The 68,911-nt window shown below is 50.2% G+C and overlaps 4 protein-coding genes across 10 annotated transcripts in view; 2 read left to right on the top strand and 2 right to left on the bottom strand.

Moving 5' to 3' along the window:
* The first annotated feature begins 8,991 nt into the window (after positions 1-8,991).
* Positions 8,992-24,854, top strand: TPD52L2 (TPD52 like 2). 4 transcript variants are annotated; one of them, XM_080354805.1, is made up of 8 exons: positions 8,992-9,195; positions 9,684-9,802; positions 10,928-11,076; positions 11,922-11,981; positions 13,442-13,501; positions 17,273-17,374; positions 22,856-22,904; positions 23,113-24,854. In XM_080354805.1, exons 1-8 carry the CDS (start codon positions 9,177-9,179, stop codon positions 23,206-23,208), a joined length of 654 nt encoding a protein of 217 aa, XP_080210931.1. In that variant the 5' UTR covers positions 8,992-9,176; the 3' UTR covers positions 23,209-24,854. The 4 variants fall into 4 exon arrangements, with proteins under 4 accessions (XP_080210931.1, XP_080210930.1, XP_080210933.1 ...); XM_080354804.1 differs by having other exon boundaries at positions 9,657-9,802; XM_080354807.1 differs by lacking the exon at positions 11,922-11,981 and having other exon boundaries at positions 9,657-9,802.
* A 1,392-nt stretch (positions 24,855-26,246) lies between these two features.
* Positions 26,247-46,085, top strand: DNAJC5 (DnaJ heat shock protein family (Hsp40) member C5). The gene is made up of 6 exons (XM_080354775.1): positions 26,247-26,388; positions 37,180-37,247; positions 40,769-40,905; positions 42,948-43,161; positions 44,191-44,362; positions 45,060-46,085. Exons 3-6 carry the CDS (start codon positions 40,799-40,801, stop codon positions 45,161-45,163), a joined length of 597 nt encoding a protein of 198 aa, XP_080210901.1. The 5' UTR covers positions 26,247-26,388; positions 37,180-37,247; positions 40,769-40,798; the 3' UTR covers positions 45,164-46,085.
* A 7,758-nt stretch (positions 46,086-53,843) lies between these two features.
* Positions 53,844-54,236, bottom strand: LOC308046684 (corticoliberin-like; the record flags this gene model as incomplete). The annotated part of the gene is made up of 1 exon (XM_080354680.1): positions 53,844-54,236. The coding sequence occupies one exon, from the start codon at positions 54,234-54,236 to the stop codon at positions 53,844-53,846; it is 393 nt and encodes a 130-aa protein (XP_080210806.1).
* An 11,793-nt stretch (positions 54,237-66,029) lies between these two features.
* UCKL1 (uridine-cytidine kinase 1 like 1) overlaps positions 66,030-68,911 on the bottom strand; it is a 21,534-nt gene continuing 18,652 nt past the window's right edge. For 3 of the 4 annotated variants that reach the window (XM_080354916.1, XM_080354915.1, XM_080354918.1), the window contains 6 exons: positions 68,763-68,856; positions 68,382-68,444; positions 67,889-68,011; positions 67,410-67,517; positions 66,982-67,138; positions 66,030-66,406 (listed from right to left, as the gene is read on the bottom strand). In XM_080354916.1, coding sequence (XP_080211042.1) covers positions 66,330-66,406; positions 66,982-67,138; positions 67,410-67,517; positions 67,889-68,011; positions 68,382-68,444; positions 68,763-68,856 — 622 coding nt within the window. In that variant the 3' untranslated portion in view covers positions 66,030-66,329. Of the gene's footprint in view, positions 66,407-66,750; positions 66,843-66,981; positions 67,139-67,409; positions 67,518-67,888; positions 68,012-68,381; positions 68,445-68,762; positions 68,857-68,911 lie in introns of those variants that run through there. The other variant, XM_080354917.1, reaches the window with a different exon arrangement.

The following is a 68,911-nucleotide window of genomic DNA, read 5'->3' as shown; positions in this document are numbered from 1 at the left end:
TCACCCCCTCCCAGCACCCGCATCGCTGCCCTGCCCGTGGCCGGGGTGTTGGGGTGTCAAGGGGATGGAGCAGCCGGGGAATGCAGGTGGGGAGGGGGCTGGCGGGCCGGGTGGGGGTGCCGGGGGGTGAGCAGGGCCAGACTCTGCTCCGAAAGCAGCTGAGAGGAAGGAAGAAGCCGCTAAAATAAGCAGGTGGGTGGGCAGGGAGGAAATCAAGTGAGGCTGATAACGGCCCGGCTGGGCAAGGGGGAAAAGAAACAAAATGTCCCCAGGAAATAGGAACCGGCTCCCGGGAAGGAGAAAGAGATTGTGGGGGGTAGCGGCACGGAGAGTGGATGCCGAGGGAGGGGGACAGGGGAACCGGGGTCCTGCACTGCCCGGATGGGTGTGTGGGCAGGGGAAGGGCAGGATGCTCTGAAACACTGGCCAGGAACAGGGCCAGCCCCGGGTCCCTCTGCCTAAAGCGGGGGTGAGTGTGGGCAGAGGCACCATGAGCATCTTCAGGAGGTGGGCAGGTGCCCGTGGGTGACCCCCCAAGAGCGAAAGGTGAGCAGCACAGGGCTCCAGGTGGTTTATGTGCAGGCAGCCGCCTGTTCTGCTCCAGGAATGGCCTCGCTTTGGTCGTGACAGGAGGACAGGGACCGAAACCAGCTGCCCAGCATTCCAGGGGCAGTTTGGGCTGCACCCAAGAGAGATGAGGCAGGGGGCGGTGGGATGCGAAATGCTCTCCAGGGCAGACAGGGCCCTTTCCTGCTCTCCCCTGCCTGCCAGCTGCCAGCATCCTGGGGACTCCCACAGCATCCCAGGGGCTCCCGCAGCATCTTGGGGCTCCCGCAGCATCCCAGGGTCTCCTGCAGCATCCTGAGGGCTCCTGCAGCATCTTGAGGGCTCCCGCTGCATCCCCAGGGGCTCCCTCAGCATCCCAGCAGTTCCTGCTCCCACAGCATCCCACCTCCTGTCTGTGTAACGAAGGTGGGGTGGTGGGGTCATGGAACTGCGGTCAGGGCAAACCCAGGCGTTTGTACAGAGGGGTCGGGGTGCTGGGGAGGTTCGGGAGGGCTGAGCGCTGCCTGGGGGGCAGCTTGGCCGGAGCTCAGGATGCTCAGGGCCACTGTGGCTCCTGCCCTGGGAGTTTCCACATGAACCACACACTGTTCGCATCTGAGCGTTTTCCCCTCGCCAGGGCCGCTGCCGGGGGTTATTTCCTGCCCTTTACGCTCCCCCCCGCACCGCCCTGGTCTGCCCCAGCCCGGCTGCTTCCTCTCGGCCGCCCCGGGGGCTTTCCGTGCTGCCAGAAAATAAATCTCATGCTATTTTTAACAGAGGGGAAAACGCCAAGGTCTCCTCCAGCCTGGGCTGCTGCGGCGCTGAGCGCGGCCGGGCACCCCCGTAGAGATGAAGGAGGGAGAGGAATGTGCTGGGAAGGATGTGGGCAGGCAGGGCAGCCTGAGCCCCGCTTCCATCTCTCTGCCTCCGGGCAGGATTTTAGGGAAGGCAGAAAGTCTTGGGGAGGGGAGCAGCGACTGGGTGCTGGGGACCCTGTGTCCCTCCCCCTTTGCGTCAGACAGCAGACCCCTCAAGGCTCCCCAGCCCAGCATCCTTTATTATCGTCACCCATCAGCTCTCCCCCGTGCACGGAGGAGGCAAAGTGGCCGGGGGGCGGTCACTCCACGTCTGGCCCCAGCACCCCCGCTGGCAGGGGACAGGGTGAGCAGGGGGTAACACCCATCACTCTCCTGGCGCAAGGGGACACATGTGGGGCCGGGGGGGGGGCAGCGCCCCGAGGGAGCTGGGGACAGTGTGTGAGGGTCCCCTGGGGTCAGGGCTGGGACAGTTGCTGTTTTTAACCCCTGTAAGTGCCTTAGGGAGGCTGCGAGCGGGATCAGCTGGCTAAAGCCCGGCGGGGACAGCGGGGGGCTGGGGAGCGGATGGAGCTGTAGATAACCGGGGGGCACTGAGAGCCCCCCACACCTTTCTGCTCCCCAAAGGTGGCTGTCTCCACTCGAGGTTGGGGCACTGCCGTCCCCTGCCAGCCATCCCCACTCGCCATCCCCACTCACATCTTCCTTGCTGTAGCAACGTGAGCCGGGCGAGTTGCGCTTCCCGCGAGTCCAGGAGCTGGGGATTTATTCTTTGCAAGGCTCCTGCTAAAATCTTTTTACCTGGGGGACCCCCGCCGGTCCCCGCCCCCCGTGCGAGGGGGAGGTGGTCCCCGCTCTCCTTCTCCCCCGGGGCACGTTCCGCGGAGCTCCCGGACAGCGGAAACATGGGAATAAAGCACCGAGAGACGCAGCAGCCGCTTCCAAGCGCCGGGCGGGAGGAGAGCAGAAAACAGGAGGTGGAGGTGAAAATGTCAAACCCAGCTCCCGCTCCCCTCCCGAGGCTGGACAGGGCGCTCGCTGGTGGCTTTTGATCCTGGTCCCCCGTCACCGAGGCCACCTTTGCCTCCAACAGCCGACAAGGTGGCGATGCCAGCGGCCACCTCCCTGTGCTCGGGGATCAAAGCCCCGTGTGGATCCCGGCCGGGGGCTGCCGGGGGTCTCCTGCCCGAGCAGGGGGAAGGGAGAACTGTTTGGCTCCAGCTCAGCTGGAGGTCTCGGGGTCAAGCAGCCCTGCCCCAGTTCCCGGCAAAGGAACAGGAGTCTGCAGGGTGCAACTCAGGGCAGAAACTCCCTGGGCTGCCCGGGACGGGAGGTTCCAGCTGTGTCCCAGCATCGTTCCAGGGTGGGGGTTTCCAGCGTCGGCAACCTCCAAAGCTCCAGGTTGGGCTTGACCTGCGCTTGTCCCCGTCCGGGCCTGATCCTGCCCGTGGGGAAAACCCGGCTCTGTGCCCCGGGACAGCCCAGAGCATCCCCGGGAATTTGGCCTGGGAAGGGGGGTAACCGGGATTTGGGGACCGTCCCCGTCCTGGGGCTCGCTGGGGCCACGCGGAGCGGGCCTGATCCTGCAGCGGGGACGTCACCGAAGGGCTCTGCCTGCGGCCAGATGGCTCCGAGGAGCCCTAAGCTCCCCATAATGCCCCTAATTTGTCCCACAGAGCAGAATGGGCGGCCCAGCCCAGCTGGTGCCTGCATCCCCCCGCAGCGGCAGCTTTGGGACCTCTGGCTATTTTTAATCCCGGGAAGCTATTTTGGAGGAGAGAGGCTATTTTCCCTGCCCGCGGCTAATCCTGTCTCGCTTTTCAACCTTACCCGGCTATTTTCCGGGGCCGGGCCATGGGCAGCTCCTGCTTGGGGCAGTTTGCATCCAGGACGAGTTGGAGCAGGAGGAATTGGGTGGGAAGCGCTGGCTGTGATGGGGTGATCATGCACCCCCTGACCCGTTCTGCCGGGTCCCCACATGGGGACAGGGCTGGTGGGCGCCTGGCACTGGGCAAGGGCACCGCTGTGCCACGGAGGGGAGCATTTACCATTTGGGGACACGAGCTGCTGGTCCCCCCAGCTCCCCCCACGGGAGCCGGAAAGTCCATCAAGGGATGGGGATGCCAGAGGTGACAGGGCCGGGTGTCCCCTGGGCGTTGTGGGGACCGCGGGGTCCTGGGAGTGTCGGTGAACTGGGACTGAACTGGAAGCAGGTGTTGGGCACGTCCCGGAGGAAAGGGGCCGTCGGGAGGAAGGGTGGGGGTGCAGGGGGGGCACAGCTGGCGGGGGGAGCGGGGTGCACATCTGGCAGCGGGGGGGTGGCAGGAAGCATCGTGCTGGCTCAGCCCCCCCCGTGCTCGGCCGCCTCGGGGTCCCGGGGGGCCACGCCGCTGCCAGATGTTGTGCAGCTGTCTCTGGCGCTTCCTCTCTCCCCGCGCCCCGCATCCTCCGGGAAGCTCTTCCCTGCGCTTCTTCGGCGGGGAGAACGGGGGGAGAGCCCCCAGCCCCCCTGTTCCCCCAGCCCCGGCTTCCTGAGCCTCCGGCTCTGTCTGCTGCGGCGCTTTCTCCGCTGGCTCACTCCCCCATCTCCTCCCCCATGTTTCTCCAGCTCCTTTCTTCTCCTGCCAGCTGCCCCCCAGCCCTGGGCGGGGGTCTCACCCCTCAGCTGCCTCCCCATCCCGGGGCCGCATCCTGCACCCCAGCCCTCTGCAATGTGCTGAGCTCGTCCCGCTCTCCGAGGCAGAGAGGGGGGCATGGAAGCAGAAACGTCGGGCATCATTTATTCCTTTTCTTCCCTCTTCTCTCTAAGCATTTTGCCTTTTCCTGCAGCACAGGGGCTGGGCTGGCCGGATCCTGCCCAGCACCCAACCAGCCCCGGCCCTACAGGCAGAGAAAAGCCGGGAGAGCGGCAGCGAGTGGGGGCTGCGGGAGCCGGGGGAGATGTGGGAGCTGGAGAGATGTGGGAGCCGGGGGAGATGTGGGAGCCGGGGGAGTTGCTCCTCACTGGCGGCTCGCACGGTCTGCAGGACGCAGATAGGATTCGGGGATTAGGGCAGCTTAGGGAACAGGGTTTTTCCAAGCGGCAGATGGTGCTGGATGGATCCCAGGGTGAGGTTAGCAGGGTGGGAAGCAGGTCCCCGAGCAGCCCTGGGCAGGGCAGGGGAAAATCAGTCAGAAGTGGACAGGAGGAGGAGGATTTTCAGCCAGCCTGTTTCCGGACAGGAGCAGGAGCAAAGGCGGGAGGGCCGGATCCTTCCCAAGCTCCCACGCATGCTGGGTGCCAGCGGGGACACCCCACGGTGACACCCAGAGCCAGTCACAGCCGCTGTGGCAACAGCCCGGCTCTTGCACCCCACGTCCCCTCGGGAAGCATCCTGTGACCCCAGCCAGGCTGCAGATCTCAGGGCCCAAGGGATGGGACATGGCTCTGTCACCCATTTGGTCCTTAGGCTGCACATGTCCCCTGTCCCCAAGAGAGCACGTCTCCCCATGAGCGTGCACGTCATTCTGTGAGTGTGTGGGAAGCCCCAAGACCAGCGGCTTCCCCCTCCACATCCCCCTGGGGGGCCTTGGCCACGGGAATGGGGCTCGTGGGCAGAGGATGCTGCAGTGGGGCTGGAGTGGGGTGACCCCTCCTGCCCCCCAAGCTCTGCTGTGGGTGCAAAGACGAGCAACTTTTCCCCAAACACTGCCAGGGGAATTCCTGGTGACAAGGGTGGAAATGAGCTGGTTCAATAGGTGACGAGGTGGGGACCGGAGAGGAATGCCATGGCCAGGGAGGCAGTGCTGGTGCCTGGCAGGGGGACTCAGGCAGCCCCAGGAGCTGCTTCAGAGCTGAGAGCAGCCAAACCAGCCAGGGTAATGAAGGAGAAATTAAGGGACCTGTTTCCAGGCAGGAGGTGCAATGATGGGCTCCAAAACCAGCCCCAAAGGACACAGGAGGGTCCAAGAGGAGAGGCAGAGAGGAGTCCGACCTGCCCTGGCCAGGAGCGATCCCACGGCTCCTGAGGGTATTTGTGGTGGCAGCAGGAGGGGCTCTGGCTGCGGAGGTGGAAGCCCAACCACAGCTGGGGAGTCACCGACACTTTCCAAGGAAGAAGTTTGGGACCCGGGTGGGTAGCCCTCGAGCAGCCCGTGGGCGTGTGGGGCTTTTTGCTCAGGGTGGGGAGGTGGGTGTGGGGACCTCTGAGGGATACTGGGACCCCAGCCCACCCTGGCTGCTCCATAGGACGGAGTGCGTCTGTGCCAAACCATCAGCATCGGCAAGGAGATGGCAACGTGTGGGATGCGGGGTTACAGAGGATGATCCAGATCTGCCCCCCCAGCCCCATGCCTGCCATCTGTCCTCCAGCAGCTGCACCCATGTCTCTGTGGTTCAGCCCCACTCAAGAGTCCCTGTCCCTTTCCCAGTGACAGCTCCGAAAGAGGAAGCGTCGCCCCCCACGTCCCCCCACCATGACCCAGGGGATATTTTGGGTTTGGAGAAAAGCGGAAGGCAGCACCAGGCAGGCAATGCCCTGCAGCACGCAGGGGATGGCGGTGGACAGGGAAAGAGGAACACCAACCTGCCTGGTGGACAGGGAAAGCGGATCTGTCTCACCTGAAGGGTAAAAGGAGTTTTTGGGGTGCACAGGGACGGCTCAGGCAGCCCCTGGGATGATGGCTGGGGAGTGATGCTCATAGGGGACCCCCCGGTGCTCCCAGCTCCCACCTTCCACCTTTGTGTTTGCCAATGTCCTGAGACAGCAGGAGCAAAGAGCGGGCGCTGGTGTACATGCTGTATTTTAATGCTGCATTTTCCCTCTGCTGTGGAGCCACGGATGACAGAATGGTTTGAGTTAGGAGGGACCTTTAAAGATCATCCAGTTCAAAGCCCCTGCCACGAGCAGGGACACCTTGCACCAGACCTGGTTACTCAGAGCCCCCTCCAACTTGACCTTCAACCAGGGATGGGACATTCACAGCTTCTCTGGGCAGCCAGTTCCAGGGCCTCACCACCCTCACGAGCAAGAATTTCTTCCTTATACTTCATCTAATTCACCCGAATCTCTGTCAGTTCAAAGCAATCACCCCTTGTCCTGTCATTACGTGCCCTTGTAAAAATTCCCTCTCCATCTTTCTTGTAGGTCCCCTTTGGTACTGGACGGATGGATTAATGGATGGATGGACAGATGAATGGATGGATGTATGTATGTCACAAACAGGTGGACACAGGGATGGACAGACAGAGGGATGGGCAGATGGATGGACGAAATGCTGGATGGCCATCAGGCAGCACCATCAGTCTCTACCCCCACTCCGCTGGAGGCCATCCAGCTGTGACCCCTCCCCACTGCACCCCCAGCAATGCTGAGCCCCCCGTCCCAGCCCAGGCACCGGTGTTCTGCGGGGTCTAATAGCCACTGGCTTCTAATAGCCGCTGGCTTCTAATAGCCACTGGCCCAACAAGTAGGAGCCAGGATGGCTCCCCTGGGCACTTTCCAGTGCAGGAAGGAGCGATGGGGAGAGCAGAGCCCAGCGGCTCCGCAGCGGGCAGCGGAATCTAGGTCAGGGCTTGCTGTAACCAGGGGCACGGAGCCCAGATCACCTCGGCTCCCGAGCAAAGACACTGAGCTGCAGCGCTGCCCGAGCCCGGCGCGGACGGGGGAACCGGCGACCGGGAAACATCCGCGCTCACCCAGAGCATCCCCGACCTGGGAGCTGCCAAGGACGCCCACGGGTGTCGCTTCCTGTTTGCGTGGCCGTTCACGCAATTCCTCGCTTTGCTGAGAAACAGGCGAGATTTGTAGCTCTGGCTCTGCCAGGGCTGGAAAATAACGTGCTGCCCAGGGGCAGGAGGCTTTTGGAGACAGAGTGATGCTGGGCATGGGGAGATGCCACTTGCCTCCCCAGAGAGGGGCTCCCCCGCCGCCAAAGCTGCCCCCTCCCTCTCCGCTGCCTCCACACAGGAGACAGAGCAGCTGGAAGGGGATCAGCGCAGGGAACCGGCCCCAGGCCTGACATTTCAGTCTTTGCCAGCAAATGGAAAAACAAAAAAGCCCCAACCAAGCAAAAAGCCCAGCGGGTGCAAAAGGGGAACTCTGGGGAGCGTGGGGGGTGAGAAGCTGCAGCTCCCTGGATCAGCGAACGTCTCTGCAGCCCCCAAATTTCTGCCCAGCCCAGCGGCGCTGCAGCAGTTTCAAACAAAAGAAATGATGCTCCACAAAGGGGATTTTTTTTTTTTCTTTAATTCTCCCCCCCAACCCCCAAATGCAGGATTGCTCCTGGCTTCCCAGCACCCTTCGAAGGAATTATTAAATTGGCAGCATGATGCATGTAATTAAAAGGTAGAGCGAAATTAGCCGCTGGAACGGTGGGTCTTTGGAGGCCGATCCTGTGTGTCCCCAGGAGGCACAGCCGGCTCCCCGCTTGGCCAGGCTGGGCTTGGCAGCGTCAGCCCTAGCAGAGCTGGCAGAGGCCAGTGCAGCTCCCTGCGAGCCGCAGCGCTCCCAGCTCCTCCTGCTGCAGCCACCTCTCAGGGCCAGATTTTCAAGATTCTGGGCTCCGATGAGCCTGGAAAAATCCAGATTTTTCACATGGGCGCAGCATTTGGCCGCTCCCTGAGCCCAGCTTCAAAATGAGACCGGCACCGAGGCTCCAAACTTCACAATAACCCCTCAAAAAATCCCCCACAAAACATCTGAGCTGTTAAAACGCTCTCCATCCTTTCCAGGGCAGATGGCGGTGACGGGCAGTGCCCCAGAAAGGGCATTTCCAGGAGCGCTGTCGGGCACTAACTGTTGGAAAGGGTTCTGAAAAATTCATGCCCATTTCCCCATTTATATTCGGTTCCCTTTTCATGTCCCATCCTGGGCAACCCAAAGAGACCGAGTCGAAAAGGCTCTGAAAACGAAAGTAGCTGGAAAGGAGACTCCAGCCCAGCGGGGTTTCCAGCGCGGCGGGTTGGGAAATGGACGGGAGCGGAGCAGCTCGGGGTCCCGGCGCCTTGCCGTGATTCCCAAACCGACGCAGACGCGAAGGCGGCACCGCCGGGGCATTTTGGCTCCTGCTGCGCTTCCAGCCCCTCCAAAGAGCTGCAGGTCTGTGGTGGGGGCCGAGCTCTGCCAGCCCGTAGCAGGGAGAGGTGACCCCCCCGGTATCGCTTCCCCCTCTCGGTGCCCCTGCTGCCAGCTGCACGTGGGCACCCGGTGAACGCCCGGTTTTGGGCACGTCTGGGGGCAGGTGGTGTCCTGTCCCTGTCCCTGTCCCAGCGGGGGAGCACCGGGGGAGCACTGGGCACCGCAGCCACCCTGGGGTCTACCCGGGAGCCCCAAACCCCGCGGAAGGCAATAGGTGGGACGGGTGGCAATGCGGCATTATCATTATAACCCCGGTTCATTATCACGGTGAGTTATCGGGTTAATTAATGAGCTCAGCGGGAGGAGCAGCGGCCCCTGCCCGGCCCGGCCCGGGTGAGCCCGAACGCGGGGCTGCCCGGGCGGGGGCAGCGCCACCCGCGGCCCGTGCCGGTGCTGCCCCCTTCCCTCCGCCGGGCACACGGCACCGCGGCCCCGCTGACCTCGGGAGAGCGGAGCCCCGCCCCGTGACGTCACCCAGTCCGTGACGTCACCGCCGCCGTTTCCGCTGGCGGGTCCGGGAGGGGGCGGAGGCGGCGGGAGGGGGAACGTGGCGTCCTCGCCGTGGCGACGCGGCGGGTGACGCGCTCTCCCCGCGACCCTCCCCGGAAGCGGGCGGCGCGGCGCTGATTGCGTCACGGAGGGGGCGGTGGCGACGGCGGCGGCTTCTTCGGCGGCGGCTGCTCGGGCCCGCAGCGCCATGGAGAGCGCGAACCAGGGTGAGAGCGGCCGAGCCTCAGCCCGCGGGACGGCCTTCGCCTGCGGCCGCGTTGTGGCGGGGCTCCTGGGGACGGGACGGCCCTTGGCGGGGCGACCCTGGGAGGGGACGCGGCCCGGGAGGAACCGCTGCCGTGAGGGGACAGGGGCCCAGGGGCTGCGGTTCTGGGGCCCCGCGGAGGGCGCCGGCGGCTCCTCCCGTCCCCCCTCCTCAGAGCTCCCCGGGCCCGCAGGGTCCCTGCGGCTGTTGAGCAGCTGCCGCCGGGCAGAGCAGCTGTTTCAGTCGAGCAGAGCCGGGTGTCGCTGTCACTTGTGGTAGATGCTCACGGAGGAAACTCCACTGGAGGTTTCTCTTCCTCTTTTGGGTGAAGCCCCTTTCTTCACCTTTCCCCTCAGGTTTGCATAACGCGCTTTGCTTGCTGGCTGCTTATCCTGTGTGCCCTCTGCTCCTTGTCTGTGACAGATATCAACCTTAACTCTCCCAACAAAGGTCTGCTGTCGGATGCCATGACAGATGTTCCCGTGGATAACACGGCTGCGGCCAGGACGTGTGTGCCCGAGGGGCTGACTCTGGCTGAGGAGGAGGAGCTGAGATCCGAGCTTGCCAAGGTAACGCGGCACTCGCCTTCGGCAGTGGGGCTGCGGCTCTGTCCTGCTGGGAGGGAACAAACACAAATCTGTGGTGCCACCGGAGCAGGACTTGGGGTTTTCTTACAAGTTTTGCTTTGGTGTTACCTTTGGATCTCTCAGCTAATTGTTAAAATGCACAAAGCTGGCAGATACTTCAAACACTGTGGTACTTTGTGTGCTCCTTCCCAGAAGTACTTAATTTAGAGCTCTAAGGAAATAAGTGGCTTTTGATGCTGTGAGTTTAATCTAGGCTTTTAGCTCCATTTGAAGGAAGAAAGCACTTTAGGCAAGTGGTATGTAAAAGAAACTTGTTTTTCCTTAGGAAGCTGAAACAATGGAGCACGTACGCTTTCTTTTTCTACCTTTTTCTTTTAAATATGTATTACCCTTCATAGGCAAATATTTTTGGTGCTTGTATGCTTTGAAGAGATGAAAGTTTGTAATGTAACATCCTAATTTTTGGGCACCTTTGGGTGTTTAAAGGTCAGTTTATAATTTCTATTTGAAATTCTTCTTCTAGCTGAAGATAATTGCAGCTGTTCTTCTGTAGCCCTTTCATTTGAGAATCTTGTGGTGATTCTTTGACTTGTGAGTTTTAGCAAGAGAGGACTTTGCTCCTCTGTGTGGTCACACAGATCTTGGTGAGCTGCACTTAAAGTAGAAATGAATCCTCTCTGCACGGAAACAACTGCAGAGTACTTTGAAAATGTAAGAAAGATTTCTGAGGAAAAACTCTTTTTGCTTTAGTGACATCAGAGGAAAAGATTCGTAAAGCAGAAACCTTAGTGCATAAGGTTTGGCAGCTGATTTGCATCTACTGTTGAAGTTCCAATGCTAGGAATGAGTTCTGTTAATCTTGGCGACTAAGTCACCAGTACAGTGACTTGGATGGATGTTTCCCTTTTGAAGTCTGATCAGCTGACCACCCATTCCAGCATCCTTTATGTTCATTTGAATTATTCTGTGTGTTCCTGACATTCCTACCAATTCTTTAAATTCACGTTAATGAAATCTTGCTAGTTTTGAGTGAGGCAGAAAGTTGGCTTAATGTTCAGAATTTTACTGAAGTGTGATTTAGGACAAACCTCTGCTCCTCTCTCTAAGGTTGAAGAAGAAATTGGTACTCTCAGGCAAGTTCTGGCCGCGAAGGAGCGGCACTGCGGGGAGCTGAAGAGGAAGCTGGGTCTGACTCCCTTGGATGGCTTAAAGCAAAATCTGTCCAAAAGCTGGCACGATGTCCAAGTCTCCAATGCGTAAGTGTTGCTTGTGATGCACATTTATTGTAAAATGACTCCATAGTAATTATTTCCCAGCAGCATATTCCAAGGCTCTTCCAAGGGGCCAGAGACTTTTGCTCTGATGGGTGTACAGAGTAAAAGCACTTTTTATTTCATTGCTCTCATGTGTCCATGTCTTTATGTCAGTATAAATGGAACTTTCATATCTGCCATTTGGATAAATAGTTGCTGGATGCTCTTTCCCATGGTGTTATAGATTGCCACTTAGTTCAGTTTGCCCATTTCTGCTCATTCTTTGAGACGTTGGCAGCTGCTCCCTTGTTCTGAACTTGGGCTCAAAGAGAAGCGCAAGAAGTTTCAAAGCTCTCCTGTGTAGTGTTAGTTCAGAACCTGTGTCCTGGGTCATAGAAAATTAAAAAGGCTGCACTTCCTAGGAAAAAAATCTGTAATATTAGTGTACGTTAGGCATAGCCGCTCTGCCTAAAGAAGATCTAATATTAACCTGACTGTCCCTGAACAACGTCAGAGGTACGGTCACTGCAGGGCCTGACAGCACAGAAAGGAGAGTCAGAGGTGAGTGTGACCCTGCAGTTGTGCCCAGATGTAAACAGCTCTCAGGGCCATAGAGATATTGTTCAGTCTAAAACATCTCACGTAACTTAACTGGGATTTGACATTACTGATGGTGCTACTGCAGACCAGATCGTTGAGCTGTTCATCTCCTTGTTTGTTCTTTCCCTTTTCCTCATCTTCCCTCTGACAACCCTGCCCATTGTTATTCCTTTCTAACTGAAATCTGTGTCGTTGTCTTCTTAAAAAACGAATATTAAATTATATTCATTAACACTTTCTGTTTCTAGTTATGTGAAAACATCTGAGAAACTTGGAGAGTGGAATGACAAAGTGACACAGTCTGACTTGTGAGTGCCTGGGGCTCCTCAGCACCCCCTCCCTGCTCCTCGCTGCGTTCCCCGATCTGTGCTGCCGCTTGTTCTCGCCGGCGCCAGGGGCTGTCGGGAGCTGCTGGGGCAGAACTGTTGTCAGCAGCACATCTGGCTTCCAGCTATAACACCCCTCAGTTCCTGAGGAGATGAGCAAATGTTACTACTGTTGTCTCCCTCATGGTCTTGCTATTGCAGAAGAAAAATTCCGATCAGTTACCAGACCACATTTTATTTAAACAAACAAAAAAAATCTACAACAGTTTTGGTTTAGCTGGTCACTGGTAGGTTAGTCTGTTGTAACTGATGTCTTATTAGTGAACCTCTGTCTTTACTGTGAAACTATTTCTCTTCTTATCATGGGACGTTGTAGGAATCAGTTAGATTGTTTGTTGCCTTTCTGTACGGCTGAAGGGGAGAAAAGGTGCCTGAAGGCATTTAGCTGTAGCTGGAAATGCAGGCTCTGCAAATGCAAATCTGTATATTAGCTGGTGAAAGCCACCAAGCAGTGGCTCTTCTGCATTGATGTATGTGATGTCAACACTAGGAAGTCATGAATTTTAGTCTCTGCAATATATACGAGCAGGTGACAAATGTGGACAAAAAAATCTGACTACTTTTGTCTCTAGAATATATTCTTTAGTTGTATTAGACCTCTATTCATATTAGACATGAACAATTTTGATTCCTGCTGTATAGCAGATAAAAGGGAGACCTTGAATGTTTTCTGCACTGAAGATTCTCTCCCATGTCCTGTGCTGAAGGAGATGATTATTTAATTAAGAGGAAAATGTGGACTGGGAGTATCCCGTCGTTAGGTAAGATGGCACTGAGCTAGTTGGTGAGAGTCACACTTCTGGGTGACATGAGCTGTCTGTGCTGTGTCACCTCTGAGTGCGTCTGTGTGCTGTCTGGTGGCAGATGCTTTCTGTAGCACTTGTATTTGTTCTGTACCCTCCATGGTAATTCTGGCAACCCCTAAGGTACTGGTTTGTATGTAGGCAAACGTGATTTGTAAAGATTAGAAAATGAAACTTAAGTTTAACGGTTCATCCAGGTCGTGCTATAGTGGGAAAACATGGCCTTGGGTGTGGCAGTCAGATATTTCTTTTGGCCTTGGGCTCAGTTTGCTGCTCTGTATTTTTGGTATCTATCCACCACACAGTGTGTAGGAAGGGAGCAGAATATGCAAAGTCTTTCAGTCCCTGACACCTGAACTGCAGGCTTTGTTTCCTTGTGCTGAGTGTTTGAAAGCGTTTTAGTTAGAAAGAAACTGGGGCTTAGGTGACTTCCCGCCTCAAACAGCAGTGCTTTTCCTTCTGGCAGAAATAAAACTTGTGATACCATAAGTATAAAGAGACATTAATAGCGTAGAAAGCATCAAAAGAAGCATCCGTTGTGAATCTCAGCGCCGTGTCTAACCTCCGTTGTGTTTGTAGATATCTTTCGGCCAGCAGCACACTGGAGGACTGGAATGAAAAATTAACTCAATCAGAAGCGTGAGTGTTTTAACCTTCAGCATTAACAAATGCTTTCCTGACAGTCTGCTGCCACTAATGCTCTGTGCCTCTGCTCCCAGCCCTCTGCTTTGAATAGATCTATTTCAACATTTATCTTCTCTAGCTTTCACTTTTTTAACCTGATAAATGCCTCTTCTGGGAGAGGGAGCTTTTCCTCAGGTCAGTATTTAAGTTATTTCATTGTGGTCCAGGTGATACTCTTGAAATGCTCTCAGAGGAGAACTGGCTGAAGCCACTGGGCAGCTGAGACCTGTGTGCCACACGTCATAACTTCAGCTGACAAGCTGTGGAGTAGCCAGAGTGACCTCTTGGTGTTTTCCTCAGTGTGCTCTGCAGGGAGCTGGAGCTTTTTCCTGTGGCACCTGATGAGAACAAACAGAGCTGGAGGGTCCAAGGCAGCTGTTCTGTCATGTTGAGGCCCCGAACAGCTTAAACCTCACAGCTGCTAAACTGTGGTTTTTGACTGTTAAGGTCTTGTAGCCATGTTTTTATTAAATGCCTGAAATTAAATTCTCATCTGGCCTAAATTATGGAAATTGGCTGTTGTCTTTCCCACAGGACAGAGGGGAATCATTAGCATGATGCAGTAGGAGCAGGCAGGTAGTGTCATTGTTTCCTGAACTGATTTAAACAGTGCTAAGACAGGGCTTAGGTAAGCCAGCTTTTCCTTTTCTCTGGAGTGGGTATGAAATGCAGTCCTTTGAGCTGGTTTTTTATTGGCGGTGTGTGAAGAGGTGGATTTCTTCATCAGAGGTTGAAAGATGAGCAGTGATGAAAAGTAGGAGTATCAGAAAACCTGAAAGTATGGACATCCTCCTTTCAGTGTTCCATGTATGTTTTCTAGATTAAGAAGATGCAAATTGTCACTGTTTCTCTTGTGAAATAGAATGACCTTGTTTTTTGCGCTTGTTGACAGTGTGACTGACTCCAGCAGCGTCTAATCAGAGTTCCTCCCTGGGTGTGCCTGCTAGCATGGAAAACTTTGCGTTATTTCTGTTTCCTTGTACTAAAGAAGTGCCAGAGATGTGGCGGAAACGTGCTTTTGTAGAGCACTTAAGGCCTCAATAGCTGTGGCACGCTAGTTTTCCTGCTTGCTTTGGCACTAGACAGTGGCAGTTCATACTAGCAAGGTAGATGCTAATTAAAATAGAGAGGCGAGGGGGCTTGAAAGGGAAGATTCCAGCAACATTTCAGAAAACAAACGATTTTTACTTCTTTTTGTCTGAAGGTCAGTAAATCTGAGCAGTCATGTTCAAGAAATCCAAGAATGAGGTTTTACTCATACTTTTTTTTTAAATGCAAATGCATTCTCCTTCCTGTTGTTTGAGCTTCTCTGCCTTATGACTAACAAGTATCCTGACTGACCTGGGAATGGGCCTCTCTCCTGACCTGATGGTGCTTTTGCGCTGGATTTCCCGGCAGCTGCTGTTCCAGCCCCAGACTTGCCCCCTGCAGCCAGTGCACAGTGAGGACAGAAATCAGCCCCTGATTTCACTGTAACCAGGCGCACGATGACTTCCATGGTTTGTGTACTTAGTCAGACAGCACAAATGGTGATTGCTGGGTAAGAGCAAGTGAGAGGAAGCTGGTATTAATGGATAAAGGAGGATTTGAGGGTGCAGGTCTGGCTCCTCCCTGCAAGGGTTTATAGGAGAGGGATGCATGAAATGTTTGAATGCCGCAGGAAGAACAGCACAGGGCAGAGATCATTTCTGCAGCGTCTGCTGCAGCCAGCTGTCTGTTAGTAGAGCAAGGTATTCATCAGAGCTCATATTTGTTAATCTCAAATTTGGGTTATTTTATTGCACTTTGTACTGGTGCTATGGGAAGAAAGGGAGGAATTGTGAGTGTAAACCATGGTAGACCTGGCTGTGTCTCCTGCAGGAGGGTAGTTGTGGCTTCTAGGTCAGAGCTGGGCATAGTTAAGTTGCATTAAAGTCTTGTTTAACCTGATACCTGGGTGTCACAGGTGCAGTTCCACACTTGTGTCCGATGGCGGTTCTGGGTTAAATAGCTGCTCATTGCAGCTGCGTTTCCCCAGCTCTGCTTCCTGTGTTGCAGCAGTCGAGGGGTGTATGTGTGGGGAGCTGTGTGTGCAGGACTAGGCTGGTGACCTGACCTGGCTGCCGCTGTCTCTTGTGTTCTTCAAGTTGGTATTTCTGCTGGATCGTTTCCTTGCTCTAGAACACGAGCAGTTGTGCTGGCATTGCAAAGGGGCACACGCAGGCAGAAGGAGCAGCCCTTGGGTGCTGGATCTTTGGTTGTCTTAACGGTCCTGCTGCCAAGTGTGGAAAATAGAGCTGGGAAATCTCTGACCTTTATCTGCTGAAGCCAGGCAGAAAACCTGGAGTCTGCAGTGTGTGAGTGGCGTGGTGGTGTCCTCTGGGTCTGTAAACTTTTCCTCTCATCGCTGCTCTAAGAGAGCTGAGTACAGAGCAGAAGTAGAGGCAATACAATACATTTTGATGAGCAGGATTTGTTGTTTCCCTGTAAATCAAATCCCGTGGTAGGACTCAGCCTGACTGGTAAGGCGGGGATTGAGATCCTCCTCTTCCAAAGCAGCTTTGACCTGGAGTTCTAACACCATTGTTGCGATAGGAAGGCAGTGGTGATGCTGACCAACTCACTCCTAAATCATCCTGAGATGACGGCTTCTTGCAAAAGATTGTGCTGTGGAGAAACTGCATTGAGGCTGTGTTGTTGGGGCACGCTCAGGCTCTCCTGGAGTCACTGAATTCGAGAGGAATTGGTTTGAAAAATGTGAGGTTTATAGGAATTTTCTTTCAGGAACAGGAGGAGGGAAGCTAAAGCTGATGTGGTTTAGCCCTGTTCTGTGTGAGTCTCATGTACCTTGATTCAGACATATTTGGCTTAAACGAGAACAAAACCAAAATATATTTGGAATGAGAGAACTTGGCTTAAATTATTGAAATTGGTTTTCTGTCTGAGTCTTTTGGTTTTTTTTAAAATATATAATTTTGAAGAATGCCGTAAATCTAGATATTAGTCACCAAGTGTGGAATAGCTTAGAGAGGATCAGTTAATGAAAGTGGCTCAAAGAATCCTTGTTCCTGAGATGAGTCTCCTCTGAAGGAAACAAAGGTTCTTCAGTCTCTGTCTTTTCCAGCTCTGGTATAAACTCAAAGGTAATCAGCTGACAAATACAAACTGTCAGACTTCGTATGTGTTGTGGTTAATGGTAACTGATAGGAAACTTCTCATTTATTTCTAAATTGCAGTTGAAGAGATAATGCTGATTCCTGTATTTCTCCTCTATACACTCTTGCCTCTTTCCTCTATAACTTAACACTACAGCAAATGCTGTACCTTCTTCAAGGCTGCAAGGATATTATGGAATAGGTTCCTAGACTTATTGTCTAAAGGAAACCAAAAGGTAGTTGTAGAGCAAATGGGATTACGATGCTGTGGTCTTAGAGTTTCCACATGGAAAATTGGGGTTTTGGTTTTTTTTTTTTTACTAATTTTTGTCAGATTTAAGAATGTATGGTCAAAATGGTAAAGTGAGCATATGGAAAGGTTAATCCTACACTTGCGGCTTTTTCAAAACATCAAGTCTTTGAATATATGCAAGACTGGAAGGGGCTTTATCAGGGAAGTCAGTGCAACTCACTAACCCAGCTTCTTTCCCTCAATATGGGTTCCTTTTCCAAAACGGGGAGGGAATGCTTCTTGCTTTCAGATCCTACTCATTAGCTCAATTTATGTGGTTGGTTTTTTTTTCCTATGTAGTTATAAGAAGACCCAGGAAACCCTTTCCCAGGCAGGACAGAAGACTTCAGCAGCCCTTTCCAATGTAGGTTCTGTTATCAGCAGGAAACTTGGTGACATGAGGTAAGATTCTTGGTTTGCGCTCTGGTGCTTTGATCTTGGTTTCAGACAGCAATGAGCCTTTACACAATAACTAGGCTTTTTTCCATTTTTGTGCTTGGTTGGCAGCACATTGCTGTTGGTGGATTAACCTCTTCTGTGTGGCCCTGTACATTGTAGTTTAGGACAGATTAAATGCTTGTTAAAGACTTGTTGACAGGATAAAACCTGTAATAAGGCATTTAAGTTTAATTTGGCTGAGGAGAACTGACAGAACGTTTTTAGCAACCTTCCCTCTTTTACTGTCATATGGTTTCACTGCGGCTTTTATGTCGTATATAAGAAACTAGTATTAAAGCTTACTGTTTCCATTTATTACTGGATGATGGTGTGTTTTCTCAGTGTTACTGTTTACGATTGGAAAGGGGTCATCACTCCTGTGCTCTGTTCTGCTTTAAAATGGGGCAAACTCTGGATGCCGCATTTCCTACAGTGTCCAGCCCTCTGTGCCAACTTTCCATGGAGAAGGGCAGCATGTGTTCCAGGCGCAGTTATGTCATGTAGATTGGGAGGTATTAATCGATTCAGAAGATTATAATGGCATCAAAAGTGTCATCTTGTGGTTGGTGGTCGTCTAGATTCCTTAAGCTGCTGAGGTTCTTTCACACCGAGTTTCTCAGCTGCACACAGTTGAAGGTTAGAATCAATGATTTACCTGATCTTCAAAAATTTCAGCTGAAGATTGCTTTCCTCATTCATGGTGATGTCCAAGTTTTTAATGTTGAATACCTTGAACACACTTTTCTTGGAACTGAGAGCTAATTCTGAATGTATAACCTGTCTGGGCTAGTAAGGAAGAATTCCTAGGACTTGTGTGTAATGTGATATACCAGACTGTCGATTGAACGGGTTGTTCTTTGTAGGGAATTTCCTATTCCGCTGTGGCTGGGAGTATCCAAGTGGTAAGAACTGGCTGGCCTCTGATCACATAGTACTGATTTATTCAATTTCTGTCCTTAGTGAGTTAGTTACTGTGTTCCTGCAGGGTAATTTTTGGTGTTTCCAGTAGCTCACTGCTCTGAATTTGGCAGAGGACTCACTGGCTTCCTACCCTTTCCAGTATTCAACTCTTAATTTTTCTTTCTTGGAAACTACCTAATCTACTAGAAGAAGAGATGTACATGTAATCACAGGGGACAGCTACTGACACAAGATGTGGTGGGAATAGATTTTTGCTAAAATGACAATAGTCAAGTAAACTTGATGCCTGACGTGTGCAGCCTGGTCAGGCTGTTGTGCCACAGGGCTTTTTGCACCAAATGGGAAACTCCTGAACTGCGGTACCACCAGCAGCAGCCGTTTTGACAGGCTCAGTCCTGCCTGTTATCTTTGGTTGGGAGAATCCAGTTCCCCAAGCAGCTGCAGAGCTGGTTGTGCCCTCCTGGGTGAAGAGAGGGGACACAGGGCTGAGAGAAGAATGTGCCCGTTGCTCCTGCTCACAGTCATCATGAAAACTGGCTGTAGATGCTGGCCCGGCTGACTCAAACAAGCCAGAGCTTTGCAGCGATGGAATTGCTTAGCTTTAGTCACCTGTTTAAACACCTGCATTCCTTTTCATAGCTAATAGCCTCGGTGGTGTATTATGAAATACGAGCATCTTCAGTCTTGCAACTTGGGAGTCCCTGCCAAAGTTATTTCAGCAGGATTTGCTTTGCATATGTGGCCCTGTGGGGGAACACAGTAATGATTTTTTTTAAGACTAAGTTTTTCTGTGTGTGTATGAACAGACTTCTGTCTCCTGTGCTGTACTCGAGTCTTGATAGTTCTGATTCCGAGTAAGATTTAACTGTGAGCATAAGTTTTTGCAGGAACTGTCCTACTTTCTGCCCTTGCCGGGTGAAACTGAACTGCGTTCTGAGATGTGATCAGAGCTGACAAGGAGTGGAGTCTGTGTTGTTGTGATCACTTCTCTGAACGTGTGGGGACGATCTCTATTCCCAGAGGATCTCTATTAAACCCGCACTGTTACTGTGCTCTCATTTTTCCTCTTACACTACAAACTCACTTGTAAAGCAGGTTTATTTTCCATCACTGGAAGTGTTAGATAACAGAAGGGATTTCCTTGTTTAGTCAGCCTTGCTGGTTGATAAATGCAAGGAAGGCGTGATGAATGGGACAAACGCCTCTGATACAGGGAGGATGTAGTCGTAATGCCATTAAAAATGCTTGGACCAGAATGCTGTGAAATATAAGTAATGTGTCCCTGCATTAAATCTTTAGGGTTGCTGTATTCTGGTCAAAATAACTTCACAATGTCTCCTTATAATCCACATTTAAAGTTAATGCAGTAACCGTTTGCTAACTATATTGAGGCTGCTGCTCTCTTCACTTGCTTTGAGGGGAGGAAATGCAGCTTAATTAGTGGGTGGGATTTATTTAAATCTTGGCCAATTCAGCTTGGTCTGTTATCTCCACTTACAGATAAAAAGTAAATTGGCTTTTAGATGTTCTGTTTCTGTGCTTTACAGTAAACAGCAAAATTGGAAGTGTGTTCTTTCTGTTGATACCGGCTTGCTTTGTGGTTTTATGGCCCCCGACACATTTCATGCCTTATGTTGAAGTTTGCTGTACATAATACTACAAGCAGATTCATTGTGAAATGTTAGCCTGAGCCTCAAAGGTGCCTGCAGATTCCTGAATTTGTGTAAACTATAAATCCTTATGAAAGGAGGAATAGGGTTGGTGCTGGGTCCAGGCCAAGGCACTGAACCAAAGAACCAGTGCTTGTGTGTTGCATGGGGGGTAGCATGGTGCATGGACATGTGTTATTTGTGTGCTTCTCCTTTAAGCAATAGTAAGAAGAAAGTTAATTTATTTCACATGCAAAGACAGCATTACAAGGAGTCTCCCCTGCTGAAGAGCTGACTTGGATGTGTGGGGAAATTAAACCACAAAGCTGAACGTCTTTGCTCGGGCTGCAAGGAAAAGCCCTTGTGCTCCTTGCCAAGTACTTCAGATCCAACTTGCCATGACTGCTTCCTGCTGCAGAGACAAAAATTATATTTAAGTGGAATAAAACACTGCTGCTGGTAGGAGAAGCCCCTTTAGAGCACCATGGTAATGTTACTGGTAGAAAAAGGGAGCCTCAGTCTGTTATTTCAGGCTACTGAGATGCTACCGCATTGCAAAGTCACGCATGGAAATCTAGTCACCTGGCAGGGGATAGTTTGCCCTGAAACCTAAAAATGGTTAAGCAGATTGTGGGGTAAACATGATACCCTTTATCTAGATACTTGTTATTATGCTGAGATGTGTTTCTCTGAGCGGGAACTCCGGGATCTGCAGGCTTGGCAAGAAAAGTGCAGGAATCTGGTGCAGGTTCCTGTTCCAGAAGTTCTCAGCGCCAAGTCCTGGCAGTGCTGGCTTTGTATGAGATCTCATGGGGGGAAATGGGGGAAGGAGGTGTCTTTGCCAAATTCGCTAGCTCTTGGGAAAAGCCTCAGTTTAGGAAAACATGCTCTAAAAAACCAATTCCCTGTGAAGGCAATGGATAGGGGTAGGTAAAACATTTTGCTTTCCCTCCCCAGCACCTCAGCTCTGAATTGCTGTAGGTCCTGTTACTGTCCTCTGAAAAACCTCTTAGCTTGGCTTATTTGAGTTTGGTTTTGCTTGCTTCTGTGATTTGTACTGAGAGGCTTCCTCCTGGGCAGTCAACTTTGTTGTCCCACAATCTTGTGACCGTGTCCCAGCTCTGTTGCTCTGCGTTTAGTGTTTAATCCGCACAAGTATCTGACTGTTGCTTCCTTTTTCTCTCTGCTGCACATGGCTTCTCCCAGGGCTCACCCCTTCTCCAACTCTTTTAGGTAAGATGCTCCTCCAGGCTGCTAAAAGAGCACTTGTTTCTATGCCAGGCCCTTCAAGGGGAAGCTGATTATTTAAGCCTTGCCTACACTTTTGACACAAATTGAGAAACCGTCCACAAACCACTGCCCAGTAATTGATTTTTGTATCACAGTTGCAGTTTGCAGTTAAATACTCGTGCTTACTGTCCCGTGTCTGGAAAACTAAGTTCTGTGCTGCAGCTGTTAAATCGGGGAGGGCTGGATCTTCCCGCTCGGGTTGTCCCCAGCAACCTGCACGTGGGTAGGAAGGGCTTAAGAGCCAGGGGTACGCTGCTGTTGGGTGGTATCTGTCTAAAACTGTCATTTAACCTTTTCCTCCTTATTCTGAATGCTTCCGAGTAGCAGTTACTCCATTCGCCACTCAATAAGTATGCCAGCCATGAGGTAACGTAGCAAATACCTGTCTCTGGAGTGGGTTGGTGGGAGCGCAGCTGACTCCGTCATTATTGGGGTTTTGGTTCTGACTCATACAACTGGCTCCCTTCTTATGCACACCCCGCTCAGAGTATGGGGTAATCTGAGCAATTCGGGGTGTTTTTTTTAATCAGTCTCCTTTTATGGTTATTAGCACCTGTGTTGTTCTGGGACTGTGTGGCATCACAACGATACCGAAGTCTGATTGAACTTAGCAGCTTGCAGAGGTCCCTGAAGGGCAGGGATTACCATCCTCCTCTTGCAGCATGTGGCATGGCTGCTGCTAATACCGAGGTGGAGCCCAACCTGAACCCTCCGTCCCCAGCCTGGAAGCTCAGAGCCCTTTTCATGTACCTTCTGGGTCATTAGGTTGTGATCTCCCTGCAGCAGAAACATCTGCCAGGTCTGGGCAAGGCCCACAGGAGCCCTCTTGGTTATTCCTCAGAGATTGTTTTACGGGTGCAAATATAAAGTGATTCTTTGGAACAAAAATAGCCAAGATGAGGCTCGTCATCTCCCAATGCTCCCGCAGCCTGGCCCGGGGGGAGCAGCTCTGGATGAGTAATGGCCTGAGCTGAGCGCTTGGTGCAGAGGCACTCTCTGGAATCATTTGCCAGCAAAGAAGCTTGTCAGGTTATCAAACAATTGACCTGGTTTTCTTTGCTGGAAATACAAAATCCTCTGATTAATTTATTACACTGTGGTTTTTATGAGTGTTTCCTGCTGCAAACGATCACTCCTCTGGTAATAAACCTGCCTGTAGGTGCAGGTACATGGCCCTTCCCCCTCCTGCCTGCAGGACACAATATAGGAAACTGAAGCCTTTGTATTAAACCCTTTTCAGCTTTTCCTTTCCATTATTTAAGACGGCATGTTTTTAGTTGGAAGCCTTGTAAAGCTAAGCTAGTTTCTTCCCTACTTCCCTGCTGAACAAGGACTTGTTTCCCTCAACGTTTTAGCTTGAGCAGTTGCGTGGATTGCACTCGGTATAAATGTTTTTTTCCTTTGAGGTTTGTATGGGGTGTCTTTGTCTGGTGTGCCTGAGAGATTTGTGCTGTGAGGAGCTGGGGGTGTTCTGGGTGCTGCTGCCACCGCATGGGCACGGCCAGAGAGCCCAGTCACACTGCATGATTTGGTTTGGTTAACTAACTTGTTTTGATTTGTTTTTTGTTTCTTTCCTTTCTTCAAGGAATTCTGCAACCTTCAAATCATTTGAAGATAGAGTTGGGACCATAAAGGTAACAGCCTGCTTTGTCTTGTGAACATACAGTGGGAAGCCTTGTGCAGAAACTTGAATATTTGCAATGTTTTTCTGGTAGACCAGTATCCAGTCAAACGGGCTCTGAGATACGTGAAGTCTTTGCTACAGTTTGTGGCATTGGCAAGGAGGAATTGGCTTGGTATTGAGTGCCGGTTTCTTGTCCTAAATCTCTTCTCTCCTTTCAGTCCAGGGTGGTGGGCAGCAGGGAAAACAGCACTGACGGCCTCCACTCCCCCTCGGGGGCTGGAGACAAAGCTCCACAAGACAACACTCCTTTCTAGAGCCGCGCTGGGGCTTTGCACGGCTGTGCACAACCGTCAGAGCGAGCCCTCTCCCTCCCAACCTTCACCACAACAACAACACATGAATCCAAGAAGGGGCTGAGAGCCAAGGCTGGAGAGACCTGTCATCCATTCATAGACACTGCTGCTGGATCCAAGTCAAATAAAGAGAATGCAAAGTTTTGTACACAGATAATATTTTACACTAAAGTTTGTAGATTAAATGTATCACTGCTGTCCATTCGGGAGAGCGTGTAAGATGGAGTTTCCTTAAAGCAGCTCAGAGATGCCACTGGTACAAATGAAAACAGTTTTCCCTTGTCTGATGTAACTTGCAACAGATAAATTGCGATGAGTAGGACAGTTATTGGAGAAGGCACATGCATGGGCATTTCAGCTTCTGGCGCTGTTCTCTGCTTGGGGCACGTCACGCCGCCACGCTGGGAGCTCCCAGGCTTCTCCTGTTACTGGTTTCTCTGGCTCTCGTGGGAGCTATCTGGTAAATGGGGTAAACAGTTGGGTTTTTTTCTGGGCTCCCACAAGGGAAACTTCACTTAGCAGCTGCCTCATTGTTACACTAATGCTCTAGCTTTAACGAAAACTAAAAATCTTTATTTTTAAATGCAATGAACTTTAAAGAAATAAAGCTTAAAAGAAAAAAAAAAAAGCTTTGGCATCATGTTAGGGAAATGCTTCTTTGGACTCTGAAACTGGATTGCAGGCCTTACATCACCTTACGCTTTACTTGCTTACAATTTTTTTGTTTTTCTATAGAGGAAACTGTAAGGCTTCTAGAGCTGGATGTTGAGCACTGGAGGTTTGCATCACACAGTAGTACAGCATGCTTATGAGCCAGTTATTGTGTTAAATTCAGTGGTGCACTCCCTTTCCTGAGTGTATGAAACTTGCTTCTCCCTTCTCGGTTGATGCCTTTGTTTGTGGAGGAGGAATTTCTGAGGGCTGCTGGCAGCAGGGCCGGGTTCCGAAGGCCAGAGCTGTGTCCAGCAGCATGGACACGATGCTGGACGGGCTCTGCTCTGCCCTCTTCTCTGTTGGTACATCTGACTGGGACTGGATATGTTTTTCAGTTAAAAGCCCCAACTCTTGATTTACAAAACTGGCAGAGAGTCCCAGAGCTGGATATTTCACTTTTTTTATGTCCAACTTCATTGCTCAGGAGCTGAAAAATTCTGAGTTTTCTTCTAGAGGCCTGATCTTATTCTAGGCAAGGTGCCTCCACGTAGAAATACCTAGAGTGAGCAATTCTGTGCCTTAGAGGCGAAGTGGGACTTACTCAGGTCTTTAGACTTGCTTATGTACATATCTGGGTAGTTTTAGTGGTTTATCACCCTGGAGGGACTGAACTGTCCCTGACCCTTCTTTAGAGAAGCAAGTTTTGACACGTATTTGCTGTTTAATCTCTGTTTTCCCACCCCTGCTCCCCTCCCCCTGCAGACCTGGGGACACAGTATGGGCTGTTAGGATGGACTGGGCAGTAGCTGGAGTGCAGAGTGTCCTTTACTGGTGCTACTGGTGTGACTGAAACTGGCCTCCCTGCGAGGAACAGAGCCAGCAAGAGGGGGACTGCTGGAGCTCAGCTGTTGAACTGTTTCTCTTTACAGATAAAGACTGAGGAAACTTGTCAATAAAGCGTTCCTTTGGGAGAAAACCGGGTGAATGTTCTTGTCTTGGTCTGCCTAACGGTACTGAAATCTGCTTGTGTTATGAACTTGTCGGATTCCAGCTGCCTGCAGCAGCTCGAGGCTGCGGCTCTTCCTATTCTACCTGTCGGCTCTCCAGGTGCTCTCTCATGATGTACCACATAATATTTACAGTCTGATGGTTCCTTTTCAAGATGCTGAACACCGGCTGTTCCCCGAGCTGTACCTGTGTTCAGCTGAGGGCTGGCAAGTCCCAAACGTGCATTTGTTCCCCAAGTACTGTCACATTGCTCCCGTCCCCGCCGGTGGGAAACAGCCGAGTTCCCTGGGGAGCGGCCGGGAAACCTGAGCAACTGGGAAAACCAATCAGAGTCTGAGCTTCAAAAAGCCTGTTTTCCTCTAATTATAAGCGCTCGTTTGTTCATTAAAAGGAACTGGCTCAGCACCGTGTTCCTGGGGCATGCAAGAGCAGGCAAGACACGCGGTGCAGCACCCCAGAAATAGAGCAGCTGGTGAAGGTCTGCTCAAACCTGGCTTAGAATCGAGGGTCGATGTGCATGAGCACTGGGAACTGAGCACCCCTGGACGCTGTCCAGAGAGGCAGCAAACCCCCACCCCGGCACTACCCATGTCTCTGAGAACCTCATCTCCGCGTCTGTCCAACCCCTCCAGGGCTGGTGACTCCAGCACTGCCCTGGGCAGCCTGTTCCAATGCCCGACAGCCCTTTGGGGAAGAAATTGTTCCCCAGATCCAACCTCAACCTCCCCTGGCGCAACTTGAGGCCGTTTCCTCTCATCCTGTCGCTTGTTCCTGGGGAGCAGAGCCCGACCCCCCCCCGACTCCAAGCTCCTTTCAGGCATTTCAGAGAGCGAGGAGGTAAAAGACGCAGAGATGAGGTTCTCAGGAACATGGGTTAGTGCCAGTGCTGGGGTAACGGTGGGCTCGATGATCTGGAGGGTCTCTTCCAACCAAAACGATTCTACATTCTGTAGTTCTGTGTCAGCAGCTCAGACACGGTTCACTGGCCCCATCTCTGGTTTCGCCGCAGTTCCGTCCGGGCGGCAGTGCGCCAAGAGCAGCGCGCGAGAGCGTTGTGCATCGCTCCCTGGTGGTCTAGTGGTTAGGATTCGGCGCTCTCACCGCCGCGGCCCGGGTTCGATTCCCGGTCAGGGAAGTTTCATTTTTGCTACCCGCTCTTTCGGCCAACCCAACGCCACCCCCTCCGCTCCCACGTTGCGCGCTCCGCGCACCCCCGGACGCGCGCACCGCGCTGCGGGCGCGTCCCCGCAGGCCGCGGGGGCGGTGGCGGTGCGTACCGGCGGTGCGCAGGCGCGGTGCGCCGGCCCTTCCCCCGCCCGTCGCCGGGTCCCGCTCGGTGTCTGGCGGCGGCGGTGGCAGCGGCTGAGGCGAGGCCGCCTCGACTAGGGGGCCGCTTGGACGCCGGGAGGAGCCGCCCTGCCCCGTGGGGCCGCCCCCGCCCCGGGGCTGCCCGGCCCCCGCCCGCCCGCGGGGCCGCAGGTGAGCCGGCGGGGCTGGGCCGCAGCGGGCCCGGCCCGCGGGGGGAGGCCAAGATGGAGCTGGTGCTGCGGGCGGGGGGGCGAGCGGGGAACGGGCGGCGCGGAGCGGGGTTCTGGGGTGAGGCGGGGCGGGGAGCCCCTGGGGGTGCGGTGCTCCTGCCCGCCCCGCAGGGACCCCCTCCCGGCCCCGGCCCGGTGAGCCCCGCTCCTCCCGCCGCCCACTCGCGGCGGTTCAGGGGCCTCGGGGCCGTGGAGATTGAGGAGGGAAAAAACCCAAGGAAAAGGCTTGGAAAGGTGAATTCTAAATGAAAGTCATTTGTGTGGTGTGCGAGCCGTGATTCACCATGACTGGTTTTCGCTGGAGGGATCTGGGATGGGTTTTCCTTCCCTTACGTTCTTCTGCTTAATTAAAAAAAATAATCATTTCTACCCGCTCAGATTATGATGTGCTTAATGACTGACGTATTAGCAAAGGGAAGTAAATCCAGCCTTTCTAATGGGAAACTTGCAAAGGCAGCATAATTCTATTTATTCGTGCGGTGTCTTCTGGTTCCTGAATTAAGAATTCCGGTCAGGCGGTTGTGGTGATGCCGAATGGAACTGGATGAAACGGAGACAGCGAATTCCCTGATAACGCCTCGCTCTGCTTTTGTGCCTTATCAATATCTGCTGTTACCCGCACAGTGACACAATGCCGCTGACTTCTATTACCGGGGCATATTACACTGGTGGAGCCGATTCTCCCTTGGAGAGCAAGGTGAAAGCTTTCTGTATGACACAGAAAGACAAACGTTTTTGTGTTTTTTCGGTTTGTTTTCATTGGGGTATTCATTTTCATGTGCTGCGAGATGCTTCTGTAGAGCCGTGTGTGCTTAATATTCTCCCTCCTGCAGTAAAGCTTTAAAAAATGGCATAAATTGGGTACATCATCTTCCACGGGTATGAAGTAATACAGCTCTGCTGGCTGACGTCTGCGTAGTGCCCTCACGCTGGCTTGTCTGAAGAAGCTGGAAATGTTCGGTGTGTGTTTAAACACCATCTGAGTTTGCTGCTGTTGAAGCAGAACTTGCAGGCCGCACTCACCCAGTGGCTGACGGGTGCTGGTTCACCCCTTTCTTTGGGTAAATTAAGCTTTCAAGTGCATGAACGTAAAGGATTTCCTCTTGAAATGTGCCAGGCTTGTACCTATTTAAATTCTTGAATAGCAGCAGCCACCTTTCAGTGGAATTTATTCTTTTGAGGGTGTTTTTGGTAGGGGCGTTTTCCAGTTCTAAGGCGTCTGTTGGTTTCAGGCCGCTTAGGATCGGAGTTTGTGTTTTGGTTTGCTTTTGATATAAAACGGTAGAGTCCTAATCTAAGAGATCCTGATAAATAGATGCCAGATTCATTTGCATTAATGAATTAGCTCTAATAATTTGAGTACGCTGCGCTCTGGGAGGGAGAAGAGGGGAAGCAAAAGCTGGAGTCAAAGAGAAATTGGCTTTAATATATAGAGTGTAGGATGAAAAGAAGTTTATTGTTATTGAGCAGCTTCCTGTGGTTTTCTCGTGGTGCTCTAACTTTGGAGGAGCTTGTGATGATGCTGGCCCTGCAGAATCTGCTTTGGGGATAACGCCGACTTTGGAGACAAGATTTCCAGTCAAACAGCTTCTTATAAGCGTAAGCAAACGCTTCTTTCCCTCCCTCTTTTATTTCGTCTTGGTGATTGTCCCTGGCGTTTAAATGAAAGGGGAGATGCTGCGACGTGGTGAATTTTCGATGTATTGATAAATTGCGGGCTGTAGGCTCAAAGTGCTGGTGAAACCCAAGCAGAGGTTTCCCAGCCTCACAGCGCAGCCCTGTGCTATATTTAACCATCTTTATCAGTGTCTTGTCTCCTAGTGAAGACCTTATATCCGTGTTGACCATTCCCAAAAAGCATAAGCGCTCAATCTTTCCCAAATGCCCAGTGATCCGCCGCCTGGTGGGGCACTGGTTGGTGTCCCTGGTCTTGTGGCTCTGTTGCAATCAGTTGAGGTGGTTTGTGGCCGAGGTGGCCCCGTCACCGACCTGATTTGGGTTGTGAAGTTCCCCGAGGTGGTTGGACCTTCCAGGCCCTTGTTTTGCAGCCCATGATGGGAGCAGCGATGGAAATCCAGCTGTGGTACGGACCAGCTTCTCTGATCGTGCCCTCTGAAGGCATCTGGCAGGTCAGCGGCGGTCTTGGGATCATTGTATTTGGGGAAAAAATTGAGCAGTATCAGAATATGACTTGGAACCTAACGGTGTGACTGATGATTTTTGAGCCTTTTGGCCCAATGTGCAGGTTATGCTGTTTAGGAGGTGCTCTCTGTCAGCAATGATGCTGTTATCATATTTCCTCTCTTAATAATCATATTTCTTCTCTTTGTGAGCTTCAGGAAGGGGTTTGGCCTGTGTTTCAGTGTTTTGATAGTGAATACTAATGCAAACCTAACTGAATTACCTAAGATGTCACGTTTTAGGCTAAATGTGAAAGCCACTGATATGACTTTTTGATTTATGATTTGAGTTGCTGGAATATCCTCTCTGAGGCAGTGGGCACCATTCAAGAACGGGAGGTGGTTCTGCAGATCTGTTAAATGACATGTGATAACAGGACTGGAGCTGGCCCATGATGATTGCTGCATTTCCCTCTTGTCATCAGTTTGCCAGTATTTTCTCTATTGAAACTATCATTAATGTTAATAACTAGATAAATATGTTTTTTCTATATGTTTAGGGAGGGAAAAGATTGGCAGAACTTTTCTGTGGAGCTTATACATAGGACTGAGCACCAGTATCCCACCCAGCATTCTATATCATAACATTTCCTTAGGAGTTCAGTTAAAGTATTTCCTTGTGCAATAAAACCATACGAAGAACAGTTGGTAGAAAGAACGTGTTTTAGCTTTGGAGGCACTTTGTTTCCTTTTCAGGCAGAGTAAACTGATAGAAAAGAACCACATTCCAGAACAAACGCTCCTCAAAACATTGTTTAGATATTTTTAATGAAGTGATAGTAGCTACCAACATAGTAACAATTTGTGTGTGTATGCATAGAATAGCTAAATAATAATAATTATTATGGGGTTTCTAGTGCATTGTTGTGTGCGAGTTTTTCTCGGGAGAACGTGAATAAGATGGCTTTGGCTTGTGCTCAGATTTCTTATGTCCTGGCAACTTCTCCTAATTGCACTCACCGTGTATCTGCATTGCACTCAAACGTGCCTTTTTAGAGTCCTTTTCTGCCTTGTTCAGTGGCGCTGAGACGCCTCCAGTCCCAGCATCTTGTAGGGCCAACTGTAGAATTTCAGCACGTTTTTTGTCCTTTTGTGCATCCCTCGGTAGCAGAAACCTGAAGGTTCGTGGTGCACGGCGGCTCCTGTGCGAGCAGAGCGAGCCTCCCGAGCCCCAGGAAATTCAAATTATCAGCTGCCATCTCCTCTTTCATAATCTGCTCAAGTATTTTGTAACGAGTACAGAGGTTTTCGATGAAAATTGTTGGGATTTTTATCATTTTAATGTCCTTCAGTAGCACAATCTCAACTTTTTGGGGTAAGCGGTTGAGCAAACAAAAAACCCAGTGCCATTAATTGCCTCATACCAAAGTGCTAAGGAACCTTCATTTCTTTATGACATGATACGAGTATGCTTTCATTAACTGCTATTTTTGTGGTGGGCTGATGGCTTCTGCCAGATGAATGATGCAAGTAACCAGTTCTTTAGATCTGACTGCAGTGCCGGGCAGTACCTGATACCAGTGGGGACAGGTTGGTATGATACCTAAAATCAGAAATAAGTAATTAAATAAGTTAAATAAAATTAAATAAAGTAATAAGAGCACAGGAGCGCTGATGTACCCCATCCTGCTCCTGCTGTCTTGCCCAGGGCTTCTCAATCCTCACTTGGCTTCATCTGCCTCTTCCTGAGTTGTGTTGGGTGGCAGGGCTGGGATCCTAAAACATTTGTGACTTTTACAAGACAATCTGTAGGAAAAGTAAATATATAGGAACTATATGTTGCTAATGTTTTGCAGTCCAGAGTTTACTGACGTCATTACAGCAGCCAAACATTCAGTTGCAAACTTGCACAGGTTTTCCATTTGCTTTTCCCCTTTTATGTCTTTACATTTTTGGCTGTGTTTCAAACAAAAATATTCTTTTCCCTTCCATGTGTCATTATGTATTTTTATATCTGAACAGGATTTTCTGTTACTGTGGTGGTGATATCTTAGCAATCTTATTTATGCTCAGCAATAGTTTGTGGTTCTGTGTGACGGTTCAGTGCACGGTGTGTAATACAGACCTTTGCCTGGAGTGGGGCATTAATGAGTTTTCCTTATGAATCTGCTTCTTGTGGCAGGAGGATTTGGGAACAGTGACTGTAAAACGTGTAATGAGGTTTAAAGGATCTTGTGGAGAGGACTCGGGAGGCCTCACTTGGACATTTTTGCGGCAGTTCCCAGTGACAGCGTCTGCAGCAATCTGGAAGATGCCAAGTTCAGGAAATTCATTCTGCCAAGACTAGATTGCACCAAAGAGATATTTATAATTTCACGTCACATCTATTGTTAGTTGGTTGTATGCAAGTAAGGCAATTTGAAAAAAAATGTTAAGAAATGTCTGAATTTTTCTCCTGTGTAGCCATGATGCCAGTGCGAAGGTTGGTGCTCCTGCTTTTAGTATTTAGAAGCACTAGAAGAGCGGTCAGTGCACAAAATGTGTGTTAATATCTCATTCAGGTACCGGGGTAACTGTGTTTTGGGGGGACACGTGGCGCTGTGATAACAGCGGGTGGAAGGGAGATAAAATTAATGGGTCTTCATGTGCCTTTACAAAGGGCATCCGGGATCCTTGTGGAATCATCTGGTGTCTGCACAGGGAATTGAAGCAGTACGTTATGTTTTTTTAAGTTCTGCTCTAGTTCAGGTCCATCAGGGACCAGAGTTATCCTGGTACCTGAGTGGTGAAAGAAAAATAGACGATGAGCTGTGTCTTTTCATTAGAAACATTTTCGTCATCATCAGGGTTTGGTTTGACAAACCGCTCATCGGTCAGTTGTACTTTGAAGGCCCCAACGTTGATGCTGGGAGGGATGTTCTTGCTTGGAGTAGCCTGTTTTTGTCACACAGCAAAATAAATGCGTATCGAACAGAAATATGTTGCCTGGGTGGTAATTAGTGAAAGTATTTATCTTCCTTAATAACTGTCTCACTCTTTCTTTTCCTACAAAGCTCCCAATTTCTGGTTGCACTTTTGAAAATTGCTTTGCCACAATGTTTGCTGTTCACAATTGACTTAGGAAAATGAGGCGAGCGGAGTTAATCAAAAGGTGTTGGGAAGGTGCACGGTTATAATTTTCCAAGTGGACCCCACTGTTTCACTGGGGGGTTTGGATAAGAGGGTCAACAATCGACTTTCCTTTTTATTACGGGTCCTGAAATGGAACATACGTTGGATGAAATGTCTTGGATGATGAACACTTCTGTGTTGTCCTGTGATGTGCAGCTCCTTACCGCAGTTTCCTGCACCTTATCTTAAAACCACGTTTCTTCCAGTGACTTGTCCTGTTGACATCTTCTGAATAAAGCCCAGTCAGTCCCTCTTGCAGGCTAAAAGTTATCTGTGATGACTTTCACCCTTCCTTGCTGTTTTGAGGCTGTCCGAATGTGTAGATTTATAAAATATTATTTAAAAATAACTGTAGATGAGGAAAGGTGCTATTTTGCAGCTAATCCTGTTCCCCTTAAGGATCTTCAGAAGATGTACTCATATTTTGGGGAATATCTGTAAGAATAACATGGATTTACCGTTGTGCTGGCAGCGTCCCATCGTGTGTACAGACAGACTGAAGAGACGTCTGTCACGCTCCAGGGTTGGTTGAGATCAGAGGGAGGAATAAAAGTGTCACAGTCACAAAACTACTGGGTTTTCTGACTTTCTCAGTTATTGCTTGAGGTAGGAAAAAAGGCTGAATGTTATAATTCTGTCCTTTACACTGAAAGGAAACGGCACGTGCGTTGGGAACGGCAGTGATTGAATTTACGCCTCAATGTAACAGTGGCCTCGTTGTTCTAAGTCCTCAGAAGTGCCACTCCAGCCTGAAAACTTGCATTATGGAATCTATAAGTGTTTAGATGTTCTATTTCTTATCCCAATTATAGTGTTAGAAAACTCAGTTACATTTAAAGTCTAGAACATGGGTTTTCCTTAAGTACCAGGTCTGTAAACCGAGGCTACAGTCTGGAACTCAAGCTGAGTCTTTTCTTGTTAATCACTAGGGAGTTAGTGGGAAAATCAGTAGGACAAATACCATTCTCAGTTGCCTTATTATTTCTAAATTATGGGCTTTTTTTTTTCCCAAGCAGCCATGAAATACCATTGCCAGACTGAATGGCAGAACTGTGAACATACTGCATCACATAGTTTGCAGATTAAACATATGCAGAGGGAGAGAACAGTAGAAATAAATACCAGTGTGTTTCTGGAAGAGCAGTATAAAATAAATCTTTTTGTTGGTGAAATCACACTGTATAGTTAGAAAATACAAGTTTATCTCCTGCAAGAATATGTCAGTTTAAACTAAAACTGCTTATTAGTCCGGACTTGTGATTTATTTGGATGTTTCTGGCCAAAGGAGCCGGGTGAGACAGCGTCTTAATGTGAGGTTATGGGTCCTGAGCACCTTGCAATCCAGAGTGACCCAAAGGTATGGGTTGTACACTGGTTAATAGATTCTTGGTGTGTTAGAAGAATATGGTGACATTAGCAGTGGATTGGTAGTGACTTTCTTCGCTGCTATTTTAAACCTGGGTTTGATCTCTAGGGAATAAATGTGTCATCTGTCCAAGGTGCTTTCTGCTGAGTTTGTTTAACTCTGGACCTGGCTCTGGTTTAGTTGGCCCAAAATGAAACAAAAATGTTTCCAATAAAGGTACATACCCCTCCAGCATTCCCCACCCTTCAGAAGAAAAGCATTCTTATTGTATTTTCCTGCCAAAACAAGAAGTGACAGTTTGAATTATACAGGCTTGTGCTGGCCAGTTCAGATTTTATTGTGAAAATCTTAAGTCTTCCTCTGTGCTTCTACATGTCCTTGTGCTGGGGATTTGAATGGGGCAGGTGCGAAACTCATCCCCTTGTGGTTTGTTGTTTTATGGGGTTTTGTTTGGTTGGTTGTTTTTTTTTCCATTTCTTATTATAATTCAGTTGTACCTGAAAAGAAGACAAATCTGTTGTGCTGGTTTTGCTTTTGTTTCTCTATGATCTGATAAGTCTTTGTGTGGTAGAAGCCCATGTTTTCTGTTCTTTATAGAAGGAAATTAGAATGTTCCTTTCTCTGGCAGTTTCCGTGGAGAAGTGAAATAACGAAATGGTGAAATCTCCTCCCGCTGTCCACAAGAACTGGGGAAATACAGTTGAGCAATTAGAAGAAAATGAATTTTTAGATATGCCATGAGTAGTTACAGCCGTCACATGCCACGTAGATTTAGATAGAAAAACAATTAAGAGCAATAACGAGGCAAGCAAACAGTGCTGCTGTTTTGTCCTACCTTTTAAAATACCTGAGAAGCAGATGCAGGTTTTTCAGAGCTGTGAGCAGCTGGTGACACTTTCACTCCACCATATAAACTACTGTAGTGCCATAAACAATAACGTAATTTTGGTGACGCATTAAATGGAGCAATGAAATCCCAATATGGGATCCACTAAAACACTCAGGATTAAGGATAGAAAATGTCGATCTAATACTTTATATATTTTTCCTCCTTTACTATGGAAACCCCTCTTTGGCAGGTTTGAATCTGACTCTTGTGTAGGGTACAAGGTCACAAGCCTTTACAACAGGCTGCTCAATCAGACTTAAATGGCTAAATTTTAATCTGCAAAGCTCATTAGAGAAACAACACCTGTATCACTGTAGTTAAGTTTGTCACAAGTTTCAGTAGAACATTAATAACAGATGTTATGGCAATTTAGACTTGAATTTTGCAGAGAAGTTCTGTTGTCGCAGATTTCATTTATTTAAAAGCTCTGTGTTGCTGTTTTTTTTTAAAAAACCCTCAATTTAATGAAGATTTTAACGTCAGTCTTCACTGTTGGAGGCCTATCTTCTGTTCCCAAGGCAAATGAATTTGGCCTTAGTAAAGTTCTTTTTTCTGGGAGAAAGATGTATACATTGGAATGAATTCCCTGGATACTGCGTTTGCTTTACATCAGGATTTATGTGTTTAAACAGGATGTTTGTGTGGACAGATTTCTCATGTGGCCTTTACTGAAGGGCCACAGACTTAAAAGCAAAATTTAGCTAAAAGGCTTTTGTGCTCTGATGTGTGTAGATATATATATATATATATATATATATATCTATATCTATAAAAAGCAACACCAAAACATTCACTCTTAGGTGCTTGTTTAAGTAGTAAGTGATAGTGCTTCAATTAACAGGTTAAAAATTACTGTCCCAAGACAGCGAGAGGAATGTTCACGAGAAGTACTTTAAAATAGTTGTTTTCTGAGAGCACTTATTAACCAGTTTGCTTTACCATCCGCGTTTTCACATGATTTCTCCAGTACTGGTTCATTTTGTGAGTGACATGAGCAAGTAAGGGTGTGGAAATAAAGACTCGGGAGTTTCTATTTTGTCTATTTATTTATTCTATTTGCCTAATTGCAGCACTAATTCTTTAGGTACTTGATGATGTAGCTCAGGTGTATGGTGGAGCTGGATTATGAAGCGAGGTGCCCTAAAGATACTTGTGTCTTTGTCAGCAGCAGCTGCAGGATGATGGCAATTCTGTCAATAGAACTGTTAATGAAGATGGTTCTACATCGGGCAGAGGAGGTTGGGGTCGACTGAAGAAACAGAAATGCTTTTTATCAAAAAGAATAGATCGGAGAACATGTCTGATTTCTGTAAGGAAAAGGTAGTTTAGATCCTTTGGTTAGAGAAATATAATATTGGACAAACCAGATTCGTGTTTGCAGGACATATGAGGTTCCTGGTGCAAGCAGAACGCTGACGGAACAGGCAAACTTCCTAAGCGTGTTCTTCATTTGTGTTGCAAAACTTGTCACCGTTTTAATGTGTTGCTGAGTTTAGTTTCCATTTGTGTAGCTGTGCATGCTTTTATCTTCGTCATTCTTTAACCTTTTCTTCTGATTTCATACTTATATGTGTGTTCTCTGCCTCTTAAACAATTACTTCTTCCTTCTCCCAGACATTTTTTCATTGAGTTGTGTTTTTTGAAAGTGGGTAATATCCATTCATCTTGATTTTTTAAATGCTAATGTTTCTTTTCCAACATCCCTCCTTCCATTTCTGGCTCCTTTGTTTTCATGCTGTGAACGTCCTGTCGTAAGGAGGGAGATGTTTGTCCGTCGTTCCGAGCAGGGTGTCATGTAGAGCTCTGGGTCAGTGGATCTGCCTCAATAATGGGATTGGATGGGCAGATCAAAACATTTCTGAGTCACTACATTAGAATTCCCAGTTGCACCAGAAACCAGGGGGTAGAACCCCAGTTTGGCATGCTGGGTCACGCCAAATACACACATGGGTTTCTCACGTGCTTTGGATTTTGTAAGTAGCTGTTTCCTTTGGATTTTATTTTGACCTTGTTCATTTATCTCCAGGTGTAAATCAGGCTTTCCGCTGTTAGTGAAATCCTGCATTGGCATCATTGAGAGACTGAAGAAAATATTGCTGCTTGCATCCGTATTAATATAAAAAAAATGCTTTTCTGTATATTCTGAGTTCTGTACTTGGCTGGGAATTGTGTATGTGTGCTATAAAAAATAAAGACTTCTCTTAGGAGTTTTGATGAGGCCTGGGCCGAAATACTGCATTTGAGCTACGTGAGGCTTCTATCCACACATCATCCTATTTTCATTTATTCCATTACGTGCTGGCTTTAGCAGGTACCTCATTTTGTTGAAGGCAAGTGGGTAGAATCAAATCTCCAAAGTACAGTTGGACTTTGCGTTCTTGTCCCGTTTCATTCCCAGATTTCCATCTGTGGAAATCCATAAATCAGGCGTTTTGATGCGGGGTAGAGTGGCGTTAGGGACGGCGTCGCGTGCTTGCACATCTTCATCTCAGTGACAGCGCTGTTCAGGCCTTGTGAAGAAAGGCACCGTGCGGACAGTGCTGCTTTTCTATTGAACTTCTTTAAAAACGCTGTTGGTTTGTCCTGCCTGCCGCTGCGGTTCCGCGCGGCCGCTCCTGCTGCTCCACGCCGGCTTAAGCTGCTTTGGGAGCCTCTCTGACAACATCACAGATTACCCAGCCTTGGAAAACACGCTTCTCGTGTGCTAAGTACAGACAGCTCACCAACGCCTCAGCTGAAAAAGGCCGAAGTCTTAAATAATGGTTGTTAGTGTTCCTGTGCGACCGGTATCTTGAGTTCAGACACGAGTGGGTCTTTTGCATGGTAAAAGGTTTGGGAAAAGAGGCTGAAGCTACAGATAGAAGCAGAGAGCCCTGGAATCTGTTCTTTATGATGCTTGTAACCCGCTTTGACAGCTAATCAATTCTAAAGATAAGTGTTTATATTGTGGAGACTTACTGTAGTATAAAATATTTCAGACAGCAAAAATCGTTCTGGTTTATTCTGGACTTTCATTCCGAGGGGATATTTGAGTGAAAGAATAGTGAAAATACATAAATGCAGACTTCAAAAAATATTCTGGGATGCCAGCTGACCATTGTAACGAAATAATGTGATGATAACTTTGCAATGAGCCCTGAAGAGATGAGTTGGTGAACAAATTATTTGCTTTTGTTTTGTCGTTAGGAGATTCAGTTTTGGAGGCGTGTGGAGGCTGTTACCACTTGCCTGAGAATATTGGAACTAGATACCAGGTAAGTACCGTACTTTTTAATTTCTTGAAGTCAAATAAAATCCACTCATTTAAACAAAAAATAATGCTGGGGAAACAGAGTTCAAAGATTCTTACAGACATCTCTAGTACCTCACAAAACCAAGCTTAAAACACCTCGTGTTTTTCTTGATAGTATGATCTTGGATATCATTCTCGATGGATATAATTTTCACTGTAGAAAAATACCAGATTGTGAGAATGGCTCTAAATCAATCTGAGACACACGGGCAGGAGGCGGAGGCCAGCGGTGCTATTTTGTTTTGGGGATAAATCAATATTTACTAAAGTGGTTCTGGCTTGGTGTTTTTATTTAGACTTTTACTAGTAAATACTGGTTGAGATTGAATAATTTATCTTAACACCTGCAGCTAGTGTGCTGCACTGGAAATCTCTGAAAAACTAGTCACCTTAGATTAAACTGATGTTGTATTTTACCATAGCCAGTAAAAGGAAAAGATTTGTAGAATGCAAATATTTCCCAGAATACCCTAGTGCTTCCTGAAGTTGTGTAATAAAGCACCAACTAGACATAACTTTTGTAAGAGCTGGCGAAACATCCATTTCTCGTTCCCGTTGTTTCCTACCTGCCCCTTTGGGGATGTCTCAGTTCTCCGTGTTACCGATGACGTGCAGAAGGACTCAGAAGCTGTTTTGTTCTTCTGGTTTCAACCAGACTCGTTCAATTTGGACAGAGAGTATCTGTTAAGGGTAATGACTCTCCATTGTCCTGTGTGTAGTGGGTAAGGACCCTTTACCAGTCAGGAGGTGGTGGATTTTGTCCATTACAGTAGCATTCACTTTCTGGAACAGCTGTTAACATCCAGATTCCCTACACTGAAGATAAAACACTTCACTGAGGTTGTTGTGAGCAGCACGTGTGTAAAGGTCTGTGTGTTGGCATGTGCATTCAGGGGGTGGTTCTGTTTTTTAATATAGTAACTTATACTTACAGAAAATACAGAACAAGTATTAAGAAAATGAAAATTCTGTTGAAGATTGCACCCCAATGCACTGCTGCAGTGGTATTTTGATGCAAGATTGTTTCACCTTTCTGCTGCTGGGGTTCACTAGGGTATCCAGCGAGTGTTTAATTCCCTAAAATGTCATAGAACTATTAATTTTTCATGGCTGTAATAATAGTTTGCCATTTTAATGAGTTAAATACAACTTATAAAAGGGTCAGCAGACCTGCCAGAAAACAAGATATCACCAGTTTCATGAAACTTGATGGAATTCTTTTGGAAAGCTAGAGAGAAAATTTGTCTTTCTAAGGTCCAGTTTACCACCAATGTGTTTAAAATGTTAGGGCTGGGTTCCACAGAACCTACCGGGTTTAATCTACATCTTTTCATCATGGTTGTACCAATTACAGTTACCTGGTCCTGCTGAAAACCGTTGCATATTCTGGGCAGGCTGGCTGACCAGGATATTCTGGGACACAGATGGTTAAAAGCGGTGCTGTGTAATCCAGGGATTACCTTTCTTGGGAGTTCTGAGAGAAACCTCCTCGGGGCATCCTGCTTGGGTGGAATACACAGCACATGATTTGTTGCTGCTGAATACACCGCTTTAAAAAATACAGAGCAGCTTTCAGTCCCGTGAATTAGAGCCACCTGCAAAAACAGTAGGGTAGATAATGTCCTGATTTCTGAAGTGCTCTGAGCTTGAGTAACTTGCACCTTTATTGTCCATTTGAAAAGCCGGAGTTTGTGTTCTTAGTAACAAGACTCTTCTGTACCCTTAAGTAAGAAACTTCCCACGTGAATCCCCGTGACCACCTTGTCCTCTCTGCTTTTGCCCAGACCAGTTTTGTCCATTCATACAGGTTTTGAAGAGTAAATACACACACCCCATTATACCGAACTCCAGAGACCCTGAACTGTTCACGTTGAAGTGACAACAGATTGCAGCAGGTTGGAATTTTACTCCTCTGCCTGTCTATGTTGGTGACAGGCAGCCTGCAGACTGACAGACATCATCTCAATCATATTGAATTTATTTTTATTAAGCAAATTTGCCCTAATTTAATGGTGGAGCTTTTACAAAGCAGAACGTAGTGTATACCTGTGATCTGCAGCATCTGTGCACCAGGGGCCTGTTGAACTGGTGTTAAAGGAAACTTGTTACACCTAAATAGAACTACAGACCTTTAAACAACACAAATGTTCATAATGCCCCATTGTTTGAGGCAATACCTTTATAGCTTCCTTATCAGGTAACCTTTAATTAAACTTACCTGAGCTGCCAAAGAGAGAAATGAGATGATTAGCTGGTGTATTCCAGTCCACAAAACTGGACACAGTGCCCAGCGTTAACCTAATATAAAATTGGAGGGGCCGGATGCGGAAAAGCAGTTGATGGTGGGCTCTGGGGTGAGCAAGCAAGTTGTAAAGTCTATGTCTGTTCCTGCCTACAATCGATGGAACTGTAATTTTGTGGCACTATGAGGTCGCAGCAAGAACCGGGCAGCGCAAGTATGAGAGTATTTCTGTCAGGTAGCCTTGGAGTTATTAACATCGTTATGTAAGAGAAAGGGTTAAATTAGAAAAGTCTGGTGCTTTAAATATCTTTTTCAAAGGCTACGTAATCTGGTGTAGGCCAACTGTAATGACATAATCCAAAAATAACCAGTAGTCTCCTCTTTGATGCTCATCCTTGCGGCCATTCTGCAAACGCTAATCTGCTCGGGACGTGACGGACACAAGCGCATCTACCCCCGCCATGGCCCGGGGGACGCCCCTGCGGGCTTCACATCACAGTTTGGAGCAGGAAGTTCATTTGTGTTCAAGAAGTGTGATTTTTAACTCAAACAAGTGTTATATGTTTGAGCCATGACTTTAATTAATGAGGTGGGAGGTCTCGCGGTGGGCAGGTGTTCCCTTGCTCATAGCAGGATGCGGAGTCAAACTGGGTTTGTCTAAAGGATTCTGCTGGACCTGGTGTCAGCAGTGAGATGGGAGGCTGTGATTTTGGGCAGTGCTGGAGGTTTGGTGTGTTTGTTTTTAAATGTGAATGTCTGCAATTCAAAATGCAAGTAAGTCACCCCTATGCAAGCATGGTGCAAATAGGCAGCCTTACGGTAATGACAAGGCATCTGTTGTCAGACTGTTTATATAGATATTATCACAAATAAATTATCTTAATGTTAAGACTAAGAAAGAAGGTGCAGTAGCTTTAGGGCTGTGTATGTAGTACATGTCTATAGCTGTACCTGGGCTGTTGGTCGTGGGTTTCTGGAAAGAACAGAGTCCAGTATGTCCAGGAGTGATTCCAGAGTGCCCAGTGCTGTGCTGAAAATAGAACCGTTGTTTTCACTGGTAAATCACTGCGCTTTGTAACTTCTTAGCTTCCACCTATGTTAAGAGCCTTTTCTTTTCAAAGCACGTTTAAACCTAATAAAAGATGATTTTTCACGTGGAAACTCCATTTTGAGGCTGATTGCATGAGTGAGGTCTGTGTTCTTCTTTGTTTAAGCATTTCTTGTTCATTTTGTCTTGGCAGGGGCTGGTTCTCCTTTCAGGTTAGTCCGCCATGGCAGACCAGAGGCAACGCTCGCTCTCAACCTCTGGAGAATCCTTGTACCACGTGCTGGGCTTGGACAAGAACGCCACCTCAGATGATATCAAAAAGTCCTACAGGTAAAGGTTCACGTTTTACACCTGTGCCCAACGGCACAAATAGCTTCAATTGTCTTCAACAGCTACATTTACATGTAGGTTCAAGTTGGTTTATTTAAACCTTTTGCAAAATCACATGAGAAAAACAGGTGAAACATGGTTGTTTCTTGCTAAAGTTGGTTTAAAAACCTGCCTGGACGTTTTATATAAGTGCTGTTAAATTTTTACATCTCATCTCTAATAAGTTAAATTATCCAATATGCAGCATCATTCTGAAAGGTCTTTATCTGAAGTTGAACGGAGTTTGGAGGTGGTGTGATCAGAGTTAAAATCCTCTTGTTACGTAGCCCTATGTCTGACTTACAGAGACCACACACAGACAGTATTGCCCTTTTGTCCATCATTTCCAGTTCTAGCACAGTAAGGTACAGATTAAAGATACAAATAACGACAAAAACTAGTGTCAACAATTACTTTTTCCTAAAAATTCATTCAAAGTTCCTTATTCTATGTGGAATTTGTATTTTAAAATACGATTTTTTTTTACTTCATTTTCTTAGAGTTACATGGCTCTGCATTGACCAAACAAAACCAAAAGACAGTCCTTTAACATGCTCGTTTTCCACATTCCCACAAAATCTACTTAAATGCAATTGCTTCTTTACCGTGAGAATGAGCTACAGTCTTGTACTGTTGGACAAGTGGCAATATATTGAACATGGCACTAGGGGTCAGCAGTGATCTGCACTTGAGGATGCTCTTGGAAGATTTTACTTCTAGTCTTTAACATGCACCAGAACTTTTTCCCTTTCAAAGTCCCATTTTAATACTGATGGGAACTATATGGTGAAATCTCTGACTAAATTGAATCCACAGACTCTCAAAAATTAGCTGTGTCTTGCTAAAGCCTTCAAGTGGAAGTTTGAATCAGTGATTCAAACTTTCCAGTCTTAGCAACTGGGAAATAATAGCTAAGCCCTTTGCAGGTTTATATGACTTCTCTCTAATTATAAAAACTGTGATTATTTCAGTGGTCGCTGAGGCTGCAGCATCAGCAACAACCGTAGGCGTTATTTCCCCAATCAGCATCTTTTACACTCTGAGTGTTTCAAATGCACACTCCATTTATTTTTTTCAATGCTGGGATACACTTGCATGCCCATCCAAATGTGGGCTTATACAAATCTTTATGTTTCCCTAAATATTTCCTCACTCAAAGCTGTCGTGTAAAAGTCTTCAGGCTTCCGGTGTATTTGTCATATACTGGACTTTGTGGTAGTTTTCTGTAGGAGGACAAGCACCGTTTTTGGTGGAGCAAAGCTGTTAGCTTACATTTCTGTGTGATTTTTCTATTTGGGAGCTCAAATGTCAAAACTGCATTTTTTCTTAATATAAGGAGGTGTTTGGCCAGTTATTTCTATAAATAGCCTGGACCACGTCAGAACTGTCAAAGTTATCAAGGCTGCATCTGGTTTTTGGTGCTGCGTTCAGAGACCTCCAGGAACTGTGAACTGTGAGAGATCCGGCATGATTAGGGGCTTATGTTGCGATTTCCTGATATCTCGAAACTCTGAAGCTTTTTCTATTCTACTGAAAAGTTCTTTGTTCCTGCACAGGAATTGGCGAATTAACCACAAGTGATTGTCTCTTCTATTTTTGTGCTCAGACACTGTGGCGGCTTGCTTTTATTTCTTCTTTGGTGCTGTATCTTACACTTGTGGTGTCTTTTTTTCCTGTTAGCTTGGTCTTTGCTTTAGCAGGAGCAAAACTTACTGGTGGAAATTGCTAGAGGGGTAACAAAGTAGTACTTTTCTTCAATGTCTTTCTTTTTTCTCTTGGATTTCTGAGGGCCAAATCCCACGGTCTGAAGTCAGTCCTGTGAACTAAGGTAGACAGTGCTGCAGCCTTTTGTTATCATCTAAGGAAGAATCATCAGGGAAGGTGAATCAGAGATTAAGGAAACCAACTGGGACTTGAAAGTCTCCCTCGACTTGACAGGCTGTGGAATAAAAAAATAAATCCCATTTTTTAATCTATAACAATCTTTTTTTTTCTTTCGGCAGGAAACTTGCATTGAAATATCATCCTGATAAAAACCCTGATAATCCAGAGGCAGCAGAAAAATTTAAAGAGATCAATAACGCACACGCAATATTGACCGATGCCACAAAGCGAAACATTTATGATAAGTATGGGTCTCTGGGTCTGTATGTAGCAGAGCAGTTCGGTGAAGAAAATGTGAACACGTACTTCGTGCTGTCCAGCTGGTGGGCGAAGGTAAATACAAGTGCAAAGAGAAGTTACTCTGGATTGGCGTTTAAAACTCCTAAAGGTCTCCATTTCATACTTGTCTTTGGTTTTAAATCACCACACTTACTCAAAAGTGCAAAAAGCCTGTATGTTACACATTTCTCATACTGAAATTGTCCACGTTTTTGGAGTTCATCTGTTTGCAGTCTGCTTGCACAGAAAATAATATGTAAAAGACAGTGTGACTGGGAAACTGGAATATGAAACCGTAGCTGCACCAACTTACTTATTTAGTGACAGGATGATGTTTATGGTGCTTTAGAGCTGATTAAAAACTGTTCCCAGTCTTGGCATTTCATTTCATGGGTTCATTTTTCTACCCTTTGCCAGCATTGTCTCCATCTCTTGATTCCCCACAGTAAGGGAATAGTTCTATCACCGCGCTGGTTTGCTGATTTTAAAATGATATTTTTTCAAACACAGTGATTGGTGTGAAAATATAAATTTTGCCCGTTGTCTGTGCGATAAGCGCCCGGTGATAAGCACCTCGCTTTGAGCCGCCTTGCTCAGGTGCGGGTGGCACCCGGGTTTCGGCGCGGTGAGCTCTGCGGCTGTGCCGACAGCCTTGGGCAGCTCCCGGCCCTGCTGCAGGGACATCCTGACCTGCACATCAACAAGCCGGCGTAAATCCTCACAAGGGTCATTGATACACACTACAGTCTGTCCTGAACTACCGTACCTCTGGGTATTAATACAGATACACTTCTTAGACCTGTATGTTCTTCCTGATGTAGCAGAATAGTCCACTTAAACATAAAGTTCTTCAAGTAAGCCAGGTTGGCAGCGTTCACCTCAGTGTAAAATGTTAAGAACCATAGCCAGTTTTGCACATATTTTTAAATCTATCTCGGTGATGGAGTATCATACTGGAGCCAGTAAGTCCTGTCTCTACGTTGCTGTATTTTTGCTCTCTGGTTTCCCATGGGTCTCAGACTGAGTGGTCACGGCCTGGTGGGTGCAGGTGATGAGTGTTCCCTTGTCCTCTGTCCTCTGCAGGCCTTGTTTGCGCTCTGCGGGATCATCACGGGCTGCTACTGCTGCTGCTGCCTCTGCTGCTGCTGTAACTGCTGCTGCGGGAAGTGTAAACCCAAACCTCCCGAGGGCGAAGAGCAGGAGTACTATGTCTCTCCAGAGGATTTGGAGGCACAGTTGCAGTCAGATGAAAGGGGTAGGTAAAAAACACCGTGGTGAGGTATCTAGAACGACCATCATTCTCTGCCCCAGCGCTGGTTGGGGAGCAGCACCGGCTTTGCAGAGATCAGCGCAGGTCTCGGGTTGTAGATGGTGGAGAGAGAATAGCTATGGTACAGGAACTACGTGAGTAACGCTGACACCAGAGATGAAAACTCCCAGAGGGTCTTCACTGGACGTGGGGTCAGCTCCAGAGCTGGTCACTGTCACCGCGCTTCCTTCCCATGTCACTGAGTCCCATACCAGCCACAGACGTGTGGGTGCGGAAGGGACAGGGAGCATCGGGGCAGCCGCTGTGGCTGCATCAGGCACAAAGGAGACGGGGCTGCTGCCCTGGGAGCTGTATCGAATACCCCTCCTGAAGGTATAATGCTATTTCTGTAGAATGAAACTGGTAATCTAGAAAAATTGTATAGCCTTGTGTGTGCTGTGATCACTTTTTTAATGGCTGTTGCTGAATGGTGAGGGAGGACAAGCTGCTCTTATGTGAAGAAGGAAATACAAAAACGCTATCATGTGCAGGCTGAAAAACAGTAAATTAACATTGTGCTCTCAGAGGGGTGTAAAATGGTATTATCAGAGTGTTGTAGGGAGATGTAACTTGCACTTACCAAAACATACAATGCTTTTTTTGTTATCCTTGGCACACTAAGCCTTTTGTCTTCGCTTTTCAGAGGCCTCAGACGCACCTATTGTGATACAGCCAGCATCAGCCACAGAGACGACTCAGCTCACAGCTGACTCGCACCCCAGCTACCACACCGATGGATTTAATTAAGTTAAGGAAACACTGTCATTAGAACGGATTAAAAAAAAAAAATACATGGCCAACTCAACACTAGAATCATGAACATTAGAAGTAGAGAATGGGGAGGGGGAATAATTCTGCCACAGTAAGAAGGCAGCTTTCCAACCTGCCGACAATATTTTGTAATCCCTTCAGCCTTTTGTCACCTTTCAGTGTCGTATCTTGACGATACGTGAAGTGCTGTAGCATGCAGTATTTAAAGCAGTTTAGCTACGGTCTTATTTGTTTCCTTTTTTTTTTGTTCCCCTGTTTTTTTATAGCATGTATGAAGTTACATTAAATGTCTGTGGTGTAACGTATTGAGTTGTCACAATATAAGTGTGATGGAGACATTCTGCATTTTAAGCAGTGGTACTGGCCTAAAAATGAGATCCAAAAAGTTTCACAGAAGCCACCGTTCTTCTTACAGCTGAGCTGTTGGAGACCTTTAAAAGTTCATGATTTTCATTTGAGTGCAACAAACCAGTTCTTTTATTCCTCCTTCTATTCCTGCGTTGTTATCTAAGCAAGTTTACAAAGCCAAAAACCAAAAACTGCCAGTCCTGCAGAGCTGGCGTTCTCTCTAATGCTGGTTTGCAGCTTAAATAAATCTACCTTGACAAAGGGAGAGTTTCCAATCTTTGAACAGAGAATTGATGAACAGCTCTTTACGTGTGACAGTGTAACCGCAAACTGCAGTTTGCCGCAAAACCAACGGTGAACGGGCTCGTTTGGTTGTGACGGTGGGATTGTAACGTCGAGCACAATTCTGGTTTGGTTTGAGTTCAGTCGTTATCCTGACATGCTAAAGACCAAATAGTGCAGCTTTTTTTGAATGTGCAAGAATCTCAAGTCAAACTGCGTAACTGGTTTTCACTGAGCGAGTAAAATGCAGCCAGTTGGCAACAGCCAAAATGCCAAAAAAATACTGATTTTTAAAAATTTGTTTGAAGAATTTGAGGTTCTGATAGACAAGTGGGGTATTACATGTTTGTTTTTAAAGCTTTTATAATACACTAGCCCTTTACTTTTCTCATGACCTTGTTTGTGGAGTACTTAAATGGAATTTTAAGAGCAAAACACCTTTGTGTTCATATTGTATAATTTGCACATTGTCTTGCACTTAGACTTGTTTACACCAGTGTTTTTCTTTTCCTTCGGAACAACTATGGGGAAGGTTTCCTGTACTACTCTGAAACCAAATCATGTTCAAACACTGCTCTGGAGACCGTGGTTTGTTGAGATGTAACTGTTAAAAACACATTTTAGGCAGCTGCTGGTACATTTTGTTGTTAATAATCTTGCTTTGGATGATGCAAAGTCAGGATCTAGAACAGCTACCAGAGAACCTACACTCGGTACTTTGAGCAGTTAATTGCAGCCTGTTTGATTTTGGTCTTTATGGTTTTATATCGCATCGCCTCTACTGTCCTTTGTATCTTTTCACCTATTTTTGGTGAGGCTATTTGCAGCTCCCACCCGGTGTTTGCTTTGAAGGTAAATCACTGTTGATCTGTGAGGAAACCGTAGGAAAATGAAGGGGACTCTGTCAGAGAACCGCTCTGAATCTGTTTTCACGCTATTTTTGCATGAGCTGGAAATGATGGAGCACATAAAATCGGACATGAAACCGTGTTAAACGTGCTGGGTAGAAGAAAATGTTTTGAACTCAATGAGAAGTGAGGGGTGTTGGTAAAATCAGATCTCCCTGTAGCTGTCGGTACCAGCACTCGTTCGGTGCCTGCACGTGAGCTCATTGCAAATGAGCTTGTGAAACCTCCTCAGGTCCCAAAAATTTAAACAGAAATGTTACTTTTTCAGTTAAATCACTTCTTCCTCATCAATAGTCCTTTTAGACCTGGAACTTGGTGGTTTAGTGGAAGATGCTTTTTTAACCTTTTCTGTCTGGCTTGAGGACAGTGGTGTGTGATTTGCCTCGAGGTCCTTATTAAAGTGTTTGTTTGACCCCTTGGAATAAAAAGCAGTTTTTAGGCTTAAAGAAAATAGTGTCACGTTGGCAGATTTTGTCTGGAGCCTGTTGGTGATGTCGAATTGCACCCTGGAATATGCTCGAATGTCCGGGTTTTCTCCCCATAAAACTCCCTGGTTAAAATTGCCCTTACCTGTGCAAATTATCTTCTTGGTAAAAAGAAATAAAATAAATATTAGGGGAATTTTTTTTGGCTTTGTAAATGAGCGCAGTTGGACTTGGTGGGATGAGGAAGAAGACGTTTCCCTTGTGCTGTCGTTTGTCGTTCCTGTGTCTCTGTGTGCGGCTGGACGGGTGACACGAAGCCGCTTGTTTCGGGTGTTGCTCCACTGCTGAGCAGCTGTGACCCCTGATGCTGGTTGTCCGTCTTAAGTTTGGAATAATAATCTTATTTCTTAACCCCTCTGGGCTGCTTCAACTGAACTAGAAAGGTCGTGGCTCCGGGGATGCCGTGCCATTGGAATGGAAGGCGGGCAGCGGACGCGGATTAGAGGTGACACTGTTGTCTGTGTTTTTATCAAGGGTAAATTTGCTGGTTTAGTTCTTGGCTTAGCAAGGCGTGCGTTTGAGCCAGACTGCTCTCCTCGCTGTGTCTGCGGGTGTGTGCGAGCAGTAAGTGACTCCGTGCTCTGTTACGTGCCAGAGCCGCGTGGTGGGTGCGACGAGGGAAACTACGCTGAGATCCCAGTACAGGAATGACGGGAAAACGCTTTATTAGGTGAATGTTCATGGGGCTTGAAACTCTTTAAGTTTTTCCATGTCACTCTAGAATCTCTGAATTTAAGATCATGTATCAATGTGTTTTTTCTTGAACTATATAAGAAGGCAGTTTCAACGTTGCTTCTTTAAACCAAAACCTGTGTAATTGGCAGACGAGCAGGTTATTGTCCACGTATTTTGTGCTCTCATGGGTGAGGCGCAGGAGTGTCCCGCGATAACATGTGTTGCGCTTGGAAATGGCCAAGTCGAACCCTAGCAAACGCAAAGCTGTGTTGGAAACGATGGCTGAACCTGTGGAGGTCGGCGAGCAGCCCTGAGCACGGCCTGACCTGCAGAATGTTTCCTTCCGCAGTCGAACCTCGGCCCCGTCGCTCTCTGTTCAGTGTGTTGCCAGAATTAAAACTTGAGCTTTCAGTTTGTTTGTTTTTTTCCTTAGTTTCTTACAATTTCTATCACTTTTTTACGGGTTGCCTGAGAACACCTCCATCCAGCCCATAGAGCCTCTTCAGCACCGCTGTCCTTGGCACTCGTAGCTTCTCCTGGCGGGGAGGATCCGATCTGGAGAGCTTCTGGCTGCTGTCAATGGCCACTGGCTCCGTTCCCGAGCTGGTCGGTCCCTTGGGAGCCGCGGCAGGAAGAGATGCTGGTGCTGGACCCCTCGTCCTCCCGGGGATGGAGGAATCCCCGAGCACTGTAGTACATACAACCAGTTGTCCGCTTCACTCCCAGTGAAGGAAGGGGCGTTGCACCCCGTAAATGCCAGTTTCATTTTGTTAGTGGTGGTTGTAGGAAATTCTTAAATATTTATCTGTATATAAATGGGTTTATGTCAACCTCAGTGGTGTCTGATAGAGTCTAGATCTCTGCTGGTCCCACGCAGTGATGTTTTAGGACCATGTTACCTTCTCAGTCTTATTTTTATATTTGTAATATTTTTAAACTGCTTTAGATATTAGTGCTCATGGTGTTGTTAAAATGTGATGCTGTTGGAGGTTGGGGTGAGCAGAAGGACCCGCTGAGGAGGGGGAAGGCTCGAGCAAGATGGAGAAATAGGGAGGTGGAGGGAATTGGGTTTTCAGACCCTTTCGTGTCACCCTGTGAATGCTAAAGGAGTCACCAGGGCAGGAGCCTGACAACAGTGACATTCCTGTCCCCAAAGCGGTTGTGTCATCTGGTGTGGAGGGACACCCATGTGCTTTGGGGGGTTATATCAGAGCATTTCTTGCACTCCTTGAGAGAGGGACCCCCTTTTCTCAACTAGTTTGTGCCCTTTGTCTGTCCGGTGCCCTTTGGTGTTCTTGGCATTTCCAGATAATTTAGGAAATGTGGTTATGCTGCAGGTTTTTCCCACCAGATGCGTCATGTTTAACAGGAGACCCACGCGAGGAGGTCAGGGCGTCATTTGCCTCCTGCAGCCCCTGCCTTGTGTTAATAATTCTGGATGCTGTTTAAATCCGCATTAATCTTAGAGCACTGAAACGTCCTCCCTGCCCCAGTACAGGTGTTTATAGCATCAGGTCGGTATAAACTTAACATGCTTAATCATTCGATGCCGCTTCTCTGTATCATAGTGGAAATCATCTAGTTTGTAGCTGTATCATTACACCAACAACTGCTTAAAATATCTGGAGAGAAACATAACCAAGTGCAGGACATCTCAGTGCTCGGGTCCTGCGAGCACCGAGCTCTGTGCCGGGCTGGGCGCCGACGTGTCGTCCGGACTCGGCAAGACCGAAATCCCTGTTTCCTTGGAGGAAGACGCTCTCTATACCAGAAGAAGCGGTGTGAGGGAAGCTGTGTGTGGCGTTGGCACGCACCAGGTGCCATAAATCTGGAGGACGAACCTTTGTTTGGAAATCCAGTGCCAGTGTTACATGCACAGTTGATTTCACTGTTAAGAGGGCAGCTGCTGGGAATTTCTGGTGGTTTTATATATATATATATGTATATGTGTAGAAGAAGCTCTTGTACAAAACGGCCATTCATTTTCCAGTGCTGGTGTCTTGTCCCTGTCCCCACAGCCAGCCGGGGGGTTCACTCCAGTCTGGCAGGGGTTGCTTGTTGGACCTTTCCAAAAATGTTGCCATTATTCGAATTGTGCGAGCTGGGCTGTCCCTGCTCTGCTTTCCTCCGCAGCAGGACAAGGGTTTTCTCTGGAGAAATGGGGTTTGCGTGGGCTGGTCCGTGGGGTGTTTGAGCGGCGGTTGATGCGCTCGTCGCTAGAGGTGGGATAGAGCACGTAGATTTGAGTTTTTCTTTTCCCCATAGTAGTTCTCACCACGTTGTGCTCTCCAAAGCGGGACTGGGTGAGCTCCCAGAGCCAGGTCCCGACCCGCGCTGTGGCTTTGGGGTGCAACGTCGTGTGTGTTTGTATGTATATATGCACATATGTATATATTTATACAACAGGTGTGCACCTCGTACTTGCTGCTGTTTTTCCTTGGGTGGCAAAACCATGAAGTGTGGCTCCAAGTACTGCTTTGAATTCCCAGCCAGACAAGCGGGACGTGTGAGTTTTGTGTGTCCAGGATTGTGCCGCTTCCTTTCAGCTGCAGGAAAAGCCCCAACGGCATCTGTCAGGTTAAATCACTGGTGGCAGAAAGGGTGGGAGGATCCTGTTGTATGAAGGAGTGGGCAGTAGAGGTGGAAATGCTGTTGGGAAAGGAAAAGTGACTGAGCTCTGCCCTCCTCGCGCCAGTGAGGTGACGCTTAAATGGTGTGTCCTGTTTGCACGACCCGGTGACTCAATTTACAGCGTTTGCAGGTCAGATTCATAAGGAGTTGGAGTTACTACAAGTCATAAAGCTGAAGTTAGACAGGATGTGTGTACAGGCACAGGGGACATGTAAGTACCACCGAACCGTGTCTGGTTGCCCTGGGCAGAGCCTCCTCAGGCCTTTCACCCAAAACACGAGCTTTGTGCTTCACGGCAGAAATGTGGCAGTATTGGGGGATTCCTTTGTCGCTGACACGTCTAAGTTCTGTTTGTGTCCGTCACGGTAGACGGACTCTGAGGTTTGCCAAGTTCCAAACGCTTGACGTTTCCTCTCCGGGACGCTGATCACTGTCATTCCGTCCTTCTGTCCTTCCGCCTGTCCCCGCCTTCCTGGGGCTGGGTGGGTTGTGTTATCGCAGACATCCAAGGCGGTTTATATTCATTTTGCATGTGAGCAAGGCCCTGAACTCAGTAATTCGTGGCGGGGTTTGGTTGCGTTGGCCTCTGTACGAAGCCTTTGGGAGCTGCGGGCGCCGGGAGGGAACCGCGTTTTGCATTTGCACTGTACTGCAACTCGGGGTGGGGTGAAACAAAAGGTAAAAAAAAGAAACCACAATTGAAGTATAAATGCATCTGAAAAGCAATTATAATATAGACATATATATATTTTGTTATGTTACTAAAGGACCATACTTTGAACTGTATGTAAGTAGATGTGGCTGTCTGAACTCTGTGGATTGTAACACTCGATACTACTGAGCTCCTGTACATACACGCAGTTAGGGCAGAAGGAATTATTTTATGTTTTAGCATGGTAATTTGTGTCTTGTATGTCTGAATATAAACTAAAATAAAGATTGCTAAGTTATCTGAAACCACTGTTGTAAAATAAATGTTTTCAACGCAGAAACGCGCGTCGACTTCTTCTTTGCTGGATCTCCCGAGGGTCGAAGGGACGCGGTACAGCGGGGTCTGCGCCGGGCTGGGGGGACCTGGGCGATGTCCTGCTGTCCCTGGGGGGCCCTTGGTGGCTCCGGGGGGCGCGGGTGGGCTTGGAGTCCCTGCGGCCGCTCCTGTCCACCCCCTCCCAAGGAGCCCCCAGCAGTTTTTGAGCATTAAAGACCTTCACACGACGCCACCGTGGCAGGTACCTGGGTGTGAATACAAGCTGTGTTACCAGGCGGTGAGAAATGATTGCGGGGTGCTGGGGAAGGGGCTGCGGTGGAGATCTGTCTGTCTGTAGTTAAAACATCCCTTTCCCAAGCAGCCTCCATCATCAGAGACTGGCTTTGCTCCTGGTGTTGCCGGTGGAGAGACAGAAGCCAAGGTGAGAGGAAGGCTGGTACGAGACTCGTTTGGGAGCCCCAGTGGGGCCTGAGGCAGCGCACACCTGATCCTGTGCCCATGGGGACCCGCGCGGCTTCCCGGGGATCGAGTCCTGGAGAGGTTAATTCTACCTTTGATGGAAATGCGCTGGAGGGAGGTAAGCACAGAACCCTCGTGTTTCAGCCCAGCACGTGCTCCCCAGCAGGACTTGTCCCAGTGTCACCTGTACAGCCTCAGCGAAGCCCTGGGGCTGCCCCTGGTCCTGCTCCAGCCCCTTGTCCCACCCGGTGAAAGGGGACACCGAGGATTCTGTGCTTTGGGGTCACGTTTCCTCCTTCCCCCAGGGGACACAGCAGAGCGAACCCATTGCGGGGGCCTGGGACCCTTCCCCAAGCCGGGTTCAGCCTTGTCTCCTGGTCACACAGCCAGCGGGGCAATGGCCGCTCCCGAGCCCGCGGCTGCGTTTGTGGGGGGGGGATGGAGGCGATGGGGGGTCTGTGCCCCAGTGCAGGACTCAGCGTGAGGAGGGAGGGGCCAGGACCCCCCGGGGGTCTGTTACGCTCTTGCTGCTGATGCACGGTCAGGAAAGCTCTTGCAGGGATGCTCATCTGCCTCTGAGCATCCCTGAGCTCAAGTGTCATTAAACCTTGTCCCAAACTGCCGGCTGTGACACTAAGAGGCGCAGAATTGCTGTGATGCTGGGAAGCAGCGACTTCCAGAGCCACTCGCAGAGATGCTAGGGGAGGAAAAGCTCCAGCTGGGTGTCAGGGTGCAGCTCCCAGCCTGGGGGCAGAGCAAACCCTGTTTTGTGAAACAGTCCGTGCCCTGGGAGGGCTCCGCATGTGGAGGACACGAGACTGCACCCCCGGACGGTGCTGGATCCCTCACGGGGCTGGAGGAGCCACCAGCACCTGCCCGGCCTCTGTCCCCAGAGAAGTGTCCCCTGCAGCCGCTGGGGACGGACCCGCACACCTGCCTGGGGCTGCTGCTGGTGCCCAGCACCCTGCAAGCAGCACAAATCCTCCTCCTCCTCCTCCTCACACCGGGTCTGGGGGTGTCAGCTCAATGAGTTCCAGACCCCCCAGCATTCCTGGGAGGGTTAAAAATGCTTCTGAGCTGCTCCGGCTGCCTCAGGCGGTGCGATCGCCTCTGGTTTAACAAACTGTTCCTCCCTTTCCTTGCAGTAATTTCTGCTTTTACGTATTCTGTACCTTTTTTCAGAATGGGAGAAAAATGTAGCTTTACAGAAAAAGACAAAACAGCCCACCAAGTGATTACAGTGCATTAGCAGTGCGAGCAGCTTCGTCCTGTGTCACCACCAGAGATCAAACTTGGTTTGAGAGACCCAAGACTGCTCTCCGGGACAGTTTTGGTTGCTGGTACTGGAGCTGCTGCTTGCGCAGCTCTGGGAGGGGGAGGAGGGACCTTTGGGTCCCTGGAGATGATGGTTTCTGGCTGTGTGGGTGATGCTGACGACTCTCGGGTGGTGGTGATGGGCGCAGGGTGATCCCTCCAGGCTGCTGATGGCCTGCGGTGGGACACGATCACCCCACACCACATCCCAACCAACTCCAGACCTCCTTGCAGGACTGGCCACCATCCCTTTCACCCAGGGATGCATCTGGGATTGCTCCAGTGTTTTTGAGGAGACCTGGTTTGGGTGGTGATAGAGGCCAAGCAGCTCCAGGACGGGGGCAAAACGCGAGAGCACAGCAGCGCGGCAGGTACGAGGGTGACTTTAATGTACAACAGCGAGAGCAACACGCGAGATGCAGCGATGGGGAACCCGCCGGGCAAGGAGGAGGGTCCTTGGGCACGGCTCCAGCCGCTGGCTGGGCAGCAGCATCCCCCCCTTCTCCGCTCTGCCATGGCTGCTCGTTATGGGGTCGGTCTACTTCATCTTCTGCCACGACCCTCCCTCATTTTCCTATACTCTGCAGCAAGAGCTTATTGCTGAGCGCCTTCTGGGCCAGTCTCTCCTCCCGGGACATCTCCAGGAACTCGCGCAGGAGGTGGAAGGTGAGATCCAGAGAGTTGGGTTTGCCGTCTCGCCTCTTGCCGGTTTGCAGCCCCCGTGGGGCTCGGGAGGCTGAGGTGGGCTCTGCCCCACCAGGCTGGCACAGTCTTTGGGGCAGGGGGCTGGCGGGGGGATCCGGGGGTTGCGGGGCTCCTGGCCAGGGCTCCCAGGTGGGTTGGGGGGCCAGGGTCAGCCTGCGGGACGGGCCCCGGGGCCACTGCAGGGGTGAGCAGGTCTCCGAGGGCAGGAAGAGCAGGACGAGGACGGAGGCAGCCGAAATCATCCTGACCCGCATCGCAGCCACTCCGGGGCCAGACACCTGCAACAGCCCCCCCCAGCCCAGCCCGGACCCCCACATCCCCCCCCACTGCGGTCAGGGGGCACCCAAGGGGCTTCACACCGGGAGAGACCCCCACCCCAGGTATGACACCCCCTGGGGATGGAGACCCCCGGGATGGGACCCCCACCCTTGCACATGGGGACCCCCTACCCCTGGGACAGAACCCTCCCCCTGGGACAGGTCCCCTTGGGGGCTGGAACCCCCCATCCGTGGACGGGACACCCTGCTCCTCGACGGGGACCCCCCAAACCCCACCCGGGTGCCACGGACATGGGACGAGACCTCACGGACAAACGAACACCCCGGGTTCTGGGACCCTCCGTGTCCCCGGGAATGGGATGCCCCCCCCACCCCGGCCACGGGACCCTCCGTGTCCCCGGGACCGGACACCCCCCGCACCCCGGAGCTTGGGACTCCCCTCCCCGTGCCGGGGCTCGCGGGGGTGGGTGCCCCGGTTCCCCGCTCACCGCTCGCCGCCGCTCCGCCCGGCAGGACCCGCCGCTCCGCCCGCCCGGCACCGCGTTATATGGGGCGGCGGCGGGACCCACGTGACCGCGCTATACCGGGCGGCGCGGGCCCCCCCGACCCCCCCAACCCACGTGACGGGGCCCGGAGCGGGGCCCGGGCGGCGGGAGCTGTCCGGGGTGCTGAACCCGCGGGGCGGGAGCGGGGCCGGGGGTGTGCGGGAGAGTCTGGGGGGGACACGGGGGTGAGAGTTTGGGGGGGACACGAGGGTGCGTGGGGGAGAGTCTTGGGGGGATACGGCAGTGACAGGGGTGAGAGGATGAGAGTTTCGGAGGGACACGGGGGTACGTGGGGTACGAGGGGTGAGAGTTTAGAGGGACACGGGGATGCGCGGGGTGAAAGGGGTGAGAGTTTGGGGGGGGACATGGGGGTGCGTAGAGTGAGAGTCTGGGGGGGAGTGGGAGTGAGAGGGTGAGAGTTTGGGGGCAACACGGGGGTACGTTGGAGTGAGAGGGTGAGAGTTTGGGGGGAATACAGGGGTACGTGGGAGTGAGAGGGTGAAAGTTGGGGGGGTACACGGGCATCCGTGGGGTGAGAGGGGTGAGAGTTTGGGGTGAACATGGGGGTATGTGGGGTGAGAGTCTGGGGAGGAAGTGGGGGTATGTGGGCAGTGAGAGGATGAGAGTTTTTGGAGGGACACGAGAGTACATGGGGGGAGGGTCTGAGGGGACACAGGGATCATGGGGAGAGTCTGAGGGTGCATGGGGGCATGTGGGGTGAAAGGGGCGAGAATCTGAGGGTGCAGGGGGACGCGCGGGAGTGAGAGTCTTTGGGGACATGGGGGATCGTGGGGGTATGAGGATGAAAGTCTGGGGGGCACAGGGGTATGTGGGGCGTGAGTCTGAGTGGACACAGGGGATCATGGGGTGAGAGTCTAGGGTGGTGCATGGGATATGTGGGGGTGAGAGGGATGAAAGCCTGGGGGGACACAGGGGTATGTGGGGAGGAGACAATCAGACAATGCAGATTTCCCAAGGAAAGTTTCCCTACCGGAGCTGGCAGCTCCTTTGGAAGTTGTCCAGCTCCTCTGAGTGATTCATCTCCTGGCATCATGCAGATGAAAACTTCACTTCAGAAGCGTAGATGTGCTTCTGGAGTGCAATTTTTCCTTTTTGGCAGAGCACAAAAGGCAGGTTCTTTGCATGGCCTGGTTGCCCAGCACAGACACACACCTCTGGGTGCAAATTGGGGTTCATACATGTGATTCATTTGCCTTTTCCTCCCTCCCCACTGGAGCTTCCATCATTGGGCACTCGAAGCTCAGCAATCACTTCATCTTGCAAAAGTGCTGCTGCCTCTAAACTTAAAATTCCCTCTTGAAGGAAGGAACATTTCAAGAGAAGGAGGAAAAAAAAAACCAGAAACACAAACAAAACCGAAACCAAAACAACACACATGTCCCAGTGGCAGCAATTTCAGCTGCTCCCCTCCATGTGGGGCTGGGCCCTCTCTGCAAACCTCTTTCTTGCCCCATCTCCAGCGGCTGCTCTGCAGAAGCAGCACCAGGGAGGGCCAGGGGCTGTGGGGCAGAGCGGCGGCAGGAGGGGCTGATGCCCAGAGCATCACCTATGGGGACCACTCTGGGTTGGGAGGAGGGTGGCAGTGGCTCTGGGCAGGGACACCCCATGGCTGGGAGCAGATATCGCTCCGTTCCTCTGCCACCCCCCTGGTCAGCGCTGGGGCTGGGAACGCTTTAGACCATTTTGCTTTAGGATTAGTCATGTAATTGTAGGAAAGACAGTGAATCCAGTAAGTGCATCTTGTACTTGTGTTTTATTTAGGAAGCTCAACTTGGAATTTTATTTTATTTTTTTCCTGCTCCCTTCATAAATTACTGACACATTCAGTGCTGAAGGGCCCCGTGTGCTGCCTGGGGATTCATTATCGTCACTTTTAGGGATGTAACTGTCTCTGCCTCCACTCAGGAGTGTGAGGAGCGACGTGTTAATGATGCTTTCAGAGATGCCAAATTCACCCCTCGGCTGCGCTCGCTGGGTCCGGCGGCCTCGCAGCTGGTGGGAGTCGGAGCGGCTCCTAATTAGGCACATTTAGCACTCGGAGCCTTCTGCCTTGCGAACAGTGAGTTACACGTGGCAGACGCTGCTTCACCAGCCGTGACAGCATCGGTGCCAAAGCAAGGCCGAGCTTCCAGCAGCTTCTCCTAAGGACCCGGTGGGATTTGCCGGCCACATTCCTCCCTTTGCTTCTCACCTGTCTTGGTCCTTCCCCATGGCCGCAAACAGCTGCGATGGGATTCAAGTGTGTATTCGGTGCCGGTGGGGGCCGGCGCTGCCTGTCCCGCTCTGGAGAAGGCGTCTCGTGGGCTGACGAACCTGAGATTGACCCTTACGTTTCACCATTCTCAGGTTAGACAGTCCTCAAGGTGCCTCTCGCTTGGGCAGCCGCCGAACCCCGTGCCACGTGTCCTGTGTCCCGCGTCACGTCCTTCTCCAGACCTCCCCAACATTTGAGAAATGTGGAGGAGAAAGCAGAGAAGCAGCCCCTTGGCTCTGCACCCCCAGAGCGGCATTTCAGCTCCTCTCCATCCTGGCTTGACCCAGGGGGTCCTCATGGAGCAGCTCCTTCCCAAAGTGGTGCTGGGGGCAGCAGAGGTTTAGGGACACGCATTAATACCAGGGTTGGGTTAACAGTTGGACTTGATGATCTTGAGGGTCTGTTCCAACCAAAATGACTCTATGATTCTGTGGAAGGGGTGTCTGGCAGAGCTGAAACCCTCCGTGCTTTCCCCTTCACTTTGATTCCCATCATTGCACATCACCAGGATGGCTCTGTTTCTGCTCTCAGCATCCCAAAGCGGGCACTGGAGGGGAGATGTGTCCCCGGGCTGGTGACGTGCAGCCGTGGCCCTGCCGAATGGCCACGTCCTTGGGTTTAACAGCTGGTGCTGGATTTCTTTGCATTCTTTTTGTTTTTAAAAGAAAGGAAGCGCACACCTGCCATGCTGCAGCTCTCGGTGAGCACCCAACAGGGGCTATACGGAGTGGGAAGGGTGCACGCCTGCTCAAAAAAGCATCGGCTGCATTTCAACACGTGTGATGAGTTTGGAATGGTCTCAGAGAAGGAGCCTGTGGAGCAGCCCGGCTCCTCTCTTGCAGAGCGACTGGCTGCGTGGGGCAGAGCACTGGGCTCCAGGAGCCTGGGGGGCTGAAATCGCCCAAAGCTAGTGCTAAATGGGGACACTGGGGCTCAGGGCAGCTGGGGACAAAAAGCTGAGCTCAGGAGGGGTCTGGGTTTGGCACAGGCCGCGGGGTTAACTCTGGCTTAACCATGGTTGAGAGCCTGCAAACATTGTCTGTCTGCACCCCAGGAAATCCTCCAGCACCTCGTTATCTCCAAATCACGTTTCCCTCGCTGGGGTTCCTTGGGCCATCAGCATTCGAGGCCGGGAGGAGTGGATCTCCAGCGGCTGCGGATGGCGGAGCGTGTTTCTGCGGGGGCTGCCCTGGATTTTGGAATTCAGCAGCACAAAAATCTCCTGCCCATCTCTGCAGGTAAGGGAGGGGTTTACCGACTGGGCTTCCAAACGCTATGGGATGCTGGAAACTGCTTTTCTGGGGAAGGGGGATCTCTGGCTGCCGTTTCTGGCAGCCTGATGGCAGATTGATTCACCCTTAAGTGTGGAAAAATGAGTGTTAAAAACCCATCGGTTTAAATGAGTGAACTAGCTACAAAATCAAAGGGAAGAGTTTTTCAAGTTTGTCACCGACAAGCTCCATATGAGAGGTGAGTGGGCCTAGAAGAGCTGTCAGCAAAAGGCACAGAGGAATCTATGATCCATTTTCTGCCCCTTTCTTGATTTCTTGCTTAATTTGGTTGCTAACACGTTCGCACGTGTCTGGTGTGGACTGAGCCGGCTGCACCTCTAGGTGCCCCACGTGCAGCCCAGACTGTTTCAATGGAGCGACTCTGAATTTGCAAAGGAAAGAGAAATCTTTCAGGCTGAAACTAAGGGGGTTGCAGAGCCACAGCTTCAGCTTCTCAGACAGCCCTATTGGAAAGCTGTGGTCGGCTTCTGGGGTTTTTTAAGCTTTGCATCAAAGAAAAAGCCGAACAGATTTGGTTTCTCTGAGCAAAGTTAAGTTTTAGCGAGTTTGGGACAGAGCAATGAACAAGCGCCAGGCTCCTCCCGACCTCCCCCCGTTGCAAAAAGCAGCTGAGCAGAAATGCAGTGAGGACTTCCAAGAATAATTAGAAATCATTTCTGCAGAAAGGAGTAAGAGAAAGTGCAGGGCAGCGCCCGCCTTACCTGCCAACCCGCCGTGTCCCCCAGGTAGCCAGGCAGTGGTTGTCTGTCTGTCCATCCCTCCTCACCTGCTCTACCCCACCCGGCCACCCCCACACCGGCTTTTATGGCCTTTCTTGTCACTCTGAGGAGCCGGGCCGCAGCGAATTGCCACACTTTTCTGCTGGCTTCCTGTTTGTTCATCACGAGCGTCGGTGGTAAAATTTCCATTACACGCTGGACAGACAGGGCGGCAAAGAGAGATGAAGAAAAAAAAAAGAACAAAAAACAACAGAAAACCCATCTCTGCGTTTTAGTGGTTCCCTCAAGTCATTTGAAAATGAGAAAGTGCCTTGGTGCTGTTAGACAGAGGGGAGGAGGAGGGATGCAGAGCATCCTCTGGTACCCAGTCCAGCGTGGGTGTGAAGCTGCTCTGCGTCCCCCACTGGGGACTAGAGACCTCCCGTTTCTCTGTTTCAACAAGAAGACCCTCATTTGCACCCCACCCAACCGAAAAACTGTGTTTCCTAAATGCTGCCTCTCTGAACAGAGCCAGAGCACCCGGCAAAGCTCTGTCCTGCCCAGACCGAGGGCTGTGGCATGTCGTTGTGTCCCTTGCTAAGAGAGCAGATCTGGAGATAAATGATTTGTTTTGATCTCTTGTTAATCCTCGCCAGGCACAGCAGAGCTGTTTTGGCTGTAGAACAGAGCAGAGCAAAGGAAAAGGTGGAAAACCACCTTCCATGACAATACAGATACTGCCGAAGGACTCTGGCACATCTGGAGCAGTGTCCCTTGCTCCAGAGGGACACGGGGTGTTTGGGGGGGCTGTGCAAACAGTGGGACATGCAGCCGTGGGGGGAGCTGTGATTCCCAACAGCTCTGCAAAGGGCATTTCCAGTGCCTGCTGCAGAGTCTCCAGTAACTCCTGGTCTGCTCCAGCCCCTGTTTTTCCCTTGGCCTCACCAGTGCCCTGGGCTGCCCGTGTCCATCCTACTCTGCGCTGGGCCCTGCTTTAGAGGGTGTCAAACACCCCTCGTGCTGCTTTCCGAGCTGAAATTGGGCAAAACGGGTGAGCAGTGTTACTAGTGGAGTCTGGTGGCTCAAGGACCTGTGTTGGTTTTGCTGCCTGGGATGGGACATCCCTTTCTCAGCGTCCCTTTCCAGGACACCCTGCACGACACAGAGGGGATGTGGAGCTGCAGCCCAGCTCTGTGTAAACACCGTGTTAGCCCTGGGCAGAGCTGCAACGCTGGCAGCTGGCTGTGGCCTTGGCATCCCTATCTGTGGTGGGATCCACCTGTAAAACCTCCCTGGCGTGCAGCAGACCCCGGGACAGCTGTCTGCAGGCTGCGAGCTCAACTCCTTCCCCACACACTCTGCCCTCACAGTCTCACCTTCTGGGGGCTTTTCTTTTTCCTCCACATTCATGTCAGGTGAAGGACTTGCCCCAGCTCAGCCTGCTCAGGGTCTGGTACCTAAAATGAACTCGTTAGCATGGCTGCGCTGCTCAGCCCCCCCTTTTCTCTTGACACAGCTATTGCTCGCATGAGAAAGGAAGGGAGGAGGACACCTGCACGTTCTTTGTTTTGTTGCTTTGTTTGGGGGTTTTTTTCAGTTTATTAAAAACAGAGAAGGAATGGTGAGGATCCAATATTTCTTTCTCTGCTCTGACTTTGTGTTTTAACTTTGGTGCTTTTCCCAGAGCCTCGCTGAGCAGTGCCCGAGCTCGGCAGCAGTGGATGCACCCAGCAGATCCTGGCACAGCACAGACCCGCGTCCTTGGCATCAGCCAACCTGCTGCTACCTGCTGGGAACGCCGCTCCACGCTGAACCTGCCCCTCCCCAGCACAGCTCCTAGTGCCACAGAGTTAAAAAATGACGGTCAGTAAAACAACGTGATTCTCTCAACAGCTGCCTGCCTTCCCAGCTACGGTGTGCAAGCACGCTGCTGCTTTTGTACCTAAGGCTATGCACGTTATCTTTAACATATAACACTATTATTCCCCATTAATTAATATTAAAACATTTCTGGCAGCAAGGAAGATAGATGAAACATCACAATTTTGCAAACATATTTGCTGGGCACTGGGATATGAAACAGCATCTGAACAACTCCTGAAGCCCTCACTGCTGTGTTTCAGGGATGTTGCCTCAAGTTGCAAGGCGCATTATAATTTTACTGGCTAGTGAACCGTATAAAACACTAGGGATAAAGCTGAGAAAAGAAAGGCAGTTGAGCTTGGACTGGCTGCTAAAAGCTGCCATATATGTGTGTGCAAAACTGTGACCGTCGTTACCCAAACTTCTGCAGCACCCAGCCTGCTCGGAACAGGGCTGGGACACCTGCATCCGTGGGGCTCATGGGGGAGTCCCCAAACCAGGAGAAGCTTCCCAAAACAAGAAGCTTCCCAAAGTGCTGCACCGTAAAATCCCAAGTGCTGGCAGCTTGACCCATGGACCCCAGGTTTCTCCTGTGCTTTGAATAATTTTATTGAACTCTTTCCCAGCTCATTTTCTTCTTGTTGCATTTATTCAGTCTCCGGGCCATTGGGGTCAAATGAATCTTCAGCATGCATTTGTTGAGGTTGAATAAGGTCTTTTAAATGTCTTTGATTTTTACGGATGTTTTTGATGTCTTTGATTTTTACGGATGTTTTACAGGTGAGTGAGCTTGACCAAGGATTGTTTTCGGCAAGAGGCGGCGTGAATTTAACTTAAGGTGTTGGCAAAAAATGTTTCCAGTGGCACCAGGTAAACACTTCAGTGCGTAACGTGTCGGATGTATCGACTGATCACTGTGCTCAAATACTCCTCATAGAACAGCTCAAAAATACCCCGTTTTCCATTGCTGTTTGATACCAACTTCTGAAAAACCACCTCTGTTAGCAGAGCTGCGTTTTTAATGCAAGCCCCTTCGCCAGCCATTGTTTGCAGCAAATTTCCTCATTTATTATACATAGAAATTAAGCTTCTTTTTTCTTTTTGCCAGGTCCAGAGGCAGCAGCGAGGCCGCTGCAGGTGCTCCCGGTGCAGCCCACTCCTGCAACCAACTGCCGAGTTCTCGGATGAGTGGTGGGGTGAACACACACGTTCCAGCCCACAACTTCTGCCGCTTTCTGTGCAAATGGGAAACAAGCAGGTAGCAGGCTGGAAAGAAAACGAGTCTTTTGTTCTGACCTGATTGATCACTGGGTGGCTTTGCAGCCCCACCAAGCCCATGGACGGGCAGCACCTGGCACCGAAGGTGCCTCAGACGTTTCCCTCGGGCTGGCAGCAATGAGATATTTAATCTGTTTCAAAGAAAACCAAGCCCACCTGCTGCAGAAAGAGAAAACACAACCCGAAAGTTCTCCTCTCAGGTGCTCCTGCCTTGAAATGAGTGTATTTTCTCTTTGATGGTCAAGCAGATATTGTTCTCGTTGTCTTTTTTTTTCTTTTCCTTTTAACCGATCCGATCTATTTTTAGTGGTGAGGGGATGGTGTTTGAGAGTCTCCAGTCAGATCGGCTGCGGTTTGGGTCGCTCCGGACGCTGGGCAGGAAGGAAATCAAGCAAAGCCAGTCCTGGTGCTGTGCTGGGTCTGCAGGCGCTGCTGAGACCGGGGGGTCCCCCCGCGGTGGGGCAGCTTGCAATAAGTTGAATGCTTTTGGGAGCTTTTTGGGCTGCTTTAATAGCAGAGCTGCAAGTATGGCATTGCTGGGGTGTATAAGGAGAAAAAAGGGATATTATTATTTTTCCTCTGCTTTCTCCAGTATCCCCATGCTTCGTGGGGGGGCTGTGGGGACAGTGGGGGCGTTTGTCCCAGGGTGTCTGTCCTGCAGGGTGTCCCTGTGCGCGGTCCTGGCTGGGCTGGTCAGTGTTGGAGCTGGAGCGATGTGTGATGGCGGCTGCCACCTCTCTTTGTCAGGGTCTGGGGGGCACCGTGCTTGGCCGTGGCAGCCTGGCTCCGTGCTAGAGCTCAACAAACCACCACATTTGCTCTTTTTGCCACTTAAAAAAATGGCGTGACCACCGCGGGGCTTTTTGTGCTGGTGAGGAGCGCAGCGCTGCTGAGGGCTGCAGCACCGGTCACCCTGCTGCCATGCAGCCTCATGGCTGGGGGTGTCTAAGAGAGCCTTAGATTGATGTCTTGGCCAAAAAAGAGAGTGTTTTTTTTGTTCTCCCCCACCAGCCCAGCCTGTGAGTGGCCAGCATGGCGGGTGCCCGGCAGCGCGCGTGCCTCATGGCCGGGAGGGCAGAGAGGCAGAGGCGGGAGGGAAGCCGCCCGCCTCCCACGCAGTGTTTCCGACGGGGCAAGTTTGTCACAAACAAAAGATATTCAATCTCGTCTGAATATCGGGGTGGGGGAGAGGAGCCTGGGGCACCCTCCAGACAACAGCCATGAGAGGCTGAGGGGACCCAAGATGGCACCGGGGACAAGGGCAATGGCGGCAAGGACGGGGCCGCCCAGCATGGGCGTTGCCTGCCATGGTGTTCACTGCTACATTTGCCATCGCCACCTCAAACAAGGCGCAGAGAAGGAGGGGAGGGGAAGGCGCCATGTTTTCGAGTGGCGGGAACTGCCCGTGCTGGCGGAAGCGTTGGTGTGGGCGCACAGCCGGTTTGCCGAGCTAAAACATGGCGGTGTGGTGAAATGATGGGGTGAAATGTGGATGTGCCAAGTGAAAATGTGGACCTGCTGAGGGAAGGTGCAGGTCTTCTGAGGTAAAATAGGGATCTACTAGGGAAAGATGCAGATCTGAGGAAAAATGTGGATTTGAGGAAAAAATGTGGACCTGCTGAGGAAACTTATGACATACTGAGTTAAAAGCTAAAGTTGTCCTGGATGCAAAGGTCTCTAGAACATTTTTCCATGCGGGGAGCACTGGGTGGGCATTGTGGTCCCTGTGGCCGTGCTCATGGGACAGGGTGTGGGTCACCTTGACCTTCCTGTGGTGACACGGGGAGCCATGCCACAGCCCGTTGTGCCATCATGGGTCTGCCAGCCACCAGCCATGGGTGCTGGGGACTGCCTGGGTGCGTGGGCGGCTTTCAGCAGCCTGGAAGTGCTGCAAAACCAGACATGTCAGTCTGAGGTTCTGGTGATGTCTCCTCCCCCCACACCCTTCACACCCCAATTTTTGTCTTCCCTTCCATGGCCGAGTATCCTACAGCTGCTCTCTTTGCCTGTCACAGGCTCACTGGGGCCATGGGATGGACCATGGGTGCAGGACGCCCTCTGATGTTTGATGTGGTGGGTCAAAACCCCATTGCACCCAGTGCTGCTCTACCCACATGCCTCCCTGAGACACTTCCTCCATGTTACCCATTGAGGGCTGTTATTGGAGCACAAAAAGGCTGCAACCAAGGAGGTTTGGTGTGTGGATAGGGATGAAGGATACGGGGGGAGAAAAGGCGCTTTGGCTCTTCTCTTCACAGGAGTGTTGTGGGATCTTCACCCTCATGGTGGACCCTGGTGGCAAACCTTGCACAAGACCCACATGTAGTCTTGTCTTCCTCAAGGAGGCCAAGAACACTGCTCAAACGTGGTCTGCTGGAGCTTTATGCGTGAAGGATGATGGCGGCATTCATTCATGGGCTTGAGCATGGTCTGGAAAAGAAGACACTGCTCCCCTCCAGCACTGAGCTCCTGCGCTGGCAGCTGCAGCCCCGAGGAAGGACTCCGGGTGTAGACATACTCCTCCGTGGCTCTGGCAATGCTGCTGTCCCTTGTCCCACCGCTGCTCACCTGGTACCCCAGCCAAAAACCCTGTGTCTGCCTGTTCTCCTGTGTTTGTGCTTATGAGCTCTCCTTCCACCTACGCAGGGAGCTATTTTTAGCAGACTTTAATCAAGTGTCAGCGCTGGCTCTGAGCGCAGCTTTCAAGCCAAGGGCTCAAGCTTTTGCTGAGAGCTTGCAGGAACTCGGGCGTGTGTTTTCTTTTAAATTTAGTTGAGAATTTATACAACATGCCGCAGAACAGTGGCAGTTATTTTGGGCTCATCGCACCTGAGCCCACACTGAGTTACACCAGGTGACTCTCATTTTGGGAAGGACCTGGCAGAACATCTCCCTCCTGCCGTGTTCAACCCGCTGCCGGCAGCGCCTGCCTTGCCTGACCCCTCCTGCCTTGCCTGACCTGGGTAGGTTTGCTCCTCTTGGTCCATTTATCTCCAGCACAAGGATGTTGCATTTGTACTTTGAGTCATGCAGTGAAGGAAAATACTCAGTGTTCAGCCCCAGTGGTCACAGCCTCCTCTGACCACACTCATCTCAGGGCTGGCAGCTCCTCTTCTGCTGAGGTTGCACTGGCCTTGCTCACAGCTTCCTGGAGAGTATGACGAGACCTGCCCCTCCCACGGTGCGAGCAGCTCTGGTTCAGCACAAGTAAGCTGATGTTTGGCTGAGCTGCGTTTCAGGTGTTTCTCAAGCTAAAGAATTATGTGACCCAAGGTGAACTTCAGCTTCCTTGGAGATATGAAGAGCTGCCCTTCCTCTGGCACCAACGCTTCCCTTGGGCCTAGAGTCTGGTGTGCAAAAGAGATGTGGACAGGCTGGGGAGCATCCAGAGAAGTGCCACAAGGATGATCTAAGGGAAGCCACCACGTGAAGAAAGGCTGAGAGAACAGGGCTTGTTCAGCCTTGAGAAAAGAGGCTGAGGGGAGACCTCAGCACAACGCTCAGTATTTACAGGGTGGCTACAGAATAGATGCAGATGCCCTTTGTACAAGGAGTCCCATGGAGAAGATGAGCGGTGATGGGGACAAGTTGCTCCTGGGGAGATACTGATTGGACACGAGGGACATTATTCCCAATGAAAATAATCAGCCATTGGAATAATCTCCCCACGGAAGTGGTGGGTTCCTAGATATTGGACACTTTTAAGATTCAGCTGGACAGGGTGCTGGGTCAGCTTGTCTAGACCAGGCTTTGGCCAGGAAGGGTTGGACCAGGCGATTCTTCTGGGCAGCTCTGGGGCATGACAAAGAATGGCTCCATTCCAGAAAAAAAAGAGAAAAAATTTATTATTTTTCTTTATAAAATATCTCCAATAAGTTATATAGGCAAATATTTAAATTAAAATAAATTAACTCCGCTCTATGCTGGGACACACGACTGTCCGCAAAGTCAAAGTAGGATTTGTGTTTCTTTGAAAAAATATGCCCTAGATCTCCAATGTATGATTTGAAAAAAATATCTATGCTTGGTGAGGAGGAAGGTGAAATCTCTGCGATGGACAGAAGGGGTTAAGGTGCGGTGCTGAAGCTGCCTGGCGCTGGTGGCTTCTCCACATCCAGCTAAGTGCTGAGAGCATCTTCATCGTCGCTCCAGTCGGGAGGAGCGTCCGTCCCAAAGTACCGATCGCCAAAGTTCCCTGCGGGGAGAAAAAGAGAGATGCAGTCATAGTGCAGCTCTGCAGGGAGCCCTGGAACCCACCCGCCCTCCAGCAGGCAAGGAAACAAAAGCAGGTTTTATCTGACAGCTCGAACAGCACGAAAACTCGTGTGGCAGCAAAACTGGAGCAGCCCGGAGGCTGTTTTAGCACCCGGTGGCAGGGGTGTTTCCTGGCACAGCGGAGGTGAGGACAGAAGAACACGGTGAGCTCATTTCAGATGAGCTTGTTGAAGGTGGTGGCTCATGGAAGGAGTTGGGCGCAGGTTTTGCTCCAGCTGTCCCAGCCCAGCTTCTCCACCCAGGGCCGGAGGAGGCTCAGGGCATGTGGAACGGCTCCTTCTGCCAACACGGTTATGGCCACATGACAGCTCTTGGAGCGGGCATGTCGATCTCAACACTCGCATGTGAGCAGGACCCTGCAGTGGCAGTGGGTCCCCAGGTAAAATAAGGTCAGGCCTAAGCTGCTGTTTCAACCAAGGTTTCACCTCTTTTGGTGAGTGGGCCAGAAGCACCAAAAACTCCCCTGAAATAGGTTGTTCCTATCCAGATACTCACCAATGCCGGGGATTATCCGGAAAAGGTCGTTCACCTTCTTGTCCACAGCTGTGGTGATGATCTTCACGCGGGGGAAAGCATAGGCGACGGAGTGGACACCCATCTCCGCCATGAGCAGGGAGAGGAGGAAGATCTTGTCTTCTGGGACATCATGATCCTACGAGAAAGGCACAGAGACAGCTGGGGTGAGGGTATCTGAGGCAGGTTGTGGCCCATGTCCAGCGAGGGCCTTCCTGGAGCCACTTCCCCTCCTCCCCTCTCTGTGTCCACTGGGATCACTGGGCACAGGACCAAGAGACCAACTAAATCCAGGCTGTTACCACACAAGGAAGGGACAGTTTCAGCACAAGGCCCCTTGGCATGGACACGGCTAGTGTTTTGGATGTTACTGGGGGGGAACCACCCACCCCTGCAGCTTGCCCTCGTACCAGCAGCACCCGCACCGCCATCATGGCTGCAGCGCCCGTGGAGACCGTGCAGTCCATCAGGATGACGTGGTCTTCGCTGATGTCCTTCGGCAGCCGCAGGTAGTGGAGCTGGGCAGGGCAGAGAGAGATCAGCTCAGAGGCTGCAGGCAAATGGAGCAACCCCAACCCTCCTCTTAGAGGGGTGGAGGAACTTTCATGTATCATGTGAGCCAGTGTGTGCCCAGGTGGCCAAAAAAGGCCACCAGCATCCTGGTTTGTACCAGCACCAGTGCGGCCAGTAGGCCCAGGGCAGTGACCGTCTCCTGTGCTGGGCACTGGGGAGGTCAAACCTTGAATCCTGGGGTCAGTTTTGGGACCCTCATGCCAAGAAAGCCCTTGAGGTGCTGGAGCGAGTTCAGAGGAGGGAACGGAGCTGGGGAAGGGGCTGGAGCACAAGTGTGATGGGAGCAGCTGAGGGACCTGGGGGGTTCAGTCTTTACCTCCGGCTCGCCCGTGTTGCAGTTGGTCTGGATGAGGATGGTCCCGATGCGCACATCCTTGCACACTGCTCGCAGCGCTGGCTCCATCGTCTCCCCTGCTCGCAGGATCGACACTCCAGTGATCTGCAGCACACGGTGAGGGTGACCGGGAAGGCACAGTGCATGTACACACCACCCCAGTGTGACATTGAGCCTCAACAGTGGGGGACCCTAATGGACAACCCTGAAGCGCATCCCTTCCAAGAGGGTTGTGCTGCTCCCAGTTCAGGCTGCCTCTCTCAATGGGAGGGCAGCAGTGGCACAGTGACATTGCTGGTGGCATTCCTGGCCATCGCTGCTGTCTGTCCTGATGATACAGGGTATTGTAGTCATGACAGCAGGCACCAAACCCAGGCCTCGCCCCAAGAAAACAGAGGTGTCCTCCCCCTGCATCACCAGGCCTTTTAATGTAGCCCCACAGCACAGGGTTAATTAGTTAATTGCTTCCACTTACTTGCTTCCCGCTGTACGTCCTCCCTTCGTAGTCCTGTCCCTGAGGGGTCTGGACTGTGCAGCTCTACAAAAACCATGAGAGGAGCATTACCAAGGGCTGTGATGTGTCTCCCAGAGCTCTGGTACCAGGGAGCAGCTGTGGGCTGCTCTGACCCCTTGGAAACCGAGGCTGGACAAAGAATGGTCACCCAGGGGCACGTCAGTGCTCAATGCCCCAAGGGAGCCCTGTCCCATTTTAACCACGAAGGAAAGGGCTGGTACACGGGGAAGGCTGGAGGAGCAGTGCCATGACTGTCCTAGCTCCCTGGGAGTTACAGGTCAGGAATCAGAGAGCAAACACAGTGCTTGGTGCCCATCCACCCAGCTGCAAACCCAAACCTACCTGGAAGGGGAGCAGGGAGAGCGCGTGTTCAATCAGCAACCGCATCAGCCTCTTGGAGTAGAAAATGAACTCATCTCTGCTGGTCTCCTTGTTTCTAGAGGGGAGAGAAAGCCACCGTGAGCTTTGCACCAAGATGCGCGCCGGGAGAT

This window comes from Nesoenas mayeri (assembly GCF_963082525.1).
Source record: "Nesoenas mayeri genome assembly, chromosome: 16".
NCBI lineage: Eukaryota > Metazoa > Chordata > Aves > Columbiformes > Columbidae > Nesoenas > Nesoenas mayeri.
This window is presented reverse-complemented; position numbering and strand designations above follow the sequence as displayed.

Excerpts from the sequence above, each read along its gene's own strand:
- TPD52L2 (XM_080354804.1), top strand. Across the intron at positions 9,803-10,927 it reads TGAGATCCGAGCTTGCCAAG|GTTGAAGAAGAAATTGGTAC; the intron begins GTAACGCGGCAC and ends CCTCTCTCTAAG. Across the intron at positions 13,502-17,272 it reads AAATTAACTCAATCAGAAGC|TTATAAGAAGACCCAGGAAA; the intron begins GTGAGTGTTTTA and ends TTTCCTATGTAG.
- DNAJC5 (XM_080354775.1), top strand. The coding sequence starts at position 40,799 with ATGGCAGACCAGAGGCAACGCTCGCTCTCAACCTCTGGAGAATCCTTG. Across the intron at positions 40,906-42,947 it reads GATATCAAAAAGTCCTACAG|GAAACTTGCATTGAAATATC; the intron begins GTAAAGGTTCAC and ends TTCTTTCGGCAG. Across the intron at positions 44,363-45,059 it reads GTTGCAGTCAGATGAAAGGG|AGGCCTCAGACGCACCTATT; the intron begins GTAGGTAAAAAA and ends TTCGCTTTTCAG.